The sequence below is a fragment of the Rhinoraja longicauda genome, chromosome 7 (assembly GCF_053455715.1).
Source record: "Rhinoraja longicauda isolate Sanriku21f chromosome 7, sRhiLon1.1, whole genome shotgun sequence".
In the NCBI taxonomy this organism is placed as follows: domain Eukaryota; kingdom Metazoa; phylum Chordata; class Chondrichthyes; order Rajiformes; family Arhynchobatidae; genus Rhinoraja; species Rhinoraja longicauda.
Window position 1 is genome coordinate 37,698,068 of NC_135959.1, and position 72,089 is coordinate 37,770,156.

Consider the following 72,089-nt stretch of genomic DNA (forward strand, 5'->3'; position numbering starts at 1 on the left):
TTCTTTACACCAAAAATGAGCGCCAGTCCCTCTTTCTCAATCTGAGAATATTTCTTCTCAGCAGGGGATAATGTGCGTGATGAGAAGGCGATGGGGCGCTCCTCCCCTGTAGGCATTTTGTGTTGTATGACAGCTCCAATGCCATACGCTGAGGAGTCACAGGCCAGAGTGAGAGGAAGCTTTTGGTCATAGTGCACCAGGATCTTGTCACTTGTGAGCAGCGATTTGCACTTGTCAAAAGCTTTCTGCTCTCGACTTTTCCACTCCCACGACACCTGGTCTTTCAGCAACCTGTACAGGGAAGCAAGCACGGTGCTTTGGTTGGGCATGAACCGTCCATAATAATTCACTAGTCCCAAGAAAGCTCTCAGCTCTTTCACACAGGTGGGGGCTGGTGCATTCTTTATTGCTCTGACTTTCTCCGGTGACGGCTGGATGCCCTGGCTGATTAACACATGACCCAAGTATTCGATTTGTTTCTTTCCAAACTCACACTTTGACTCCCTGACTCTCAGTCCGCTCTCCTGCAGTCTCTGTAGCACTTTATGCAGGTTTTGCAGATGCTCTTGTTCAGTTTTTCCTGTGATGAGGAGATCATCCAGATACACCACTACATCCAGATCTTTCATGAGGTTCTCCATGATTCTTTGGAAGATGGAGGGTGCTGTGCTCACACCAAAAGCCAGTCTGTTATAGACAAATAAGCCTCGGTGTGTGTTAATGGTCAACAGTTTTTTTGATTCATCCTCCAGAAGTACCTGCTGGTACGCTGAGGCGAGGTCGATCTTTGAAAACACTGTTCCTCCTCTGAGGGTTGCCATCAGCTCCTCTATCCGTGGCAAGGGATAAGTCTCTGTGGTGGCAGCTTGGTTTACAGTGAGTTTGTAATCTCCACACAGACGAATGGTATGGTCCTTTTTTTCAACAGGAACAACGGGTGCTGCCCATTCACTATGTTTGACTGGAGTAATTATGTTGGCCTTTTCCAGTCGGTCCAATTCAGCCTCCACCCGTGCTTTCATGGCAAATGGCAGTGGGCGGCTTTTGCAAAACTTTGGGCGGGCCCCTGGTTCCACCAGAATTGTTGCTTTGACATCACGCAGAGTGCCAAGTTCATCTTTAAACACTTCAGAGTGTAACTCCAGTACATCCTGTATTGATGTCAGGTGAGGCATTTCCTTAATATGCTTTATGTCTTCCTGATGAGACTTGTCACTGGCATGTTTAATTTCTTTCCAGTTTAAGGTGAGCTTTTTTAACCAGTTCCTTCCACACAAAGCTGGTCCTGCTCCCTTTACCACAATCATTGGTAGCTGCTCACTCTGACTCTCATAGCTGACAGTGGCTTCAAACTGTCCCAACACAGGAATAACCTCCCCTGTGTATGTCTTCAGTGTGACTTCAGCAAGCCCAAGTGGTTGCTTTAAAAAGGTGGTCTGGAACAGCTCCTCTGAGATAATGCTCACGGCAGCTCCGGTGTCAATTTCTAGTTTGACTTCTTTGCCATTAACCACAAAACATGCCCTGTATGCTTGTTTACAGTTGTTGCCATTTACTAATGAAAACATGGGCAACACTATTTCTTCTGCCTCCACATACTTTGTGTTTTTATCAGTCTGTCGATTATATCTGCTCTGTGTCGGTGCCGCCGCCACTTTTCCTCTGCATGCCCTTTTAATATGCCCGGTTTTACCACAGTTGTAACACTTTGCGTCTTTAAAGCGACACACCTGTGGGCTGTGATTTTTGCCGTTACATCTGTGGCAGTTCCTCCCCGTTTGCTTAGCCGTGTGCGCATCCACTTTATGCACTTGGTTCGGACGCGCCTCGTGTCCCCACAGCTGCTGCGTGTCTCTCTCCACAGTCTCCATGCTGAGGGCGACTTCAAATGCCCGTGCAAAAGTCAGGTTGGACTCCGACAACAGCCGGCGCTGGCTTGCCTCGTTACAAATCCCACTGACAAAACGGTCACGAAGCGTCTCGTTCAACGTCGCTCCAAACTCACAGTTAACTGCACACTGTTTCAGCTCCGCAACGTAACTGGTCACAGACTCCGCCCGCTGGTTGCATCGGTTAAAGCGGAATCTCTCCGCAATAAGCAACGGCTTGGGTTCTTTAAAATATAACATAACAACACTTTATTGTCACTCGGCACAAACACCGAACGAAATTTCAGCAGCCACAAGACACAGCAAAAAAGAAAAGAACACAGGACACCCGACCCCAACACAAACATCCATCACAGTGACTCCAAACACCCCCTCACTGTGATGGAGGCAACAAAACTTCCCCTCTCCTCCCCCCGCACCCACGGACAGGCAGCTCGACCCCTACCGAGGCAAACGACACACACAGCCCCCGCAAGGGGATGGAAGGCCCCGCGGCCGAGCCGCACCGGGCACTGAAATGTCCCACGGCTGCACCGGGCGATGTTAAGTCCAGCGGCCGAGCCGCACCGGGCACCGAAACGTCCCGCGGCCGCACCGGGCGATGTTAAGTCCAGCGGCCAAGCCGCGCCGGGCACTGAAACGTCCCGTGGCCGAGCCGCGCTGGCGATGTTAAGTCCAGCGGCCAAGCCGCGCCGGGCACTGAAACGTCCCGCGGCCGAGCCGCACCGGGCACTGAAACGTCCCGCGGCCGAGCCGCGCTGGCGATGTTAAGTCCAGCGGCCAAGCCGCGCCGGGCACTGAAACGTCCCGCGGCCGCACCGGGCGATGTTAAGTCCAGCGGCCGAGCCGCACCGGGCACTGAAACGTCCCGCGGCCGAGCCGCGCCAGCGATGTTAAGTCCCGCAGCCGAGCCGCGCCGGGCGATGGAAGGCCCCGCGGGCGAGCTGCGCCCCAGGGAAGAGACCTACTAAAAGAAAGGTTTCCCCCCGCCCCACCCCACCCCACCCCACCCCCCCACACCCCACACCCCACCCCCCCACACCCCCACCACACATACACAGCCAAAAACAGAAACAAAAACCATCCCAACACCGACACAAACAAAAAAAAAGAAAAAAAGACAACAGACTGCCAGAGAGCCGCAGCCGTTAGGCGCAGCCAACTCCTCCCTATGTTCACAATGTCGCCGTAGGACTTATCTTTTGGCTTCAGCGGCTGCACCAGGTTCCTTAACAGACCATATGTAGATGCTCCCATCACACTTAACAGAGTAGCCACTTGCTTCTCCTCTGCAATGTCGTTAGCCTCAAAAAACTGCTCTAAACGTTCCACATACGCCGACCCAGACTCCGTCTTCGGGGCGAACTCCCCTATGGAACCTATGATAGGCATTTTCTGCTTGTTTTATCCTCGTCGCCAACTTTAACTGTGGTGTATTATGATAAGAATCGACGAGTGAGACAGGTTAGCATACAACATATGGCCGCTTTACTTCAACACCACCAGAGCGGTAATACAGGTATCCCACAATGCTTTATACCCGGAACTACGGCAAGGCTCAGCTGCCAAAACACAAAAACTCAAATGGTAAATACACCACATGTCGACCATGGTCATTTTGAATGGCAGTGCAGCCTTCAGATGCCTTGTGGCCTGCTCCTGTTTTCTTGTTTACCTCAGTCATTATTCTGCATGGTGGGCCAGATCTTCAAGCTCAAAGTCTGTCCATTCCTTCTCACTCTGATGCCTGTCCATGCTCAATCAAATGAAGCCTAGTGCATTCATAAAATTTACTGTAGGATGATGTAGGCAATGTCACCAAGGCCATCAAGATACTGATGCTTGTACCATTCTGGGAGAACCCAGAGTCACTCTCCAGAGTGGGATGAATAATCCTTCATTATCTATTCCATCTGCACAACTATGTTTTCAAGGAGAGTCTCTCCTTATCTGATGTTGCCCCGAGGGAGGAGACGGTATGTCCTGTGGCAGAGGATCCAAGCACACAGCAGTAAATAAATGTACATAGAACATAGAGCAATACAGCACAGGAACAGAAACTTCAGCCCACAATGTCCATGCTATAAATGATGCCAAGTTAAACTAATCCCCTTTGCCTGCACATGATTCATATCCCCCCATTTTCTGTATTACAAAGATTTTGTTTTAACATAAACATAAGCCATTTGAAGGGAACTCGCTAAATTTGTGTTAAACAATCCGTGCCACGAATTGGTTTGCCATAACCTTTACAGCTGTAATGACAAAGCTTAAAACAAGTTCATCATCATCCAGCTCATGCAGCACTTAGGACTTTTATATTGTGCTCTAATGCAATGCAACTAGGTTAATGAAAGGCTTTCATTTGTAATGACCGCAGATGGCTGCAAAGGACAACCACAAGCAGCTCTGGCTTGCACTGACACTTTAGACTTTAGAGATACAGGATGGAAACAGGCCCTTTGGCCCACCGAGTCCATGACGACCAGCGATTACCCTGTACATTAGCACTATCCTACACATACTAGAGAAAATTTACAATTTTACAGAAGCCAATTAACCAACAGACCTGTACGTCTTTGGAGTGTGGGAAAAAAACTGGAGTTCCCAAACGTGCAATACCCTTACAGACAACACCCTTGGTCAGGATCGAACCCGCATCTCTGGTGCTGTAACGCACTGTGCCGCAATGTGCCATTTTGCTGCCTTGACGACTCGGGTCAAATTAAATTTGGGGCAGCTAACTCTGCAGCCAAGAAAAATTAGCCAATGCTATGTGAAGAGATGTTGTCATAATGACGAGCAGAGCTTTTTAGAGCTTCTCGAAACAATTGCTGTTATGACAAAGCTTAAAACAAGTTCATCATTATCCAGCTCATGCAGGTGCCAGCAATGCTTCCAGTCCCATTCATATGATCCACTCTTCTTTGGTAGCAGCTTGCTCCTAGTCGTGTACCAGCTTGCAGGTCTTTGCCCTTGCAGAAAAGAGGAAACCCCACGGAGGGCTGCAAAAGGCACCCAGATGGCAATTTACAACAGTTGTCTCCTTCCAAATGGCATCATTGAAATCTGATTGGAAAGGCTTGGAACTCCGTAAAGATTGTAGATGACTTTGCCCATGGACTTCTACATGCCCATTAACCCCACGTCCTCAGATGAAACAGTAATTACAGCTTGAGCGAATCTAATGTCCGTATGTATGAGAACTCTCTCTTGCAGCCCAGTAAGATTTTGGAATTGGCTACCCTCCAGTTCATTACTACAAACATCTGTTGCAGTCAACCTTTTTGTTTTCCAGAATAAAACGTTGTACAGTGTTGCCTGGGTTACAAAGGTGTTCGCTGTCTGCTTTGAATTGTGCAAGTCACTGAGATGGTGCATGATAGGGAGAAATGTAAGAAGGCAGCTGGAGAAATGTCTGTCAAAGAGGGATGCATATTGGTTTGAAATGAATTCTAGGGGTTCTGAGTGGTATAGCTGGGTTTTAAAACACCGCATGCCTTTGGGCGAGTCATAGAATATCCTTTGCCATTTTATATTATAGACCTTTTGCCCATGGTATGCCAGGGCCAACAAAAACCATAGGAATAGACCTTCACAATCACATCCTACCTCCTAATTTGAGGAAGGACATTCTTGCTATTGAGGGAGTGCAGTGTACGTTCATGAAGTTAAATCCCAGGGTGACGGGACTGTCATATGATGAAAGAATGGAACGACTGGGCTTGTATTCACCGGAATTTAGAAGGATGAGATGGGATCTTATAAAAATATATTAAATTATTAAGGGATTGGACACGGTAGATGCAGGAAACATGTTCCCGATGTTGGGGGAGTCCAGTACCAGAGGTCACAGTTTAAGAATAAGGGGTAGGCCATTTAGAACTGAGATGAGGAAAAATAAATTCACACAGAGTTGTGAATTTGTGGAATTCTCTGCCTCAGAAGGCAGTGAAGGCCAATTCACTGGATGCATTCAAAAGAGAGATAGATAGAGCTCTAAGGGCTAACGGAATCAAGGGGTGTGGGGAGAAGGCAGGAACGGGGTACTGATTGTGGATGATCAGCCATGATCACATAGAATGGCTCGAAGGGCCAAATGGCCTACTCCTGCACCTATTGTCTATGTATACCTCCAGTCTTTGTTACAGGGACCCCTCACAGCACATAGAAAACAATGTTTAGCCTCATCTATTAATGTGTTGCAGTCATAATGTCATAAGGAATAGGAGTAGAATTAGGCCATTTGGTCCAAGTGTACTCTGCTATTTAATCCTTTCCCTCCTAACCCCATTCTGCTGCCTTCTCCCCATAACCTGTCCTAATCAAGACTAATGCGGTATACACTGAGCAGTCACATCAGCACCTTGTGAACAGTTTATTTGGGACGCCCCTGATGTCTGCTGGCAAGGCTGAGTAACCAGTGCACAGCATTGAGGCACTAATCATCAGAACCTGTGCAATGACAGCTTAAAGAAGGCACTGAGCACTCAAAATGCACAGTTATTTTCAGTCAGGATTGAATAAATGCCCTTTATCTGCAGTAACATGAAAAGTTGTAGGTTAACTGACCGGTAGTGCTCATCTTTGAAAATGATTCAATTACTAGGAATCCTATTAATCCAATGCTTCAATAAAATGCACTAATTTAATGAATGTAGCACTTTCAACATCACGTTTTGTGTCATGTCTCCCGCCCAGTATACCTAAAAATTAAATTTAAAATCCTGTTAAAGTGTAGACATAAATCCTTCTTAAAATATTTTTGTGACATATCTATATATAAATAAATGTAGCGTGAAAAAATATAAGCTGGAAATGCTCAGCAGGTCAGACAGCATCAGTGGAAAAAGAAACAAAGTTTCAGACCTGAGCAGCTGAATATTTCCAGCATTATGTTTTTATTTTGGGTTTCAAATTTTTGTACTTTTTTGATTTACATTTGATGTAATCATGTAAGTGATGTAAGCATACATCGTAGTTTTAAATAATCTTCTCTGAAGTTCAGGAGAAACCCAGTTTTTGAGCACATTGCTGCATTAAAGAATTTTCCCAGAAGCTGCATATTTTGTAAATTCTTAATCCTTTTACTGCAGGTTGGATTTCTGTCTAAAATAAATGTATTCATTCCACTGCTGAACAGACAGAATCCTAAGTTTGACCTGGCTTGCAAAAATAAGATTGGAAAATGCCAAGGAATTTCATCAATCACCAGGCACAAGACATCTGCAGAAGGTTGATCCCTAAAATAAAGGCAGCACCATTTTGGACAATGTGGCAAATTTGTGATACAAATGCAGCTACATTTTCGAAATATGTTCCTTTGATTTGATACTGTGTTATATATAATCAGGTGATGGCACATACATCTAAAACAAGTAACTAAAATAATGCTTGCAAAGTGGCCCTATTACAAAGCAGAGATTTGTACGACAGGAAAGTACAGGAAGGGAGTCTGCACAAGACTGAAGATAATTTAGCAGAATAAATCTAGGCTTGTGAGGCATTTAAGTTGCCAGTGAAAGTGTTGAATAGAGGTCACATGGGCATAGAAACAATCCAGCATATTCATGCTAGTATTTATTCTCCACTTGAGCCTCCACCCATCTTTCCTCAGCTAAAACAATTGACACAATTTCCTTCGCCCTCGTGTGTTTGCTCAGTACCCTATAAATCCCAGGGATGGAGGGACTGTCATATGAGGAAAGATTGGAAAGACTGGGGTTGTATTCACTGGAGTTTAGAAGGATGAAAGGGGATCTTATAAAGACATATAAGATTATGAAAAGACTGGACAAGCTAGATGCAGGAAAAATGTTCTCAATGTTGGGGAAGTCCAGAACCAGGCGCCACAGTCTAAGAATAAAGGGGAGACCATTTAAAACTGAGGTGAGAAAAAACTTTTTCACTGAGAGAGTTGTGAATTTGTGGAATTTTCTGCCACAGAATGCAGTGGGGGCCAATTCACTGGATGAATTTAAAAGAGAGTTAGATAGAGCTCTCGGGGCTAGTGGGATCAAGGGATATGGGGAGAAGGCAGGCACAGGTTACTGATTGTGGATGATCAGCCATGATCACAATGAATGGCGGTGCTGGCTCAAAGGGCCAAATCACCTCCTCCTTCACCTATTTTCTATGTCTATGTCTATGATATCTGTACTATTTGCCTCAGCCATTCCCTTTGATAGAAATTGCCACTTTTTGGGAAAATAAATTTCTTCTGAATTCTCTTATGAATAACTTTCTCATTGTTCACAGCTCATAACTTTCTCTACTCAACAACCAAATGTCTGTAGGCTCCTTTTGCTCTGGTATTTTATTTCATTCTTTCATTCTTCACATGTTTAAACTATAATGTTTTATTCTTAATGTTTTACTGTTTTATGTTTTATTCTTAATTGTTTATTGTATATCGTGTTTTTACTTGCGAGCAAAGCACCAAGGCAAATTCCTTGTACGTATACATACTTGGCTAATAAAATCTATTCAATTTTCAATTCAATTTCAATTCTCTGTCAGGTCACTTCCCAGTCTTCTCTCAGGAGTGAAAAACTCAACCTGTTCATCCTTTTTCAATATGCTTACCTTCCTAATTCTGAAGTGATCCCTGCAATTGCATTCTGTCCTGTGTCTCAACGTTGCTTTTATATGTTAACCAGAGTTGCATGCAGTACTTCCACAGTAATTTGACAAATGTATCAAACACATTTAGCACAAATTAAAGGCTGGGCACAGATTTAGCACAAATTAAAGTTCCAGGCTGGAAGGCTCCATGCTGCTGGCTCCATCAGCACCCAGCTTCCCCCACAATACCACGCCCGATCCTCTCACCAACACTCTGACCCCTGCTCACCCCAGCCCTCACCCCCTCGTCTTCTCTAGGGATGCTGCCTGACCCGCTGAATTACTTCAGCACTTTGTGTCCCTTTTAGCATAAATTAAACCTGTTGTGATTCTATCTCTTCTATCCATACACACGTTTAGTTACCTATCCAGTCTTTCCGCCAAAATGTACTGCCTCACATTTGCCAATGATGTAATTAATTTGCTAAGGGTGGAAGGGTGTTCAGTCTGTACATTTGTTCATGGCTCTCTGTGAATTGATACAATCCATCTTAGTGTTAATTATCCATCCCCACCCTCAAATTAGCATCAATGTTTAGAAATTATGTTTGTGATTTCAAGGTTTAAATCATTATGGAAATTATGATCAGTGGCCTGAATGCTGACTCTTGTAAAACAGCACAGCTCCTCCTTCAAATATAATTGGCTACCTTTTTCTCCCACTGTTTATCATCCTGAAGTCCCAGCCAGCATTTCACTCTACTATGTAGTCCTAGCTGCCCATTTTCTGACTGTGTACATGTCGATTATAAGCCCATTGTAAATTTAGATACGATACATTTGCTAAATCGTCACTAATACACCTTCAGGATCCTTTGATTCTGATATTGAATTATGTGTAGCAATAGCTCCATGATGTCCTCTTTGGATTATTTTCAAATAGATGAAAATATGACTCATAGAAGAAGTTGTGGTGGAAGGGTGTTATTCTGTCTGGAGGTATGTGATCAGTGGATATCCTCAAGAATCTCTGCTGGGACTAATATGTATGTATACTGTATGTGTATACATATTATATATCAAATATATATATATATATATATATATATGTATAATATGTATATATATATATATATATATATATATATTCCGGTAATGGGGCGATCATATGTGCACAAAATACTTCAAATGCAGTATATATATGTATGAAAATCTAATATACCCAGAATGGTAAAGTATGTGGTATGTTTGTCTTCATTGATTGGGATATTGAATATGAGTCAGGAAGTCATGTTGCAGCCATGTACTACTTTGGTCAGCCTACATTTGAAGTATTTTGTGCACTTAACGCCACCCCATTATAGGACGAATGTGGAAGATTTGTAGAGGGTGCAGGAGAATGCTGCCTGGATTATTGGGTATTAGGTATAAGGAGAGAATAGACAAATTTGAATTATTTAAGGATGTAGTTGCAGAGTCATAATTTTACAGAGTTGTGAGTGCCAGGAATCTGCTGCAGGGATTGAAAGTGGAGGCAGATATGATAATGATATTTAAGAGGGTTTTGGATAGGCACATGGATATGCAGGGAATGGAGGCATATGTATCACATGCAGCCAGAGGAGATTCGTTTAACTGGGCATTATGTTCAGCATTATAAGCCAAAGGGCCTGTTCCTGTGCTGCATTGTAAATTGTTTTATAAAGTAACCCATCTTGACATGGTATTCCAATGTAACCCATCTTGACATGGTATTCCAATGTAACCCATCTTGACATGGTATTCCAATGTAACCCATCTTGACATGGTATTCCAATGTAACCCATCTTGACATGGTATTCCAATGTAACCCATCTTGACATGGTATTCCAATGTAACCCATCTTGACATGGTATTCCAATGTAACCCATCTTGACATGGTATTCCAATGTAACCCATCTTGACATGGTATTCCAATGTAACCCATCTTGACATGGTATTCCAATGTAACCCATCTTGACATGGTATTCCAATGTAACCCATCTTGACAAGACAGATTAGTATTGTCTTGTCATTTATTCACAAAATGCTGGAGTAATTCAGCAGGTCAGGCAGCATCTCAGGAGAGAAGGAATGGGTGACGTTTCGGGTCGAGACCCTTCTTCAGAGTGAAGAAGGGTCTCGACCTGAAACGTCACGTATTCCTTCTCTCCTGAGATGCTGCCTGACCTGTTGAGTTACTCCAGCATTTTGTGAATAAATACCTTCGATTTGTACCAGCATCTGCAGTTATTTTCTTACACTAAGTATTGTCTTGTCTCTCCCTTAATGTCATTATTCCAATACTGCTCATCCTTTTACAAATATTATGTTGATTTACTCATCCAGGTAATTGAGTTTCATAATTCTGCTTTGCCTTTATGATTGTTCTATCATGTGTGAACATACATATACCAGGAAAGTTAGCCAGCTATCTTTGACAAAAAGCCCAATAGATTAAAATCATACACCAGCAAGTTACTGCAGGTAAAATCCATCTTGTATTATGATGACCTTAATATTGGTACTGCCAATGGTGTTTTGTTTTACAGGTCTGTTGAGCTGCTGCAAGTAAAACTTTAATTGTTCCCTAGTCAGTGCATACGATAGTCAAACTCTCTCGACTCATAGCTAATTATACAGAACAACCAACATTACTGGATATGGATTGGTGAAGGAAACCGTAGGTGGATGTGGATGTGTATTCTCGTCCATGCTGATACTGAAAAATCATGCTTCGAAATGTTAGCACAGAAATAATGAAAAAAAATGTGGGTTACAATAGCGTCAATACATACAGAGCACAAATCTACCGTACCTGATGCTAAATCAATATATTGTAAAATGTTATCATTGTGTTGTTTCCAAAGGAATCTGAACAAAGATAAATTGAACAAATGAGAGAAGAATGGATGCCTAGCAATAATTCACAGTGAATGGGCAAATCAAATTTTGATAATTCTCAAAGTCGACAAGATGGTAAGATAATAAAATGACCCCATGACGCCAAGCAGTCAGTGAAAAACAGTGCCACAGTTGATCACTCAAGATTTTTGTGCAGAATTGTCAGGAGTTAAGTGCATGCATATACTGGTCACATGCATATATTTAATTATATGTCGACAAGCAAATATTACATCACCATAAATACACAAACATCTTTGCTCTTTTATAAAATTGCCAGTGGATTTAATTTGTCACTGAAAATTCTCCCATTGAAAATGACACAAACCTACAAGGGCTAGAGTTTGCCCATTTATCCAAGATGACCTCCTTTATTATTGCCACCAGAGTGACCTTGTTATTGTCACTACTACTCAGGAAGACAAGCTACATATTATGGAAGAGATTCTCAAACGGTTAAATTGAATTGAAAATGGATGTCAATGATTCACAACTGGTCACGGACAAACTCAAAGTCATGTTTAAAAACAAAGGGACTAGAAAATGCCTGACGTATTTTTTAGTATGGTTCCGTAATTCTCAGGATATTTGGCAGATTTAACAACAGTTCTGCACCACTGCACCAGCTGATTAAGAAGATTGCAAACTGTAATGGAAATCAGTAAAGTGCATACTCCGTGTTTGAGTAACAAGTTACTAGTAGATTGCAGCAAGAACATTAAAGCTTTTGTCTGATGATTCAAACTCCAGAGCTGTAGATATTGTCAGTCATATCATGCATGATGGCTCGGATAACTCCAAAGTGTTTCTATCTCATACAAAACGTGATAGAAAAAGAATCATCAAGTATTTTTAGGAATGAAAAAGTTTCATTACTTTCTAAGAAGATGATCTTTCTCTTCAACCATAGACCAGAAACCCCAATTAGGTATACAGTATTAGGTATAATGTCCACAATTGACAAAGGGAGCTTTTAGAATGCAGATTTTGGTGGCTTTGCTACCATAATATGCTCACACCATGGGTATCAGTCTTCCAAATAAATTCCAATAATAGATGCCTTATTCAGATTTTGACAATGGTATCAATAACACCATTTTTATATCATAACCAGTGGAAAATGGCTCCAGAGCCACAGCCACAGAATTCACAGAAACAGCACTAATAGATAATCTTCTGAAGCAAGTCTATATCTATATATGCAAAAGTGAACTGATTTTGAAAAAGATCCAAGTATGAATATGCATCGAATTTACAATGGTTTCAAATTACCCACGGATCATAATTGTCCAAAAATATATCATTAGAATAATCTCCTGAGAAGACTAATAGAATCATACAGCACAGGAACAGTATGGCTTAACTTGTCCATAACTCACCTGGCTGCCTTTGGCAAATATTCCTGCAAACCTTTTCTATCCATGTACCTGTTCAAAGCCTTTTAAAGGTTGTTAAAGTACCTGCTTCGACTACATCCTCTGGCAGCTTGTTCCATACACTGGGTGAAAAGGCTGCCTTTGAGGTTCCAATTAATTTTTTCCCTCTCACCTTGAACCTATTTCTCCTGGTTATTCAGGGTATCACAAAATGCTGGAGTAACTCAGCTGGTCAGGCAGCATCTCTGGAGAGAAGGAATGGGTGATGTTTCAGGTCGAGACCCTTCTTCAGACTGATGTCAGGGGGGGCGGGACAAAGAAAGGATATAGGTGCAGACAGGAAGACGGTGGGAGAACTGGGAAGGGGGAGGGGAAGAGAGGGACAGAGGAACTATCTAAAGTTAGAGAAGTCACTGTTCATACCGCTCGGCTGTAAGCTGCCCAAGCAAAATATGAGGTGCTGTTCCTCCAATTTGCGGTGGGCCTCACTGTGACACGGGAGGAGGCCCATGACAGAAAGATCAGACTGGGAGTGGGAGGGGGAGTTGAAGTGCTCAGCCACCGGGAGATCAGGTTGGTTCAGGCGGACTGAGCGAAGGTGTTGAGCGAAACGATCGTCGAGCCTGCGTTTGGTCTCGCCGATGTAGAGAAGTTGACACCTGGAACAGCGGATACAATAGATGAGGTTGGAGGAGGTGCAGGTGAACCTCTGTCTCACCTGGAAAGACTGTTTGGGTCCTTGGATGGAGTTGAAGGGGGAGATAAAGGAACAGGTGTTGAATCTTCTGCAGTTGCAGGGGAAAATGCCTGGAGAGTGGGCGGTTTGGGTAGGAAGGGACGAGTGGACCAGGGAGTTACAGAGGGAAAGGTCTCTGCAGAAAGCAGAAAGGGGAGGAGATGGGAACATGTGGCCAGTAGTGGGGTCCCGTTGGAGCTGACGGAAATGTTGGAGGATAATTTGTTGGATACACTGGCTGATGGGGTGGAAGATGAGGACAAGGGGGATTCGGTCCTTGTTACAAATGGGGGAGGGGAAGCAAGAGCGGAGCTGCGGGATGTAGAGGAGGCCCTAGTGAGAGCCTCATCTATAATGGAAGAGGGGAAGCCCCGTTTCCTAAAGAATGAGGACATCTCTGATGCCCTAGTGTGAAACACCTCATCCTGGGCGCAGATGTGGCATAGCCAGAGGAATTGGGAGTAGGGGATAGACTTTTTGCAGGAGACAGGGTGGGAAGAAGTATAGTCCAGATAGCTGTGGGAGTCAGTAGGTTTGTAGTAGATGTCAGTTACTAGTCTCTCCTGTGATGGAGACGGTGAGATCCAGAAATGGTAGGGAGATGTCGGAGATGGTCCAAGTATATTTAAGAGCAGGATGGAAATTAGTGGTGAAATGTATGAAGTCAGTGAGTTCTGCATGGGTACAAGAGGTAGCACCAATGCAGTCGTCGATGTAGCGGAGGTAGAGTTCCGGGATGGGGCCAGTGTACGTCTGGAACAGGGATTGTTCGACGTACCCAACAAAGAGGCAGGCATAGCTATGGCCCATGCAAGTGCCCATAGCTATGCCTCAGGTTTGGAGGAAGTGGGAGGAGTCAAAGGAGAAGTTGTTGAGGGTAAGAACCAGCTCTGCTAAGAGGAGGAGAGTGTTAGTTGAATAGGCAGAAACAATGGGTCTGCCAGGATAGTTCAGTTTATGGATTTTATGGAGAAGGTAAAATCGGGCTGTGCGGGGCTGGGGAATGATAAGGTTGGAGGCATTAGAGGGCAGAGCGCCGGAATTGGTGAGATCAGTGATGGTGTTGGTGATTAAGGTGTGGTGCTCGTCGGTGGGGTCATGGTCCAAGGATAAGTAGGAGGAGGTGTCTGAGAGTTTCTCCTGGTTATTGATTCCCCTACTGTGGGTAAACATCTCTGTGCATTTACCCTATCTATTCACCTCTTATACACCTTTATGAAATTACCCCTCATCCTCCTGCAGGCCAAGGAATAAAGTTCTAGCATGCCCGAATTCTCCCAATAGCTCAGATCCTCAAGTCCTGGCAAATCTTCTCTGCACACTTCCAACTTAGCAACGTCCTTCCTGAACTGAACTGAACACAATACATAACATAACATCCCAATTTCATACTCAATACCCTGACCGATGAAGGCCAATGTATCAAAAGCCTATTTGACTGTCCTGTGATGCTACATTCAAAATACTGTGTACCAGCAGTCCTAGATTCCTCTGCTCTACAACACTCCTGAGAGCTCTGCCATTCACTGTGAAGGTGCTACCCTTGTTTGACTCTGCAAATTGCAACGCCTTGCACTTGAAGAAGGGTCTCAACCCGAAACGTCACCCATTCTTCTCTCCTGAGATGCTGCCTGACCTGCTGAGTTACTCCAGCATTTTGTGAAATAAATACCTTCGATTTGTACCAGCATCTGCAGTTATTTTCCTACACTCCTTAAACTTCATTAACCATTCTTCAGCCTCTGATGCCTGAGGCACACCACTAGACATAGACTCTCAATCTGATAAACAACCTTCCAACTTCACTGTCTGCTTCTTTCCATCTCTATCCATTCATAGAGTCAAACAGAGTCAAACAGCGTGAAAAAGGCCATTCGGCCCAACTTGCCCACTCTAACCAACCTGTCCCATCTACACTAGTCCCACCTGCCTGCATTTGGCTCATATCCCTCCAAACCTGTCATATCCCTCCAACCCCGTACCTGTCTAATTGTTTCTTAAACGTTGCAATAGTCACCTCCTCAACTATCTCCTCCGCAGCTTCTTCCATACACCTACCACCCTTGGTGAGAAAAAGTTTACAACCATACCCATCCCTCCTTCTTACTGGAACATGCCGGTTCTGAATACCAATCAACTGATCTTTAAACAACTCCCACATGTAAGAAGTGCACTTACCCAATAATAATTGCTCCCAGTGTACCCTTCCGAGCTCCTGCCTAATGACATTGCAGTTTGCCTTACTCCAATGTAGCACCTTCCCACAATGTCTGGCCTTCTCCCTGCTTAAAAGAATCTTAAAACTTATTGAGTTGTGATCACTGTCCCCAAAGTCCTCTTCTACTGAAACACTTTTCAAAATATACTTTATTCGAGAAATAAATACGGTAGGTAAGGTAGACAGACAGAAACTTTATCCTAGGGTGGAAATGTCAAAGTCGAGAGGGAATAGCTTTAATGTGAAAGGGGCAAGGTTTAAATTGAGATGTGTGGGAATTTTTTTTATACAGAGTGTGGTGCGTTCCTGGAACACTCTACCAGGCGTTGTGCTGGAGGCAGATTTAATAGTGTCAATTCAGAAGCAAATGGAAATGCAGGGAAAGGAGAGATAAAGAAAGCATGCAAGCAAAGGAGATTGGTTTAACGGCATCCTATGCAGCATGGCCATTGTTGGCTGCGGGGTCTGTTCCTGTACTGTGCAGTTGTGTGTTTATCAACAATACCGCTGCTAAAGTGGAGGCACGTGATATGACCATTTCAGAAACTTCATTTGGTTTGTCAGAAACAAAGATTTTTTTAATCCGTTTCAATTCTTCTCCAAGTTTGACATATGGAGTAATGCACAATTGTTAATTGTTTAACTCCTTGCCTCCCACATCTAATCTAATCATTATTTATACGTTAACGGCAGATGATTTTAGACAAAACACATTAAGGTAACGGCTTGTGGTGTTCTTTCTATAGATTCTTGCAAGTTGACCCCTCTCTGTACCTCTTTATGTATAATCCAAACAAAAGAAAATCAAACTGGTGACAATTTGATTAAGTTCAGATTCCTTTTTGATTGACCCATCTCCATCATCTTTATCCCATAAAGGAATGTTTAATGTCTAACCATCAGCACAGCAAAAATGTTTTGATGCAGAAAAGTTTGAATTTATCAGCAGTGTAAAACATGTGAGTGAATATTTCCCTTGGTACTTACATTCACAGATGCCTGATGAGAGCAGCCTTGGCTGTTATCAGAGCCACCTTATTATGTATGCAATGACTTTGAACTCAATGACATTGTCACATAGCAGGGCTCCAGAAGAAAAACTTGTGTTTGCATAAACAAATACTTCACAGTTCCTTTCCAGCTTGCTGCCTGTTTGAATATTTCAGCACTGACATTGGATGCCCCACTGCATCTTAGCATCGGGATTTCTGTCAATTCCTTGGCTTATCAAGAGTTATGCAAACTTACTCCATAAACCTAAACCTATCTGGCTGAGATCTTCATGTTATCCCAAGACTCGTCATCACTGTGTGCATTATACTCGTGTAATAAAACACAACAGGCTTTTGGTGCATGGCAGGACCTCAACAGCAGCATTGATTTGAATGGCTACTTGAACTGTGGGTCCTCAATTTAAAATTTAAAATTTAAAATTCCATATGAAGTCTCACCACGTCTGGTAGTAATGAATATAGTGAAATCCTATGCTCAGGAGAGGGTTAGGGAGAGGAGTAGTGTAGTTGAACAATAAATTAACATAGAATGTAGAACAGCACAGCATGTAGCAGGCCCCTTGACTTGCAAAGTCTGTGCCAAACATGATGCCGTTAAACTAACCTCCTCTGCCCACATGTGATCCATATCCCTCCATTTCTCTGCATGTACATTTCCTAAATGTCCCTATTGTATCTGCCTCCACTACAACCACTAGCAGTGTGTTACAGGCACGGACCACCCACTGTGTATAGAAATTGTCACACACATCCCCTTGAAATATTCTTCCTCACCTTAAAGTTATAGACAATAGGTGCAGGAGTAGGCCGTTCGGCCTACTGCCCTCGTGCCCTCGTGCCTTTATGCCCTCGTGTCTTTGACATTTCCTCCCTGGAAAAAGGTTCTGACTGGTCTGTCTGCCCTATCGTTGCCTCTCATCATTTCATATACCTATCAGGCATCCTCTCAACCTCCAGTGCTCCAGATAAAACAATCTAACTTTGTCCAACCTCTGCTTTTAGCTAATACTCTCTAATCCAGGCAGAATCCTGGTAAACTCTGCAAAGCTTCCACATTCTTCCTGTAATGGGGTGACCAGAACTGCATGTATACTGCAAATGTGGCCTAACCAAAGGTTAATAAAGCTGCAACATGATGTCCTGACTCTTATACTCAATACCCCAACCAATGTAGGCGCACATGCTATGCACCTTTTATACCACAACATCTACTTGTTGAGGTTTAGGTTAACTCAAAATCGTCAAATTCTAACTAATTTAGGCTGTATTGTCCCGACCGTCCCAACGTGACAATTTTGACTGCCTGTCCGCGGGAGAAGACGGCAGGGAAGAAAAAGACATTCTGGCCTTCCATCACAGTGAGGAGATGACTGGAGGAGACTCACTGTGATGCATGTTTTTTTGTTTTATGTTGGTTTTGTGATTGTGGGTTTTATTGCTTTCTTTTTATTGCTTCTTATTGTTGACTGTGGATAACGTAATTTCATCCAAAAAACATGTTTTTGGATGACAATAAAGGCTATTCAATTCAATTCAATTCTATTCTATTCTATTCTATTCTATTCTATTCTATTCTATTCAATTAGGGATGAGTAACGAGGCTCCATTAAATCACAATCCAAAAGCAAGGGAATACATAGCTGAAAGTGACAACCATGTGAAGATTAATATTAGGTTTGCGAGGAAGAAGTTCAAGTCATGAGACAGTTTAAAATTTAGGCTACATGAACATTGGCAAATAACACGAAACTTAACAACAATGAATGAGGTCAAACTGTTAAGTAATAAAACTACAGAAGCAAGGTGAGAACTCTTCAGAGCAGCACCATAAAGCAAGCTTATTCACATAATTAAATCCTTGTTAACTGAAGGAGTGAGAGATATTAATGAAAGAATTACCCTAGAAAGGAACTTGGAGAAAAAGATTATGAGAAATATCAAGGATAAAAATGAGGGAATTGACAAATATTTTAAGAGAAAGCGGATAGCTAAGAGTAATGCAAGCCTATTAAATACAGGCAGAACTGATGGTGCACGTTAAAAAATCATGAAATGTTAGGCATGAAAAATTGCTTTGTATCAATCTTTACGGTAGAGGATAAGAATAAACTTGAAAATGACAATAAGCATGAAATAATCACGTTAAATCTAACTAGCAAGGTTTAATATGAGAAAATGCGCAATTATAATAGGAAAAATGAGGCAAATGATAAACACATCCCCATGAGCCACTCGTTTCAATTTCAAGGTTTAGAAGCAGCTGTAATTATAAATTATAATTTAATTATAAAAGTTCAAGCATTACAAAACTTAAAAATATCTCTTTGGATTGGTAAAATGTGCTGTCAATCTATTTTGTAACCAGGTTTACATAATGCAATAGTCTACTCAAAAAATAATACATTTAGTTAAATGCACACAACTTTAAACATTGAAAATATAAGTAGAAATGGGAAAACACCCTGAATTTACAATTTAAAATAATAATTGGACACCCTATGGGATCGCTACTGGTGCAGCAACTTTGACTGGTCTCAGTGCAGTGTTGCAGCTCAGTCCAATCCACAACATAACTACCATTCATCTCAATGACAAATCCACTGGCAGAATAGCAGCTGACCTCCAGCATGTTTCTGACTTCTGTGTTGCTGGTATGGAAAGAAAAAGGCTTCCTAAACACAAGATCAAGATTCAAGATCAATTTATTGTCACATGTACCAATTGAGGTACAGTGAAATTTGATTTACCATACAGCCATACTAAGTAAAAAGCAACAAGGTACACAGTCACATAAAGTAAAATTTAACATAAACACCAACCACAGCCGATTCCACATACCTCACTGTGATGGAAGGTAATAAAGTTCAAACTTCTTCCTCTTTGTTCACCTGTGGTCGGGGCCGTTCAACCCTCTGCAGTTGCCGCTGCCGACGGTCCGATGTCCGAGCTCTCACGCCGAGACGGTTGACAAACTCTCAGCAGCATGCTCCCGAATCGGCCTCTTCTTACCAGAGACCACGGCTTCACGATGTTAAAGTCAACAGTCCCCACTGTTGGAGCTCTTCACAGACGATCCTCGGCAAAGGATCGCACGCCACGATGGTAAGTCCGCGCCGTGCCCGCGGCTTGAGGCCGGTCTCCAGGAAAGGCCGCAAACTCCTCGATGTTAGGCCACAGGGGGGATGGAGATACAATACTGTGAAAAATCACATCTCCGTCGAGGTAAGAGATTTAAAAAAGTTTGCCCCAATTCCCCCCCCCCCCCCCCCCCACATAAAACAAAACCAAGAAACACTAAAACATACTTTAACACATACTTAAAATAATAAAAAACAGTAGAAAGGACAGCAGACTGTTGGCAAGGCAGCAGTGCTGGTGGCGCCACCCATTGGATGAGTGAGCACCACAGAGTGGATCTGCAGTGATACCCTATTGAGCCACTGAACAAACTGATGTTCCATCTAGTTCTTCACATCTTCCATGATTGGAAGTACTTAGTGCAAATTATGGACTGATAAAATATCCAAAGTCATGAAAAATACATAATGTGGCCATAGTACTGCAGGTGTCTGTTATTTTAACATATTATTAAATTGGATTGATTGCGACACAGAATAGCTGATCTATAAATGTCTCCAGTGCTCGTTCACACCATTTCTTTTTTTTCCCTTCTCATTTTTTCCTTCTCCAAGAATGATTCCCAGCATGAGTCCATTATGGTTGTAATCATAGAGAATGCCTGAACCATGTGCTGTGCTAATATGGGTGCAGGTTCCTTTATTCATTTGTTTCTTCCAGACTCCTGCTTATAAAGTCGAGCAATCCAAAGGCAGAGAAACATACAAATTGCGCACTCACGGTAATCATATACAGAATGAGGGAACCGCTGGAAAGGCCAACATTTATTACCCACCACGGTTCTTCTTGAGAAGGTGTGGGTGAGCCACCTTCTTGATCTGCTACAAACCTTCTGTTGAAAATTATTACATATTACCCTTGGGTGGAATGTTACAGTATTTAGACAGAACAGCAGTGAAGGTACAGCTATATATTCGCTAATAGTTTACCATCAAGTACCACATGGAAGGAAACATCAATCTTGACTCTCTGTATATCAAATCCAAAACTAAGGAGACCTCAATTATTTGGCACACGTATGCTGATAAATGTGTCACTGTAGGCACCTAAAAGATAAGGATGATAAATCAGATCACGGTAAATCTCTTTTCAGGTTTTCAGATTGTTAAAAATGGTTGGAACTATCCATCAGGTTTGGGAAAACTTCTCCAGGATGATCCACATTATCATCATGTGTCAATGTTGATGTACAGTACAAGAAAGAAATCAATGGGACGATTAACATCATTCCAAAGAATTAATATTCAGCCAAAAAGTATATTATCAAAATAATTCTCAGCAAGCATTTTCTTGTCTGCTGGTCCACATATTTACAATCAGAATTGAGTGATTGTCAGAGAAGCTCCATGTATCAACCTTAATGACCCCCCCCCCCCCCCCCCCTATAACCATATTACAGTTTTTCTCCACGTAGCAGGGAACAAATACATTAAACCCACGTTTAAATTCTTTCCTATTCTATGCACAAAGTAAAACCCCATTTGAACAAGCTATCAGGCGGTGACCAAACATGTGAAAGTATGCCTCAAATGTTACTAATTATTGTACATGATTAAACTAGTAACCAAGACAGGTCAGAACCTCCTCTTCCTGTCATTCCCAAAATCCCCCTAAAATGGACTTAAACCAATTTCCGAATTAAGTTTACCAGGTTCAATAAGTTCCAAATGATTTCACTGCCAAGTTTTGGCAAGTTTTTCACTATTTTACTATTACATTAGAACTCAGACTATTCTTGCAAGCACCTCCACATAGAGTACTGCAGTTCAAAGAGTAAGATGTCTATTGAAAATGTGAATGACCAACAAATGGCAGCCTTTGCAGTAATCCCCAAAAACAAAGTATTGGAAAATATTTTATTATAACATCAAGAATTATTCCACAGATTCACTCTTCGGTTCATGGTTCTATAAACTGTACAACAACGAAAAACAAAGTGGTCCCACATCAGTGGCAAAAACAAGAACAAATGACTCGTTCTGACCTTCCACCCCACCAGCCAGCGGATTCAACATATTATCCACCAACATTTCCGTCACCTACAACGGGACCCCACCACTGGCCATATCTTCCCATCCCCTCCCCTCTCTGCGTTCCGCAGAGACCGTTCCCTCCATAACTCCCTGGTCCACTCGTCCCTTCCTACCCAAACCACCCCAACCCCGGGCACTTTCCCCTGCAAACGCACGAGATGCAACACCTGTCCCTTTACCTTCCCCCTCAACTCCATCCAAGGACCCAAACAGTCTTTCCAGGTGAGACAAAGGTTCACCTGCACCTCCTCCAACCTCATCTATTGCATCCACTGCTCTAGATGTCAACTGATTTACATCGGCGAAACCAAGCGCAGGCTCGGCGATCGCTTCGCTGAACACCTGCGCTCGGTCCGCATTAACCAAACTGATCTCCCGGTGGCCGAGCACTTCAACTCCCCCTCCCATTCCCAGTCTGACCTTTCTGTCATGGGCCTCCTCCAGTGCCATAGTGAGGCCCACCGGAAATTGGAGGAACAGCACCTCATATTTCGCCTGGGCAGTTTGCAGCCCAGCGGTATGAACATCGACTTCTCCAACTTTAGATAGTTCCTCTGTCCCTCCCTTCCCCTCCTCCTTCCCAGATCTCCCTCTATCTTCCTGTCTCCACCTATATCCTTCCTTTGTCCCGCCCCCCGACATCAGTCTGAAGAAGGGTCTCGACCCGAAACGTCACCCATTCCTTCTCTCCCGAGATGCTGCCTGACCTGCTGAGTTACTCCAGCATTTTGTGAATAGAACAAATGACCTAGTGTTTAAACTATCCACACATCCCCATTCTGGCATTGCACTGTCTCAACCATTTCAGTACAGAGGGTCATTCAACTGTAACTGCTTTACTTACAGGGCGGCACAGTGGCACAGCAGTGGAGTTGCTGCCTCACACCACCAGAGACCCTGGTTCAATCCTAATTGTGGGTGCTGTCTATAATGTACGTTCTCATTGTGACTGCATGTGTTTTCTCAGGGTGATTTGGTTTCCTTCCACATTTCAAAGACATGAAGGTTTGTATGTTAATGGGCTTCTGTAAATTGCCCCTAGTGTGGAGGATGCAAAACTGGGATAACATAATACTAGTGTTGAGGTGATTGTTGGTCGGTGCGGACTCGGTGGGCCGAAGGGCCTGTTTCCACGCTGTATCTCTAAATTAAACTAAAGTAAAATGTAAAGTGTTTGCTTATCTGGGCAGTTTTCTTTCCCAGTAACCAAATATTAACAAATATATCAGTACAGAATCAAGAGTGCAAGTCCTATCCATGGAAAATTAGGACACAACCAAGCTATGGGTATATTAACATGTCTGTGAAAGGCGATTTGTACAGAAAGCAATAAAAAAACCTTGGAAAAGTCCATCTGTGCAACCTTCAAATTATCTTTTCGAATTCAAATGGAAAAACCAGTATGAGTCCATGGTTAAGGAACAACAATTTGTTTCTGGCTGAGCTCTGAGGTGAATGAATAGATGTGCCCACATACAGGCACTCACACATGCAGACAAGCACACACATAGACACATACACACAGAGACATACACATTGACACCTCTTGCTCACTAAACAAGTTATCCGTGCATAGCTCAATCAAGTCTAATAATATTTTGGGAGGGAGAAGAAACATTACAAAAATATCCTCAAAACACCTCTGAGAAAATGTGGGCTTGATATTGATAATTCAAAACCTGCAGCAAATATTATAATAAATATTTTATATATATATATATATATATAATGTATAATATTGTTGACCACAGACCACCCATTTTCACTAGTTCTATCTTATTCCACTTTCTTATCCACTCCTTGCACATGATGAGCAATTTACAGAGGCCAATCAACCTGCAAACCTGCATGTCCTTGGGATGCGGGAGGAAAACAGTTCACCTGAAGAAAATCCATACAGTTACAGGGAGAACATGCAAATTCTGCACAGTCAGTACCTAAGGTCAGGGTCAAAACCAGGTCTCTGGCAGTGTGAGACAGCAGCTCTACCAGCTACAGCACTGTGCCACAATCTATGAAGGACCCTTCTGCCTTGGAGAAATTTGACTCTCTTAGGCAACGACGAAAAAAAATGAGAAAGAAAAGTGAAAAGGAATGTTAGTATTTATGTCCAAGTCTTCCCTTGTCTAAGGAGTACAACATATTTTTATGAGTTTATGCCTCAAAGATTAGACTCTTAAACCACTATAGAGCATATAGACTACCATGACTCGTGATGAATACATGATAGAACAACATTTTCATTCCCTGAGGGTTGAAACAAAACCTATTCGGATCAGTGTGCAACTTGGAAGGTAACCTATGGATTCTACTGGCGCTCACCTTATCTTCTTGGCTGAGAATAAGAGGTAACAAGAGTATCCATTCTACCCTTTGGTAAGGAGACTATATGTGTGCATAATATTTTAGGAGCAGTATCAACAAAGCTCAATATAAGTAAAGTAAAATGTCGTTACATTTGTACTCAAATCCTTTTGCAAAAAGGCATATGTACTGTTTGCTTTCCTAGTTATTTGCTGTGTGTGCATTTTAACGTTTAGTGATTCATGAATTAGGGCACCCAGGTCTCTGAACACTAACATCGTTCAATAATGTTGGCTTTGTGCAATTAGACAAGAATCTCATGAAATCTAGTGTAGCCTTTACTTAAGTGCTGACAGGCAGTTTAGTTTTCAATCTTCCTCTTAACAATCCTCCAGGTAGCTATTCCTAGCACTGGCATCATTTAAAAAAAAAAAAAACCACCGGCAACTGTCATTGCAACTTGCAACAGTATTTTTTCCGTTGTAAGGCTTCAAACAAAAATAATCTAATTTGACTCTCTACCTTTCTATTTTGAGACACTTCTTAAATTTACCACATTTTTATCCATTTTAATATCCACCTGTCATGTTCAATGCTTGATGAAGATCTTGTGGAAACGTTTGGAATGCTTCACACTGATAAAGGGAACTACTATTTATGAAAATACCTTATTATTCTAGTAATACACGCACCAAAATTTGCAGTGAAATGGCAATGATGTACGAAAGTGAAACTGGTAGAAATTATCAACAGTAAAATAATTGACCTTCAGAGCCACAATTCAAAAATCCCTGCATAATAGTGAGTCTACGCAGCAAGTAAGCATCTCAGTTAGATTTATTATTGTGTTCAGTAGCTGCACGAATTAGATCATGTCCAATTAATTATTTACACAAAGCCATTTCTGTGGAAACAATTTCTAATATGAGTCCATGTTAAGATAAGGAAAATTGTCCTGTACCTGTAATTGTTCAAAATGTGTTTTTCCTAGAAGCTCAATGCCCAGTCACTTGGCTTTTGCAAGATCCAGACTAATGGGTTTTTAGGCAGGAAGGGTATTAAGGGAAATAGAGATTAGATGGGAAGGGTAATTTCTGGTGCAAGATCAGTCATAATTGAACCATGGAGCAGGCCTTAGGGGTGATGTGGCCTATTTGTTTCTTTCTCGTTTGTTCTTATGAAACCTATATATGTGCGCAAGAGAAGTAGTTCACAGGACAGCAAGGAAACAGACCGGTAAATGGTTAAAAAGAAAGTGCTGGAGTAAATCAACAGGTCAGGCATCACCTCTGGAGAAAAAGGATGGGTGACATTTAGGGTCAGGACCCTTCTTCAGACTGAAGAACGGTCTTTTGGCTCTTTTGGATATGAAGAAGGGTCTCGACCTGAAACATCACCCATCCTTTTTCTCTAGAGATACTTCCTGATCCGCTGAGTTACACTTTGTGCACTTTGTGTCTATCTTTGGTATAAACCAGCATCTGCTGTTTTTTGTTTCTAAATATTGTTTGTTGGGTGTTAACTTTTTAAAGAATTAAATAAAAGCATGACTACGTTATCAAAAACTATAGGTTTTACAACATAAGAAGGAACAGCTACAAATATTCATTCTCATAACTAATGTCCTGAAAATGAAATGCAGCACAAGGAATTCTTTCAATTAATTTACAGCCTGCATACAAATGGAATGTTCTATTATTTTTTATTGTGATTAGTTTATTTTGAATATGTTTATATTGTATGATGGGATCACATAACTTTGGGACATAAATCTATTGCTTGAATTGGTCCGTTAGTTTCATCTCACTGTTTCCGACCAGCGTTTGGCGTCTGTCTGATCTATAGAAGCTGTTCATTTTCATTTCATTCCTCTGGGGATGGTGGTTAACTTAACTTAAGGAAGGTCCCTACATTAGACAACTGAGAGTTTGCCGTGTGCTCTGTTTCACAGAGACATGGCTCACCCTTGCTTCACCTGGCTGTTCTGTACAACCTGAAGGCTTCTCACTTTACTGGATGGTCCACATGACATCCTGGGGCACAGTAAAGGGCAGAAGGGTCTAATTCTTATTCAACACCTTATGATGATACATATACTAAAATTGGAACGATACAGAGAAGATTAGCATGGCCCCTGCACAAGGATGACACGCAAATTCGTGAAGCGTTCCATATATATATTTTTTTAATTAAAAAAAAAGAACACCTTATGATGCTCGGACATGGCGGTCATGGCTATCTCCTGCTCCCTGGATGTCAAGAGCAAATTCTGGACCAAGGATAACTATTTGAAAATCCGTCGATTGTGTCAAAGTTTGCATACTATGATGGGCTCTAAAGTAAAGCCAGGCCGCATCGTTGGTAGCAACCCATGTCTCCATAATGATCTCATTAATTTGTTCATTTTGAACAAAAGGTCGATGGAATAATGTCGACAGACTCAGAAATTCTGCTGGTGTCCAACAACCCTTACCAAGTTCCACAGATGTACTGTAGAAAGCATCTTGTGGGAACGCATCATGACTTGGTCTACCAAAGACTGCAAAAAATGCAGAGTTGTGGATGTAGCCCAAGTCAAGTCAAGTCAAGTCAAATTTATTTGTCACATACACATACATGATGTGCAGTGAAATGAAAGTGCGGGTTGTGCACAAAAAAGAATTACAGTTACAGCATATAAATAAGGTTAATAAGTTACTATTAGTGTCGACAAAAATTTAGTCTCTGGGGTTATAAAAGTTGACAGTCCTGATGGCCTGTGGGAAGAAGCTCCATCTCATCCTCTCCATTTTCGCAGCGTGACAGCGGAGGTGTTTGCCTGATCGTAGCATCTGGAACAGTCCGTTACTGGGGTGGCAGGGGTCCCTCATGATCTTGCTTGCTCTGGATCTGCACCTCCTGATGTATAGGTCCTGCAGGGGGATGAGTGTAGTTCCCATGGTGCATTCTGCCGAACGCACTACTCTCTGCAGGGCCATCCTGTCCTGGGCAGAGCTGTTCCCAAACCAGACTGTAATGTTGCCGGACAAGATGCTCTCTACAGCCCCAGAGTAGAAGCAATGAAGGATCCTCAGAGACACTCTGAATTTCCTCAGTTGTCTAAGGTGGTAAAGGCGCTGCTTAGCCTTACCCACCAGTGCGGCAATGTGCGTTGCCCACGTCAGATCCTCTGTAATGCGGACTCCCAAGTATTTAAAACTGCTCACCCTATCCACAGTAGACCCATTTATCTCCAGTGGCGTGTACGTCCTTGGATGTTTAGCCCTTCTGAAGTCCACAATCAGCTCCTTTGTTTTAGTGACATTCAAGAGGAGGCTATTGTCCTGACACTAGAGTGCCAGATCAGCCACCTCCTCCCGGTAGGCCTTCTCGTCGTTGTTGGAGATCCGGCCCACCACCACAGTGTCATCAGCAAACTTGATGATGGAGTTTGAGCTGAACCTGGCCCCACAGTCATGTGTGTACAGGGAGTACAGTAGGGGCTAAGGACGCAGCCCTGGGGGGATCCTATGTTCAGGGTGAGGGAGCTAGATGTGTGTTCCCCCATCCTGACCACTTAGGGCCTGGCAGTGAGAAAGTCCAGGACCCAGGCACACAGAGGGGTGCTAAGCCCCAGTTCCAGCAGCTTCTCAACCAGTCTGCTGGGGACTATTGTGTTGAATGCTGAACTAAAGTCAATGAACAGCATTCTCACATAGCCCCCCTGGCTCTCCAGATGAGAGAGAGCGGTGTGTAGAACCTGGGAGACCGCATCATCCGTGGACCTGTTCGGACGGTATGCGAACTGTCCATCACACAAACAATACAATACAATACATCTTTATTGTCATTGTACAAGGGTACAACGAGATTGGGAATGCGCCTCCCATACGATGCAATAATTTAATTAGCTAGTCAGTATTAATTTAAACAACCCAATGAAACAAATTGTAACAGTTTTAAAACAGAATAAAGTGCAAGTAGATCTGTGCCGGATCACTGTGCGATGTGACCATCCGGCTCAGCAGGACTGGTTCATAGCAGCTATGGCCCTGGGGATGAAGCTGTTCCTCAGTCTGGAGGTGCGGGCGTAGAAGGCCTTGTATCGTCTGCCCGATCGTAGAAGTTCGAACAGACTGTTGCAGGAGTGTGAAGAGTCTTTATGGATGCTGGTGGCTTTTCTGAGGCATCGTGTGTTGTAGATGCCCTCCAAGGCTGGTAGCTGTGCTCCGATGGTCCTCTGAGCTCTATGGACTACCCTCTGAAGAGCTTTCCTCTCTACCTCCGTGCAGTTGAGATACCATACAGGGATGCCATGTGTTAGAATGCTCTCTATGGTGCAGCGGTAGAATGTCGTCAGCAACTGTTGGGGTAGACCAGACTTTTTCAGTGTTCTAAGGTAGAACAGTCGTTGCTGTGCCTTCTTGACCAGCGCAGCAGTGTTATTGGACCATGTTAGGTCCTCCAAAATGTGAGTGCCCAGAAACTTGAAGCTGGACACTCTCTCCACACTGTCCCCGTTGATAAAGATCGGGGCGTATTCCTCGTTGTGTGACCTAAGGAAGTTGATGATCAGCTCCTTGGTCTTGGTGGTATTTAGGGACAAGTGGTTATCAGAGCACCAGTCAACCAGATCCTGCAACCAGGTTTTCAAACCAACTTTATCCCCATTGACTCGATCTACATTTTATGGTGCACTGTAATAAGGTGCAAAATATGGATAAAGAACTGGTGTCTATTTATCTTCAGAAGGACTACTGATTAGGTCGCGTGAGCATAGCATGCATTCAACCATTAAGTTCTAAGTAAGCAAAATATCTATTGTTTCTAATAAACAGCATTTGACAATAGACAATAGACAATAGGTGCAGGAGTAGGCCATTCAGCCCTTCGAGCCAGCACCGCCATTCAATGCGATCATGGCTGATCACTCTCAATCAGTACCCCGTTCCTGCCTTCTCCCCATACCCCCTCACTCCGCCATCCTTAAGAGCTCTATCCAGCTCTCTCTTGAAAGCATCCAACGAACTGGCCTCCACTGCCTTCTGAGGCAGAGAATTCCACACCTTCACCACTCTCTGACTGAAAAAGTTCTTCCTCATCTCCGTTCTAAATGGCCTACCCCTTATTCTTAAACTGTGGCCCCTTGTTCTGGACTAATTTTGGTTAATTTTCAATGTGTGCATGGCTGGAGTCACATCCATAATGGCATTTCAATTGGAATTAATAGGAACACGCAGTAACTCCAGCCAATTCTCCGTTACTGCTGATAATAAAGACGAACGTTAGTTAGAAATCCTCTTATTATAATTTTTTTATCTTTTTAGTTTAGTTTAGTTTAGATTAGAGAAACAGTAGGGAAACAGGTCCTTCAGCCCAGAGTCTGCAATGACCAGCGATCCACACACATTAACACTATCCTACACACACTAGGGATATTTGTTACATTTACCAAGCCAATTTACCTACCTACCTGTATATGGAATGTGGGAGGAAACCAAAGATCTCGGAGAAAACCCATGCAATCACGGGGAGAATGTACAAACTCCGTACAGACAGCACCCATATTCTGGATCGAACCTGGGTCTCCAGTGCAGCAAGCGCTGCAAGGCAGCAACTCTAACGTCGCGCCACGGTGCTGCCCAAATTTTCATTGCAGTTTTGATGGAAACCAGGTGATTGATGTCCCCATTGGTATCGAAGCTAGACCTGCAGCAAGAACACGTTTAACTCAAAATAAACTAACAATAAAGAGGTCAGGCAGATAAACTCCCAAAGCTATTTGTGGCTCTCACACATAGAAATCTAGCAAGCTTCATAACCATGCATGTAATGAAGAATTAACAGGATTTTTAAGTAAACGTTTTAAACAAACAACAAGCTGAAAGGAATAGAGCAGGGGTTATCCATATGGAGACACAGGCACGAATGAAGGATCTAATCAATACACTAACCAAGGAACTGGTTAAATAAAATAATGGCCTGTGAAATTGTTACGGTCATGCTGTTAACAAGATTTGAATATCAACATTACAGACAACAAGCATGGTCCAACATTTGATTTTGACTCCAGAACATTGGGAAATGCTAACATAAGGATCATCACAACAGTAAAACACATGTACTGTCTTTTCAAAATCTCATAAGCTATATTTTAAAACACTTTTTTTTGCAATAATGAGTGAACATCAAGTAAAGTGGCATTGCCACGAGATGATAATGGACAATTTCACAAAATCAATCTCTGTGTGGGATTATAAATTCCAGAATTAAAAACACGGCATGGTGTTGTTAGCTTCAATCAATAGTTTTGGATACTATCGAAAATTATAAAAGGCTGTTTTTTTAACAATTATAAAAGGCTGTTTTTTCACCAATTTTCAATTGAAATGAGGATGGATTTGATCATGCATACTCATGAAGCAGACTTCCCTAAGTGATCATCAATGATTACGTGCTTTATGAGCAACCAAGAGATGATAATGCCAATGCTATTATTATTTTTGTTTGTTCGGGTCAGGTATTAAATAACCAGTGGGATACAGCATGTGTGGATCAATACACTTCACACATTTGAGTGTGTACTTCTCAAAAATGTTGATACCAGCCACTGTGTATCTACTACCAACATGTCTCAGATTAAACATTCATCTGAATTTTTCAAATGTCAAAAATTATACCCATTACGATATTTGAATATTGTGTTACTGTTTTTAAAACTTGACAGTAACCAGATGAATAGAACCAACCCCTCCAACGTTATTAGTCCTGAATTTGATCTGAACCTATGGGATAGAACTTGTCAAAACTGACAAACAGTACAACCTAACATTCTTTTGATGGTTCATTGCACTGCAAATATGATGTAAGCCTTATTAGTCAGCTTGGCTCTTTATCATATTGCTCCCCTTAACTTTAAATACAACTCCACCTTTTCAACCACATTCAAAAATGATTTATTACAACAACAAAAAAGCTCTTTGTCAAATTGTTCACACATACACTAGGTAAAAGTCAAGAAGTTTGAGACACTCATGGTATTTTTGAAGTTCTAGAAGTCTTGAACTTGTTGCCCAACTTCTGCCAGTGACTTCTCAGTCATACACTGATGACTTGGAATCCAGCAATGGAACATAAATTTGCTGAATGGCGAGGAATGGCTGCAATGCAGAATGGTGTATTAGTGCTAATATTTAGAAGTATTTTAAGTGATTGTTTAAAAAAAATAAAAATCAGTTGTTTACTTGAAATCTGATAGGTTTTGAATACCTGTATATCCAAATGTCAGGAACATTTAGACCATTCAATATAGCCAGCTGTGGTGCAGCAGGTAGCTCTACTGCCTCACTACTCTCATAATCCAGGTTTAATCTTACTCTTTGGTTCTGTCTGTGTGGAACTTATACTTTCCTCCTGTAACATCGAGGGCTTATCCTAGGTGTTCCCTTTTCTCCCACAGAGTTACAACGGGTCACATATTAATCGTCATCCATGAATTTTCCCACTGCATGTGGGTGATATGAGAATGGGGATGGAGCTGATGTGAATGTGAGAGAGAGAGAAGACTGCAGGAAAATAAAATGGGGATAATTATGAGAGGCAGTGAAGACTCTTTGCCAATGGCCTACTTCTATATAATAATAATAATATTCATTTATTGTCATTGCAACGAGTACAACGAAATTAAAAAATAGCCAATCCTGACGGTGCGTACAAACATATATGCAATAAATGCAAAAACAAATAAATACATAAATACAATTAAATACAATTATATTAAGTACAAGATTTTTTAACGGTGTTGCCTAGTGCAAAGGTAGTGTTCAGTTCTCGTATGGCCCTGGGGTAAAAACTGTTTTTAAGTCTGTTTGTTCGGGATTTGATCGACCTGTAACGTCGACCAGAGGGCAGATGAACAAACAGACGGTGGCCGGGGTGGGATGGATCTTTTATTATTTTGCCTGCTCTACTGAGGCAGCGTAGGCTGAACAGGTGCTCCAGGGAGGGCAGTGAGCAGCCGATGATCTTCTGGGCCGTCGTGATGACCCTCTGAAGGGCCTTCCTGTCCTTTTCTGAGCAGCTGGCATACCATGTGGTTATACAGTATGCCAGCACACTCTCGATGGAGCAGCGATAGAAGGACAACATGAGCTTCTCCTGCAGGTTGGTTTTCCTGAGGATCCTCAGGAAGTGGAGTCTCTGCTGTGCCTTCTTTACTGTGGTGATGGTGTTGGTAGACCAGGTAAGATCCTCTGCGATGTGCGTACCCAGGAACCTGAAAGCTGGTACCCTTTCCACACAGACCCCATTGATGTAGAGTGGGTCGTAATCTCCACTGGTTTTTCTAAAGTCAATTATAAGTTCCTTTGTTTTGGAGGAGTTCAGGACCAGATTGTTCACTGAACACCATGCTGCCAGCCTTTGGATTTCATCCCTATAGGCTGTCTCATCTCCTTCTGAGATGAGTCCAACCACAGTCGTGTCATCCGCGAACTTGATGATGGTGTTGGTGGGATGGGTGGGGGCGCAGTCGTGAGTGTAGAGGGAGTAAAGGATGGGGCTCAACACACAGCCGGTGCTCAGTGTAATGGTGGAGGAGAGGTGAGGGCCTATTTTGACGGTCTGGGGGCGGTTGGTCAGGAAGTCCTTGATCCATTGGCAGATGGTTTGGGAAAATCCAAGGTCTGAAAGTTTGGTGACCAGTCTGCTCGGGATGACCGTGTTAAAGGCAGAGCTGAAGTCGAGGAAGAGCATCCTCACATAGCTCCCCTGGTGTTCAAGGTGGGTCAGTGCAGTGTGAAGAGCAGTGTCGATGGCATCCCCTGTAGACCTATTTGCTCTGTAGGCAAACTGGTGTGGGTCGAAGGTGGGTGGGAGGCTGGCTTTGATGTGCTGCAGGACCAGTCTCTCGAAGCACTTTGTGATGACCGGTGTGAGTGCTACCGGACGGTAGTCGTTAAGACCGCTGATGACAGACTTTTTCGGCAGTGGGATGATTATGGCGGACTTCAGGCAGGGAGGGATGGTGGATTTTAAAAGGGACAGGTTGAAGATTTTTGTGAAGACCTCAGATAATTGGTCTGCACTTTCCCTCAGCACTCTGCCCGTCACACCATCGGGGCCTGCAGCTTTCCTGGGATTCACTGCTCTGAGCACGCGCTTAACATCATACTCCTGCACAGTGAAGGTGTTGCTGTCAGGTGCTGGAGAGGGTGTTATGTCTGCCACTGTAGCTTTCACCTCGAAACGAGCAAAGAAACAGTTAAGTTCCTCTGCCAGCGAGGCGTCGCCGTCGGCAGTCGTGCGGTTGCTGGTCTTGTAGTTGGTGATGTGCTGGATGCCTTGCCATACCCGCCGTGGGTCATTGTTGGAAAAGTGGTCCTCAATCTTCCTCTTGTAGGACGCTTTGGCATCCTTGATGCCTCTCTTCAGGTTGGTTCTAGCAGCACTGTATAGAGCTCTATCACTAGACCTGAAGGCGGTGTTACGGTCCTTGAGGAGAGACCTGACATCCTTTGTCATCCAGGGTTTTTGATTGGGATACAACCGGATGCGTTTGTCGACGGTGACATTGTCAACACAGTTTTTGATGTAGCAAAGTACAGTTGATGTGTACTCCTCCAAGTCCTGATCCTCAAAAATATCCCAGTTGGTCCTTTCGAAGCAATCCTGCAGCTGCGAGGAAGCTCCTTCAGGCCATGTCTTCACAGTCTTTATGGTGACTGGAGCTTTCCTCCTGAGTGGGGTGTATGCTGGAGTTAGGAATATGGACAGGTGATCTGACTGCCCCAGGTGTGGTAGTGGTGCTGACCTGAAACCCTTCTTAATATTTGAGTAAACCTTGTCTAGTGTGTTTTTCCCCCTGGTAGCACATCTTATGTGTTGTTCAAGTTTCGGGAGAACTGACTTTAGGTCTGCATGATTGAAGTCCCCGGCTATGATGTGGGCTGCTTCTGGATATGTGCTCTGTTGTGAGTTTATTGCACTGAGCAGGTAGCCTAAAGCTGTGCTAACGTTAGCATTCGGTGGGATGTAGACTGCTGTTACTATAACCCCTGTAAATTCGCGAGGGAGGTAAAAAGGCCTGCATTTAACTGTTAGGGACTCCAGGTCAGGAGAACAGTGGCTATCTATGATTTGGATGTTAGTGCACCAGCTGTTGTGCACGTAAATGCATAACCCCCCCCCCTTGCTCTTACCGGAGTCGATGTTTCTGTCCCAACGAAACGCTGTACGCCCGGCTAGCTCAATGGCTCCGTCTGGGATAAGTGGATGAAGCCATGTCTCTGTTACTAAGAGAATGCAACAGTCCTCCACGAGTTTGTTTGCTGATATCTGTAGTTTTAGTTCGTCCATTTTGTTGATGATGGATCTGGCGTTGGTGAGAAACATGCTGGGTAGCGGTGGTTTGTGTGGCTGTCTCTTTAGCTTGGCAAGTATACCGGACCGGCATCCTCGCTTTTGCTTCCTGTTTCTCCTCCGCCTGCGACGCCTGTTCGCGCCGACAACTATCCACGGAGCGCCCGGTGTCCTGGCTATCTCTTCCGGTATATTTCGCGGGTGTGGAAATTCGCGCATAAGGTCCCGATTGCACTGGAATCCTATGATCAGAAGATCCTTTCGGTTGTAGGTAGGATTTGCCTGATTTTCCTGATTTTCATGACTAAAATTGACTAACAGACATAACACAGATAACACACATAAAACGCACCGAAAGGGAGAGCTGTGAGCCGCTGCGTCCGTGCGCGCCGCCATCTTGGTCGCTAAAGAATAAGAGGAGAAGCATTCAGGAAAGATTTTGCACCGTTATTAAATTGCTTTGCTGTTTTATTAGCAAGGCTAGTTCTGCTCTACCTTAACCTTGCCCTTTTCAACTTTCCCCCCCTTCTCCACCATCATCTAAATCGGCACAACATCGTGCAAGCTGAAGCAATTTTTTTACCCAACCATTTTTAATATAAACCATTGGTACTGCAACTGAAGAGATTAATTCCTGACCTTCAATGTATAGTTTGGATTATCTTCAGAACAGATGAATGCGTAGCAAGTCACGAGGAAATAATAGAAGAACTATATTGTTATTATCAGTGAATTATCAGCTAACTAACCCTGTCTATTTCATCTGGGTGCTTTCTCCCTATGCAGGCAGCGGAAGTCGGAAATGTATACCAAGTACAACAAAGTTTGGATCGCGGATTATATGTAGTTTCTTCTTCCTCATCTCTCTTCATAAACAATATAGCTTGGCACTGCACATTAAAAAAATGGCTTTGCTCCATTAATAAGAGAAAAAGTGTAAAAGGAAATATTAAGCACCGTTTCTCATCTCGCACTGCAAAAATCAGAATAAAAACCAAATAGAAACCATAATAAGAGTCAGCACAGTAGCACTGTACACAAGGCTTGAGTCTGAACCTGGTGCAATCCATGTAGAATTTGCGCAACGTCTCTGATATCAGTTTCCTCCTATTTCTCAAAGAGATGCTGGCAGGTTAATTGAGTGCTGTACATAACTCGTAGCGGAGATGGGTGCTGGCCAATTGGGGTGATGTAATGGATCCAGGAGAGAGAATTGATTGCAGAGAAATAAGTGAAAGCTAGCATGAACTTGATGCGTTTAAAAGCCTTTTCCATATTATTAAAATATGAGACCTAATTAATATTTGTGTAGTACAAATACCTTACCTACAAAGCTGCTGCAGCTAAGGGAAATGGGTGATTGTCCATTCATCATAAGTCAAGCCTCACTGGATTGTCATTGAGTTCTCCTGGAATGTTTAATAGTATAGATATGGTTCATCTATCACAGAGTGATGGAGAGAAGGGGATGGTTCCCAATTGTTAGATATTATATTAAGTTAGCTGTAATCCCTCAAGATAACTAAAAATGTATTTCACTACAGAGTAATAAATTCTGTAAATAGTGGCTAGAGAAGAAAGAAATATCCTTGTCAGGGCCCCCACAATCTCTTCTCTTGTCTCCCTCAATAATGTGGGATAGCTCCCTTCTGGCACCGGGGCCCTATCTACTTTAATGTTCTTCAAGAGCCTCAGCACCACCTCCTTCTCAATCTCATCTGGTTAGCATATTTGTATTCTCCACACTGACCTCGTTATCCACCCTTCTTCTTGGTGAATACAGATGCAAATTATTCATTTACTACCTCACCTACATCCTCCAACTCCAAGCATAAATTCCCTCTTTTACCTTTGACCTAACTTCTCCCTGGTTAACCTCTTATTTTTAATGTATGTATAAATAGCCTTGGGATTTCCCTTAACCCAACTTGTCAATAACATTTTGTAACCACTTCTGACCCTTCTAATTGCCTACTTGAATTCTTTCCTGCTCACTTTATATTCCTCATAAACCCCCTCCAAAGCCACCTGCTTAAACATGACATATGCTTCCTTTTTCTTCCTGACCAAGTTTATAAACTCCTTGGTCATCCACTGTTCCCTTACCTTGCCCTCCTTATCCTTCCTCCTTACTGGTACATACCAATCCTGCACTTTGATCAGCTGGCCTTTAATTGACTCTCACATATCTTCTGTGGATTTATCTAGTAACAACTAATCCTAATCTATTCTATTTAACTCCTGCCTAAAGCTATTGCAAACTGACTTGCCCCAATTAAGTACCTTCCCCCAACATCCAGACCTTCCTATTCAAAACAATCTTAAAACTTGTGGATAGACACAAAAAGCTGGAGTAACACAGCAGGACTGGCAGCAACTCTGGAGAGAAGAAAACTTATGTTGTGATCATGATCCCAAAATTCTTCTTCTACCCCAACTTCAGTCACCTGGCCAGGCTTGTTTCCCAATACAAGGTCCAGTAGGGGTCCTCCTGCTATCCACAAACTGTTTAAGAAAACCTTCTTGGATATATCTAACATACTCTATCCCGACTAAACTTCTTGCCCTGAATAAGTCCCAGTCTATATTGAGGTTAGTCACCCACAACAACAATTGTGTGGCTCTTGCATCCTTCTGTCTACATATCTGATCCTCTATCACTCGCTGGTTATTGGATGGCTTATAATATAATTCCATTAGAGTAAAGTACTCCTTTCTTATTTTTTAGCTCAACCCATAATGCATCAGTAGACGTGTCCTCTCTGAGTGACATTCTCCCTGATTAATAAAGCATCTCCTCCACCTCTTTTACCCCTCTCTCTATCTCATCTGAAACATCGAAACCCAAGCACGTTGAGCTGCCAATCATGTCCCACTCACAACCAAGTTTCTGTAATGGCCACAACATCATAATTCTAAGCACTGATCTAGGCTCTAAGTTTAGACAAGAATACATTTATCTTGTTGGAGATTCCTAGCCAATTACCATTTGCAAAGAAATGCATACATAGTCAATTGTGTTGTTTCATTGAAGTCAAAGAAATAGATTTTGGAGGCAGAGTTCAACCTGCTTCGTGACTAAATAGTACATTTAGTCACTATTGATTGGGGATGAATGACTAGAAATTATATTCGAAACAAAACATAAAGTATAGCAGCATACCAAGAATGGGTCATTCAATTAGCACTCTGCATTTCTGTACTTCAAGCCTATTCACCAATATCTCATGATACTTTTGCACAATAAAAATCTATCAATGTCAGTCTGAAAATGTTCAACCAGCATCCACATTGGGGATTGATTTCCAGATTTCTGCAGATTTAGGTGCAAAAGTATTTTCTGATATCCTTCTTTGTTTGCCAAGTTATAATTTTCAAAATATACCCTCGCATTCTGTTTTTCGGCAATAAATGTAATTGCTTTTCTTCACAATCCATCTGAATCCCTTTTCTATTATTATATCACTTCTTTTATATCAAACCTCTCAACTTTTTTTACAGACAGGGTTGAAGCAATCAATTTTCATTATTTCAATTTCTGATGCCATTCTGATTTATCTGTATTGCATTTACATCAAATCAATATATACTTCCTCGCATTTGATTTTAAAATTGAATTAAGTACTCCAAACACAACTGAAGCATAATTTCCACTCTTGGAACTCCATTTATATTTAGGCAAAAGCCAACAAGCCAATTTGATTGCTATTCATTAAGGAGGTGCATTTCCTTTCAGCAGATCAAACTTAAACAATTTGCACCATTACTATTCCCATTCTCCCAGATGTGGTTGAAATGCACCTGAAGATTATCTTTGTCATTGCAAATTTGATTATTTGGATTTGTTCAAAAAAATGAAGCAAGGGCAAATTCCATAAGGTGGATTTGGATTTGAATTCCATTCACTGGTTAAAAACTAGGAAGTGATAATTGGCTGTCAGCTTATTACTAAAACTTGATTAACAATTCCACTAAAATGTCTAAAGCAGTAACACCAAACAAATCCATTAACTACTCATTTGTTAATTCAACAAGTAAATTCTGGGTAATTTAATTATTGAAATAACTTATTTTACATTTTCAATGTTAAATTCTGACAAGAAGCAGAGAATATGTGATGATTCAAAATAAAATATAAATGAAATGATAGAGTAGAACATTCAACCTAAAGGGAACATGTTGGTTCCTGTTGGCAGAACAATCCTGTCAATCCCATTCTCCCTCTCCTTACGTCCCAGTAGGCTTATAATCTATTCTCTCTCATATTACATCTGCCTGAACTAAAGGATAATTTATCTGTCACTTGATCCACCAGCATATCTTTAGGATTTTGGCAACAGGGACTAAAGTTAAATTTCTTTCCTATTTTCTTAGCTGTCTACATTAACTTCTGTAGGTGGTGAAAGTGCATGTTTTAATATAATGCTGCAAGCGACTTCGCTGAACCAAGGTGTACAAATAGACATGGCCAACATTTGATGTATCAATATGCAGGAAGGAACTGCAGATGCTGCTTTAAACCGAAGATAAACACAAAATGCTGGAGTAACTCAGCGGGACAGGCAGCATCACTGGAGAGAAGGAATGGGCGATGTGAAGAAGGATCTCAACCCGAAAAGTCACCCATTCCTTCTCTCCAGAGATGCTGCCTGTCCCGCTGAGTTACTCCAGCATTTTGTGTCTATCTTTGATGTATCAACATGCTTTGGAAGTATAGAATGTGAAAAGATGCATTGCAAATGCCTCCAATTGGTCCCAACATTGTTCACATGAATTTGGGGTACAAATCTAAAAATATGGTATTTCAAAATGAAATTACGCTATATTATTGAAGACTATTGAAGCCAAGATGATGAAAGTGAATTTTATCACAGTTAGTCTTGATGTCATTAAACCAAGGTAAAGAATTCTTTGATGGAGACAAACTGACTACTCACACTGGATTTGTGGAGCATTGGAGATCAGATGAACTGGGATGGGTTTGTCATAAACTGCTTGCATGTAAGATACTTTTTGTCTGTTCAAGTATAGAAAGGATATCACTGAGACCAAGGAAAAACAAAATTACAGTAAACCTTTGCTCCAAATTGTTTATTTCAGTCAGGTAGTAGGAAGTTACTACTGTAGCAATATTCTAAATCATATCTGTTTATATTTGACAAGAAATAAGATAAATTAATAAAGCAATATCATTTCAAATTTCATTTACCATAAGGAGGGTAGAGATTTATATTTGGGATTCTTTTTTTCCTCAGAGAAAATAGGAAAACACTCAAACAACCTGTTTAACTGGGCCATTTGATTTCCAGGAAAGAGGAACTGAAGTCATCCTGTCTTGCTTGGTCACATCGTTCTTTTTAAACTATCTATATTCCAAAATATTGAAACTATTCTGCTTAAGAGAATTTGATCATATGATTTTCAGAATTTGTTTTGCTTTGCATGGAAGGTGAGACTATAAAAGTATATGAAGATGTTGTCAACCCTAAAAGTGGCAGTCTGCGGTTGCGGCAAAAGAGACCAGTTAAAGTGGCTGAGCATAGGCAAGCTTGTTTCTAGTTATTGTAAACTGCATGTTACTTATTGTGGAAAACTTGTGGTGAGATGGACACAACAAATGGGGCTGCTTGAGATAGCTTGAGTTTAAAGTAAAGGAATTAAATTTGTGCACGCCTGTTAGGGATCCAATCTTGTTGTGTGTTGTTATATTCTTAGATTCCCTGTGACTACTTGGTAATGCTTGAGTAAAGGAAACTTCATCCAGAACTATATATCTTCAGTTGTCTATTCCACATAACTGAAACCTGAAAACCAATCGTGCTTGAATCTGTAATGTTACAAGAATTGCATTGCACCACATTTTAGTTTCAAACTAGATCATGTGGACCTGTTGTGCCCAAACCCTGCATTGGTGCAGCACCCTCTCCCCCCCCCCCCCTCCTGCCCCTCCCTCTCCCCCTCTCCCCTCCCCCTCCTTCTCACCCCCTCCCTCCATCCTTCCCTCCATCCTCCCCTTCCCCTCCTCCCCTTTCCCTCCCGCCACTCCATCCCCCTTATCCTCCATCCCCCTTATCCTCCCTCCCCCCTCCCTCCACCCCCTCCCTCCACCCCCTCCCTCCCTTCCTCCTCCCTCTCTCCCTAGAAGATAGATTTAAACTTTAAAATGTGAATAACTTAAAAAATATAACACCAATTTCAATTAAACTTCTTCCATTAGCACCAAAGGGATGATGGTGAGTAAGGTGGGCCTAAAATTGTCGCTCCATCGTGTACCGTTTTGGCTGTAGTTCAGGAACAAACAAACAAACAGGACTTTTAGTATTTAGATGTAAGAAACTGAGAAAGGTCTTATTATTGGTAAGATCATTGCCCTTGGCGAGTAAATTTACAATACATGTCATTTATCTGCAGGAGAATGTGGTTCATCATTTCTGTTCCCATTCACTCTGTTATTATTCTACTTGGGATCTTGCCAGATACACTCTGGGCTGTTGTGCACACCTGGAATATTAATTTGTCCCTGCCTTCTGTTAGCTCCAAGGACTTGTTTTTAAAAAAAAAATACTTGCTAATACATCAGGAAAATCTCTGAATAATAGTCCTTGTACTGTTCTTACCATATTTCTTTGGTTCATGAAGCATTTACGGGTAAGAAACAGGTTCAATGGAATCTCTGCCGATTGTCACAAACCATTTCATTCTGTGAGTTTTGTTGAGATTTTCTGTCTCCCCAAAATCTGAACATCAGCTCAAATTTATCAACGATGCTTGACAGAATATGATATTTTGGTTTAACCAAGTCATGAACATGTCAATTCTCTGAAAAAGGTGAAAATTATTTATCCCATCTCAATAAAATGGTAGGGCCACCAGTAGGACTGGCACCTCCCTTTCTCCAGCTACATTTGCAATACTTAAATATAGCCAGATGAGCAAAAGGCCCAGCTAGAGATTTTTACTGAATGATAAAAAATAGAATTTATTATTCTGTAGTGAAATATTTTTATTTATCTTGAAGGATTACAACTAACTTAATATAAAGTCTAACAATTGGGAACCATTCTGTTCTCCCCATCACTCTGTGATAGATAAACCATATCTATGCTATTAAACATTCCAAGAGCAACTCACTGAAAATTGTCAGTGAGGCATGAGTGGTCAAGTCACCCATTTCCCTTAACTGCAGCAGCTTTGCAGCTGAGGAATCCTTCTTTTAGAGTAAGACTACTATTCCCATAAACAATTGTAATTAAACCTTTCACTTGGTCTTGAATTGTTTCACCCTTCACACTCTCCCTCTGTCTTCTTGACAGAGCAAACAGAATTTCATTTATCTTCGTCTGCATGTCTGATATGTGCATAAACTGATACCATTATCAATAGGTTAAAAACAGTTCTAAATTACATTTGAGATGGTCAAACACAAATTTCAATAGTTAAACTGCGATTACACATCACTTCATATAAGGTTTCTGTTGGGAAAATAAATTCAAGTACACATTCACAACAAACATTATATGTTAGGTGGAAAAAAAAGAACTAATATTTCCCAGTACTTGTACATGTTCAGCTATTGAGCTGAAATGCAGTCAAATAACAAACAAGGCTCTGAGGATTCTTTGCAAGGGATTTTAACTGACTCAAAAGTGTTTTCACTGTTAGCATGACTAAGATTCAAGATAAGAACTCCATATGGTGATCATCTATTTTATGACAAAATTGTGAATAATATAGCCCAAAAGACATTCAAAGCTGCAGGATGTCAGAGAAGGAAACAACAGCCAAATCAGCAAATTGCCTCTCTCATCTTTCCCTCTGGAACGCTGTTCTCACAGCTAGTACATTTACATCAACTTGGTTCTCTCAGGATAAGCTAGGATACACTATTTCAAATTAATTTTGAAGAAGGGCCTCCTGAAGTAGAGTCCTGACCAGAAACATCCCCTGCATGGATGCTGCCTCACACACTGCTGCATTCAGTCTCTGGGTGGTTTCCGTGTGTGATATTTGTCATCATGCACTGTATAATCAAAGACGCAAAGTGCTGGATTAACTAGAGAGGAGGCCTCTCTTCCAGCATTCTCCACTGCCCTCCTCACTTGCCATAATCAGTCTGAAGAAGGTGTCCTGACTCAAAGCATCACCTATTCACATTCTCCAGAGTTGCTGCCTGACCTGCTGTGTTATTCCAGCAGTTTGTCCTTTTTTGTAAACGAGCATATGCAGGTCATTGTATCACCTCCATGCACTGTATAATGGTTGGATCTAAAAATATTGAAGTAGACGACCACCGATTCTTTGGTGGCTCCATGTTTTGCACGAGATAGGAACCTTCCCAATATTGCTTGACATTTTACTTATGATAACTAACAGGCCTCACAAGTCCTAAATATCTCATTCTATTCATACCCCTCAACCTTTGTCTATGGACTGTCCTACCAAAGTCTTTATCAGAGACCTCTGGATCTGAACTCACGGATCACTTCACTTTCAGGGATCTGGCATCGAAATAACCCTTAGCTCCACTCCTTGTGATGGACCACTCAGAGTTTATGACTCACTATGGATCACTGTAGACCACAATCCCTAACGATAAGCAGTGTACCATAATTACAATTGGCTGCCGAGACAGTCAAATTAATAGACTGTGTGCTGTCTTCCCTTGGTTCCTGCATCCTGGGGTTTGCTGGAGGTAATTTAGAAGTGAGGAACATGATTGAAATTCCAGATTAGCTGTAAACAATCTCATTAGATCTTTATACTGCTTCTGATCATGGTGGAACAGGAGTTGGCAGCATTCTCTCCTCTAAGCCGTTAAGTCTCCAACATTCTAATTCTGATGTGTGAATGGGATGCAACATGTTTAAAAGGGTAGCATGGAATGTGCTTCCGTGATACAGTAGCCATGATAGAATAGTTGGGAGTTTGTGCACGCTGTGAAGAGTGGTATAAACTTCAGAGCAAAAGTACGTGTACGAGGGAGTATTGCATATTTGCATATATGTAAATGTTAAATGGGAGTTATATTGAACATAAATGTGGTAAATGAATGATGTGCACGTATTGTACAAATCTGTATGCGAGACTTGTAATACAGTCTCACACACGTATCTGTATGATGCAGTGATTTGAACCAATTAGGTAATTACATTTATTTTGGCATAGGATTCGTTGCTGCTGTTTCACTCTTGCTGTTTAACTTAACTACAGAAATTGATTCTTTATATTTTCTATGATCATGGTAATCCAATTTCTCTCTTTGTTAGTATTACAAATTAACCAAAGCTGATTCAAATCATCCTTATTTCTGGCTCAAATCTCATCTAGTGGTGCATCTCTCCATTATGTTTGGTTTTATAATGTCTCATTTCCCAATAATCCCAATACATTTATAATGTATCATACCTCAAATCTCCCTCCCCTTCTTTCTCAGATTCCCTTTGTGATTTCATTCAAAATTTATTCTAAGAGAGGTTTTTTTTTCTGATTTAAGTCCAAGCTCAACAGATGTCCCTAATTTTACACAAGATCAAAACACCATGCATTAACTATTGAGCCACACTGTATAATTTCCCCATAGTTAATGATCTAAGTGTCTTTGATAGTGACCATGATGCATATCATCATTTCTTCAGAGATGTTGAAAGTTTCTTGAATAGTCTGAAGTGCTAATTAATGATGAAGACTAAATATCATATTCTTCCAAGATCTTTCTGATTTGAAAACATTAATGATTTCAGAAAAACTGTCTGATCTTCCTGGTCTGGACACATAGCTTTAATCATGGTAAGAAGTGTTGTTTCATTCTTTCCCAACAGAATTCCTGATATCTATCTCTGTCCTAACTTTTTAAAGACAAAATTAGAGCCTGAGAAAAAATAATTTTTTTATCCTTCAGAAGAAAACATGCTTGGTTGCTATATAACATAAGAAAAATCATATAGATGAGTAGATCAATGAGTATCATAGTGAAGTGCACCCTGGATCTTCACAGATGTACTCAAAGGTCTGAGGACCTCAATAAGCCAGTAATTTATAATGAGGGATTTCCACATTTACAATCAATCTTTTTTTTGCAAATGAATGATTCCTTTCTTAAAGTCATGGAATAAAAAATGTACAGCATGGAAACTGACTCTTCTGCCCAACTGATCCATGCCGACCAAGTTCCCTAACCAAGCTTGCCCCTTTGTCTTCAATATTCCTCTAAAGCTTTCCTATCCACGTACCTATTCAAATATCTTTTAAATATCAAAATGGTATCTGCCGCTACCACATCCTTTAGCAGCTTATTCCATTTATGCCCCATCCTCTGGGTGAAAAGGTTTTCCCTCAGGACCCATTTAAATCTTTCCCCTCTCACTTTAAACTTAAGGCCTCTACTTTTATACTCTACTACACTGAAGAAAAGACTGTGGCTATTTACCTTTTCTATTCCCTTCATGATCTTATGAACCTCCACTAGGTTTTCCCTCGGCCTCGTATGCTCCAAGGAAATAGCCTATACTGCTTCTCTTCATAACTCCAATTTCTCCAGACCTGGCAACAACCTCAAATCCTATGCATCCTTTGCAGTTTAATAATATCCTTGCTACAGCAAGGTAAACAGAACTGTACACAGGACTCCCAAATGTGGCCTTATCAAAGTGTCCTACAGCTGTAATAAGATGTCTTAACTCCTGCAATCAATACAATGACCAATGAAGGCAAGCGTGCCAAATGCCTGCTTCTCCACCTAATTTCATGGAATTATGTACCTGCATGTTTGGTCTCTCATTCTGCAACAATCCAAATGGCCTTTAAATTTACAGCTCCACCATCAATTTTCTGGCACCCTCGGAACTGCAGACGCTGGTTTACACCGCAGATAGACACAAAAAGTTGGAGTATCTCAGCAGGACAGGCAGCATTTCTGGAGCGAGGGAATGGGTGACATTTTGGGTCGAGACCCTTCTTCAGAGCCTTTCTGGATAATCCGTTTTGTTGGATCAAGAGAGGTCACAGCCTTGCGGGGGCCAAGATACTGGCCTGCATAGTTGGCCATGGAAATCGGCTATGGGAACTGATCTGCCAGCTCTACCAGGCCAGAGTTCCAGAGTCACGGCTGCAGGTGACACATTTGACCCTCCAATCGGTGTGGAAATCCCAATGAAGTCGAGATCAGCCTCCTCACCCAGCCTAGATGCCACATTTACGTGAGGGTGCTTTGTCTGGATTTAAGGGGCGGCCTAGACCACCAGCTGTCAGAAAAGTGGTGGCAGACCTGTGTTATGTTGGTCCCGCCTTGGTTTGTCTTAACAAAAATGCAACAACGTGCATTTATCTGAATTAAACTCCTTTTTTCCTTAGTTTCCTCTGTTCTCCTCAGAGACAAAAAGCATATCCTTCAAGCAATAATAAAGCAAGTCACAATCTGACCTTCTCTGAGCTAAATTTATTTTTGGATCTGTCAGATACAGTATGTTATATTAAGTGAAAAAATTGACAGTATGTTTAAACTGAAAGCATTCATATCCCCCATTGGCTTCTGCACTTTGCCTGCCTACAAATAGAGCAAAGGTAAAGAACACTGTTTTCAGCCTTTGTTGCAGTAATCATTTTCTAGCACATCACAAAATAGTCTGACCTCCAGTCTGATTCCCACTCAACATATTGAAATAATGTCAAGCTATCATAAAACTTACACATGACTGCAGTTCTGTCATATTTAATGAGCTTTAGCAAGGCTATAAATAGTAGCATTTATAACTTTTAGGCATAGAATATTACAAATCTGATAGTTTCTTGTTTATGACCTGTTTCAAAAATGCTTTAAAGACAGGCATAATCAGAAAAAATATATAATTATTACCGTTAATATTTTACCGCATAAATTTTTCAACTTGATTGTCTAAGCAATGGCCCAGAACATCTTTAATCTCATGAGAAACAATGTTGTTTAATATTGACAGCAATTTATTCTAATATTTGCTGAAAATTTTAGTTACACACACTGGAATGTACAACCTGAATAAAACTAAGTAATCATTTAGGCCCAAAGATGCAATGCATGGAACATGCATTATATCATTCTTAATATCAGTATAAGTATCATGAAAATTACAGTTTGAAGCCACCAAACGATCAGATTAAGCATAGAATTTAAACAAAAGTTAAAATATCACTATTTCATGTAATGGTCTTCCTTGCCATTAAAATAATTGAAAAACATAGCTAGATGTTTCCAATAAGTTTCCAAATTAATCAGACTATTACTAAATAGTGTTTGCTTAAAACTATGTTTTGAAAATAGCATGTCCTGACTTAACTTTGATCTGGTCAACATTGCTTCATTATAATTTTATTGATACCATAGAGAACATATATCCTCTCAATGTCACGTGGTTTGCTAGCATGTAATTTGCCAATGAGTTGATGCAAACTATTGAATTTATATTGGTTTGATGCAGCTGCAAGTAGAATGCTCAATAGTTGTATTGCAGTATCTCTAACATTGCTCTTCAGGCTTAGTTTTACCATGTTATTTTGATACTGCTTAACTTTTTGTCATAATCTAGTGATTCAGTTCTTGGAGTACAAATGTTTGCAGCAGTTAAATTACAGGTTAAAAATCGAGAGCCCCAAAGTAAGATGAAACCTATGTTCAAACTCTACCAGAGCAGAAGTGAAATTTAAATCCCAATTATTTATCTGGAATTCTAATTTTTTTAAAAACATATTACCACCTATGATCAGGTAACCCATCAAGGGAGGACTTTACCTATCCATGCAAGGTCTGGCTTAGATGGAACTCCAAACATTCATACCAATGTGATGGGTCTGAGATACCCAGCAAGACACTTAGTTTATGAAACAACTCACTAAGGTCTTGAATAAACAATGAATAAAGAGGAATGAACATTATGCAATAAGTGAAAGAGGTAAGAAAACTAGGAAAATGATCATTTTATTAAAGTAAATATATACCGTGAAGAATTGGTTTCTGGACAATGAGCTGCTGATATCACAAAATTGCCCAGCCTGGATCATATGACCATAAAACTATTCTTGCTCTTGTTGATTCAATTTAAGAAATTGTGCAAAATAGGACACATTAAAGTTACCATCAAGGCAAGTTTCCTAGAACAACATAACGAAAATATGGAAATCCTCATGGCTCTCTGCTTCAAAGACAAAAAACACCACAAAATTTGACTGAGAATAAGAATTATTCAATCAAAAACTTCAAGCTTTCATAAGGACCTATAGAATGAACCGGCTAAGAGTTCACATTCGGAAAAGGTAACTGTTAGTTGTGAACATTGTAATGCTTTAAGAGTCATTGCCATATGCATTGTAAAAAAATGAGAGGTGAAATGGTTAGCTTATACACTAAAGCAGCTGAAAAATTATTTGCCTGTTAGAGGAAAGTAATCAATAAGTTGGCCTTTCATTAAAACAAGTCTTCAACATCAATAGAACAGAACTTTATTGGTTTTGTCTGCTAAAAAGATAGTTTCTTAGATGAAAGACTGCTCAGATTGAAACCAATAAATGATAGCTTAACTTTGCTGTTTGTTGGGAATGCGGTAGGAGATTTCATGTTTAAGCCCCTGGTGGTGCACCACTCAGAAATCAAGGGCCGGAATGGGGTTATTCTAAAGAACAAGTCTGATAGTGCTGGATCAAGTTTTCAAAAATTATTTTACAGAAATGTCATCCTTAATTGGACAGAAAGCTGCACCTAAATCTGCCTCCCACCCAATTCAACTTCATTGTTATAAATCATGGATTAAGGTCAATTGCACCTTTTACTAACTCATTAAGGAAATAGGTGATGAAGATAGAGTCCTAATTACTGAATTCTGGTGAGATTATAACATCCTCAAAGGCATTTGGTCAACTGGTTGTTTAATTCCCAGCCCATTTTCAATGCAGGTAGGCAGGGGGGACTCCAGTCCTACATTGCCCAATTCACCTTGGGACTATGTTCTCCACTGTGATGGTTCAGAGTGAAGATTTCTATTGTTTCTTCAATGAAGTGAAAACATTTTGACAGATGGTGCTTCAGTAGTTTATTTTTCTACTTCAACTGATTGTATTCCTTGTAGCATTAAATCCTCATTCTACAGCTTTTCGAGATGGGCCGAAACCAATTTCATTATATTTGATCCTCCACTTACCGTACCTGGCTAAAAAGATGACCTAATTGAACTTTGGAGACAACATTGTCAACTTGTTTAAATGTGTTGAAGCAGGTCATGTTTTTCACACATCTCATGCATACATTCTGGTACGAACAAAAGTTCTCACGCAGTAGTTTAATAAATAACAAGAAACTGCAATTCCTTAAGAAATTAAGAAATTACAGAAATCATAATATAACAGCCAATGTTGATGATGTACGACTTCTGGTGACTGAGCAAATCACATTCTCTAACCATCTCCAACCATCTAACTTTTAAGTTAACATTCTGCAGGCTATTATGAGCTATAATCATAGGTTTCTGAGATCTTACACAATGCCTTCTATCCATCTCTTCCCCTGAACTGAGCAAATACGTCTTTAGTTCAGATTTGCTGCCTCTTTATCTGTCTGGTATCTGTGTCAACTCTCAAAAATTGTAAACACTTTGCTGGATGACATTCCACAAGTTAAAACACAATTTCAATCTTTACTGCGGAATTACACTTATAATAGGGTTTTCAAGTTAAATTGGAAAAATTATATATTATATATATTGTATATAATAATGATACATTTTCTCTCTCATACATTTGTGATTTTATGGAATCATTTGTCTACATTTAAAATACTGAATTCTTCTCTGCAATTGAAATTATTGAAATTGTATTTAATTTCCTGTCATATTTTATGTACTTAAGGATAAAAGAACTTTATACACCTTGAGTTCAGGGAAATTCTATTATCAGCTTCTCCCATCTCAAGTCTGCTTAAAAACCTGTTACATCTACAGCTGCAATATCCATGTGGCTTATTCAATGCCATAATGGATTGCCAGATGAAAAGAAGGAGGAGGATCATGGAAGTTCACAGTTTCATCTTTCAAGAAGATAATAATGCCCTCTATTTCTATTCACACCACCACTTTATACCACTTATACAAACTAGCCCCACATCCATCACAATGTGATATCTAAAATCATGTAGCGTGAGACCACTTGAACAGATGAAGAGCCCTCATCACTGTATCTCTAAACTAAATAACCTGGCTCACCTTTATGGTCAGACACACAAATGACTCACAAGCAATGGCATAAGAAATCTACTGAACATGCTCACTAACAACAACTATATCTCCTTTGAGGCATAAAAGACCATAGATGCTGCAATCTGGTGCAAAAAAATAAATTAATTAAAACTGCTGGAGAAACTCAACAGCTTCTGTAGAGACAAAAGAAGAGTCAACATTTCAGGTTGAGAACTGCAACAATCAGTATCGATGCCTGGTCTCAACCCAAAACATTGACTATCCCTTGTCCCTACAGATGTTCCTCAATCTGTCGAGTTTGTCCATAAATTCATTTTTATTTTATATCCTCTTTATTTTGCTCAACTGAACCCTCAATACAATGTGTGTTGCTGTACCATCGTGAAAGTATTAGACAATTAGCATTTTCAGCTTTGCAGAAGACAGGCGAGTGCCCTTTGTCCTCCTTCTCAGACCCCAATCATTCGGAGCAGATGAAGCAGAATGAAACACTTGAGAAAGTGAAGGAGATGAATGATGATGGAAAATTCCATCTGGCCTGTCAGAGATTGGCACTGTGAGGGATGTGCAGATTTGATGGGAAGAACCAATGCCACCAGTAATACAGCACTGCCTGTGTTGTCACTCTGGAGGCAATGACATGAGCTCCCCTATATCTGACCATTAATACCATGTAGTTGAGCCTGGTCCTTGTCCCCATGGCCACAAGACCAGGTGTTCACTCATGTGGTATTTGATGTGCAATGGCTTATTTATGTCAACATAAATTACACACGGGCAACCTCCACTCCCTAATATGACGTGCAGAAATTGCAATGTCAGGACCTTCATGGATAGGCCCCTCAATGACTGCAATGTCAAGATCTTCATCTGAATGCTGCTCTCAAAAAGTCTAAAGTTTTGATATTGATGTTGCTGCACTGAGTAAGAGACAATGGAGAGATTGTTTAAAGAACCAGGTAATGGATACACCTGTAGGGGCAAACTGGAAGAGGAACATTGTCATCTGAGAATTAGCTTCACCATTAGCCTCTGCATAATTAATAAACTTGTCATGATCTTTTGGTCCACTCTTACACAGAACCAACATGCTATTTCATCAGTGTATGTGCCTCAATCTCAGGAAGCATCAGATATGACCAAAGAGGACTTTGATTGCAACTATGAGAAACTCATTGTCAGCAGTCCAAATGGATATAAACTAATCCTCCTGGGCAATTTCAGTGCCGGGGTAGGAAGGGCATGACTTCCTGGCAAGGTTTGGATAGGTAATGCTAATTCCAATTGGAATGTAAGGAGTGCTGTAACAAATAACCTGTTTCTTCAGCGGGTCAATCACCAAAAGTGATGACACCACCCTAGTCCAGGTATTGGCATCTGTTATCAAGTAAAGGATGGCAAAGATACAGGACTAACCATTGCCTGAATAGTCTTCTAACTCCATAAATCTGGCCACAAAATATCAGGATCAACAAACACATTGACACAAGATTAATTTCAAAGTTCTCAAGAATCAAAGGCACCTCTTCTCAAAATGTGCTTGGAGGAACGAGTTAAAGCATATAATTGGAGGACTATTTTTCTGTTTGGAAACCTGTGATCAGTGTCTTGCTACCAGGGTCAGAGCTGTGTCGATTGTTGTTTATTATCGATATTAACAATTTTGATATACAACTTTGTAAATGTTTGATTAACAACTTTGTCCCACCCCCTCCCCTGACATCTTTGTCCCGCCCCCTCCCGACATCAGTCTGAAGAAGGGTCTCGACCCAAAACATCACCCATTCCTTCTCTCCCGAGATGCTGCCTGCCCCGCTGAGTTACTCCAGCATTTTGTGTCTACCTTAACAATTTTGATGACAATGTAGTTAACGTTGTTGATAATATTTGCAGATGACATCAAAATTGGTGGTATAGTGGACAGTGAGAAAGGATATGTAAGTTTAGAACAAGATCTAGATCAGGTGGAAAAGTAGGCCAAGGAATGGCAAATATAATTTAACTCTGTCATGTGTGAAGTATTCCACTTTTTATGTCAAACCAAGGCAGGTCATACACAGATGCTGGGAGAGCACTGGAAAGTGTTGTGGATAAGAGAAATCTAGGAGTCCAGGTGCATAGTTTCCTGAAAGAGGCCATTCAGATGGACAGAGTAGTAAAGAAGTCATTTGGCATTCTTGCATTCATTGGGAAATGTATTGAATATGAAGGAGCATCATAATACAGCTGTACAAGTCGCTGGTGAGAATACACATAGAGTAATGTTTTCATTTTTGGTTGCCCAGTTAAAAGAATAATGTTATTAAGGTGGAAAGCGTGCAGAAGAGATTCCCTGGGATGTTACCAGGATTCATACGCTTCAGTTATAGAAAGAGACAAGATATGCTAAGACTTTTCTCTTTAGAGAGTAGGTGACTGAGGGGCAATCTTAATGAAGTATATAAAACCATGAGGGGCATGGATAAAGTGACCATTCACAGGTTTTTTTCCAGAGGTCGACAATTCTAAAACTAGAGGTCATAGGCTTAGGAAAGAGATTGAAGAGGAACCTCAGGATCAACTTTTTGACTGAGTGCGGTCCATATCTGGAATGAGCTGCCTGAAGAAGCTATAAAAGTGGATACAAAGCTTTAAGATATTTTTGTTGACAGTAGATACCAGAATTTATAAGTAGACAATGGAAAACACACTCTAAATTTATTTTCTGGGAATAGTAGGGTTGCCCTTTTAATATACATTTCTAAGATTCTTAGTAAGGAGCTGGACTGCTCCCTGTTTCCCAGCATGAGTATATCTCGCATTATTCATAGGTATGGGTTATGGGGTCAAACAAATGGATTTAAACTGGAAGTCAGCCCTAGGATTTAATGTAATTATCATTCTCTTCTTGGTATGCTTTGAAATATTCTCTGCATGATATTAAAGATTTTGCATCAGAATCTTAATCACATAAAAAGAACATTCAAATCTTTAATCTTGAATGTTACAGCTGAATCTTTAGTGCAACGTTATTTGAATATAATTTGCATTAATATTAAATACCCTATAGATTGAGGTGCACCAGAATGAATACTTGTTCTACGCATTTTTAAACAGTTTTGTTTACAGAACGTATCAGTACACATCATTTGCATTAAGATGTGTAGGAAGGAACTGCAGATGCTGGTTCAAAACGAAGATAGACACAAAATGCTGGAGTAACTCAGCGGGACAGGCAGCCTCTCTGGAGAGAAGGAACGGGTGACATTTTGGGTCAAGACCCTTCTTCAGACTAATCAGGGGAAAGGGAAATGAGAGATATAGACAGTGATGTCGAGAAACGAAATGAGTCTGAAGAAGGGTCACGACCCAAAACGTCACCCATTCCTTCTCTCCAGAGATGTTGCCTGCCCCGCTGAGTTACTCCAACTTTTTGTGTCTATCTGTGATGTGGAGAGATACAGAACAAATGGATGAAAGATATGCAAAAAAGTAACGATGATAAAGGAAACAGGCCATTGTTAACTGTTTGCTAGGTAACGACGGGAGGGGGAGGATGGAGAGACAGGGAGTACAGGGACTTAAAGTTAGAGAAATCAGTATTCATACCACTGGGTTGTAAGCTGCCCAAGCAAAATATGAGATGCTGTTCGACCCGAAAGGTCACCCATTCCTTCTCTCCATAAATGCAGCCTGTCCCGCTGAGTTACTTCAGCATGTTGAGTCTATTTGCATTGAATTGAATTGAATACATTTTATTAGCCAAGTATGTATACATACAAGGAATTTCCCTTGGTGCTTTGCTCGTAAGTAACAACACGACATACAGTAAACAACCAAGAAAAAAACATAAAACATTAAAACACTAAGAATAAAACATTATAATTTAAACATGTGAAGAATGAAATAAAATATCAGAGCAAAAGGAGGCTACAGACGTTTGGTTGTTGAGTGGAGCTACTGCTCGTGGAAAATGCTGTTATTATGTCTGGCTGTGGCAGCTTTGACAGTCTGGAGTCGCCTTCCAGAGGGAAGTGCTTCAAAGAGTTTGTGGCCAGGGTGAGAGGGGTCAGAGATCGGAAAAAGGAAAACTAAACATTAAGATCATCTGCAATGTTTTGTGGATTTAAAGTTAGTTCATAACATTAAGCAGGTGAACATTTTAAGCATATCAATAATCCCTTGTTATTATGAAAAAGTGAATGGAATCTATTAAAAAAATTATAATTGCAAAGCGATGTTGTAGAAAACATTTATTGCTATCTTATGCCAACCCCATAATGTAAAAGTGTAAATGGAATGTGCGTCACAAAGATGTTACTTGCTGCTAAGGCTTAAGAAGAATCAATCATGGTGAATTTATACCATATTCTGACATTGCAGAGATACTTGCAAAGGAATGTGAATTGAGACTTTAAATGAGAGACCAGAAAGATCAGAAACCATCCGAAGTGATCACTAATGAGGCCAGAAAAAAAAAATCATAGATTCTAATTGGAATGCATTAGACCTGTCCTTCGGTTGCTACGCAATCCACTTTTGGATTTCACTTAAAATATGTCGTGTTGGTGACCTTTCCCAAGTGAAATCGCATCAAACACAAATTGGACAGTTATTTGCATGCACAATTCTTGTTAGCCCACCAATATTTTACCAGCATCTGTATCCTGCTCCAAATGACACCTTTATTTCTGTAACATTCACTTCTGTCCACACCGGCATAAATTGAAGGGGAATGCTCCACATAAATTGCAACAGAAATCTCCATCTCCAAAACTCCCAGCTAAGGTCTCAGCAAAATCAGGTGTACCTTGAAATAGATTTTATTTTATGCTGTCTAAAAATGCACTCTGTTAATACAGGAAGACCTGCCTGGTCAGCTTTAGATGTGATCACAGACTATTCAAACATACATCCAAGTTCAATTTGTGTGTTTCAACTAACAGGGAATGCTTTATCCAAGGTTTAGGTGCTGACCTACTCATTCAATGGGCTTCTCAGCTGTAACATCTATGAAATGATTGGCAGCATTATGTGATTGGAAGCATTATTATGGGCATTGCTGTACAATCAGATGAGTCATGGACATCCGGAAAGGGAATTATCTAAACACCTAGATGTACAGTGTCTTCAGACACAAGATATTTCACTGAGATCTCTGTGATGGATCAAAGTATTTCCAGTTCCAGTTGTTCAAAGTCATCATGAAAAAAACAACATTTTAGTGATCGGATCTTCAGCAAAACTCTTTGCCTCAATTATTCTGTCCACAGAGGTGAAGATCGCATTGATTTCAACATCCTCACCACAACACTTATCTAAGCAGGCTTACTTCTGCCATCATCATTACATCAAAGATAATCTGGGAAGAAAGGATATCACCCAGTTTGATTTCAGTGTACAATACTCCCAATCCGGCCTAACCAAAGTCCTATAAGCTGCATCATGATATTTTGACTCATATTTAAGACCCCAATCTATGAAAGTAAAAAATCCATCTGCTTTCTTTACCACTGTATTTAGTTTGCCTTTTTCAAGAAGTTATGGACTTGGATCCCAAGGTCCCTCTGCACTTCAATGCTGTTAAGGGTCACGCCATTAATTGTATATTTTCCACTTACATTTGACATCCCAAAGTGCAACACCTCATACTTGCTCAGATTAAACTCCACCTGCCCTTCCACCACCTATTTCTATGGCTGATATACTCCCCACTTTATACCTTGACACACTTCTTTACAGTCCACAAGCACACCAATCTTGTTATCTGCAAACTACTAACCAACCCATCTACGTTTATGCCTGTCATTTATATATATCACAAGCAGCACTTGTGATATATATAAATACTCCAGTACTCCAGCCTGAGTATTGTCCTTCCACCACAACCCTCTGTCTTGCATCAGTAAACCAATTCTGAATCCATATGACCAATTCACAGTTAATCCCTTGCATTTTAAACTTCTGGATGAGTACAGCATCATAGTTTACCTAAACATCTGGATTAGCCTACGATGGTGGATTTTCCAAATTCCTTACCAAAATCCATGTTGTAGTTATAGATGTAGCCCAGTGCATCTCTCAGACCAGGCTTCCCACCATTGACTCCATCCACACTTCACGCTGCCTCGCAAAAGCAGCCAACATAATTAAAGATTTATCCCACCTTCTTCCTGCCTCCGTCATCGATCAGCTCTAACCTCATTAATCATTTTTGTCAACTCCTCAAAAAACTCAATCAAGTAAGGCATGAGCTGCCATGTACAAAGCAATGCTGACTGTCCCAAATTAACCCATTCACTTCCGAAAGGGGGTAAATCTTAACCTGATGAATCCTCTCCAATAGCTTCCCCACCACTGATGTAAGGCTCACCAGCCGATAATTCCCGACATTGTCTATATTTTCCATGTTAAATAAATGAACAACATTAGCTACTCTCCAGTCCCTCTCATGATTTTGAGAGTTCCACAAGCTTGGTGATATAGAGACATACAAAATCATGTGAGGCATAGAAAAGGCAAATGGTTGCAGTGCTTTTCCCCAAGGCAGAGGAGTTCCAGAACTAGGTTTAATGTGAGAGGGAAAATATTTAAAAGAGACCTGAGGGGCAATGTTTTCTGCTGCTTTTGGTCAGAAATATACTAGCATTTTGCTATAACTGAACATATCAATTTTCAGAAAGCTTTACTTTAAATCAAACTTCACTTTATTAGAAGCAGACATTTTTTTATCAAAAAGGTATTGCATTCTGCCGCTGCATATGTGACAATATTTGCTCCCACTGGGTGGTTCATCAACTGCATTTGAGCTATTAAAAGATCATCACTGTGGCAGCCCAAAGAATGAATGTTATTTTTCTTCCTAAATCATGTGTATCCAAGACATGTGTTCCCATAATGTTGCATATTGTTTGGCAATTTTACAGAAAGTACACATTTTAATGTTATATATCAAAAGTACATTTGCCACTGTGTTGAAGTCTGAATATATAAGTACAAATCATATCTTATAATAAAATATATTTCTGGCAGTTCCATTATTATCAAGGATGACTTATGTTTGCTTTACTTTGGCACGACTGAAATATATTATTCGTCACTGGACATATATTTACATTCTCGAGAAAAAATAACAAGCAAGAGAAGATTATAGGATCCTTGGATCCTGTTGCACAAAGTTACGGCAACATGGCCCAAAATACTCATATGGGCACAACCAGCTGCTGGCAATCTCTATCATTATGGCCGGCTGCTAAACCCATGGGAAAAGCAGTTGAAACAAACATGTTTCAGGTAAACTATAATGCTGTACTGACATTCTTACCTCTTCTTTCAAGCTACAAGTAATGTTTTTACTTAATTGGATCCTCAGTTATGCATTTTACCAGATTCCTGATGTGTAAGGGAAGGAAGATATTGGGTATAAGCAATGACAACTAACAATGTCTGGTTACAAGTTCTAACATTTTTGTTTACATTTGAGTGCAAGTGCTCAGTCCATCATGTGTACTGACCTTCCTCCATCAAAGGGATCTATCGGAGCTGCTGCCTCAAACGGCAGCTGGCATCATCAAGGGTCCTCACCAGCCTGCCTATGCTCTCATTTCAGTCCTGCCGATGGAAAGAAGGTATAAGAGTCAGAAAACTGTGACCTCCAAGTTCTTCTCAACAAAACATCAAGCTCTTGAACACTACAAACACCAACAAAACTATGTACCCTTATCATGCATCTGTACACTGTGAAAGGCTCGATTGTAAACATGTATTGTCTTTCCGCTGACTGGTTAGCACCCAACAAAAGCTTTTCACTGTACCTCGGTACATGTGACAATAAACTAAACTCAACTGAAAATTAACTGAACTGAACGGAAATGAACTGAACTGTGGTGTCTTGTTTGCACTAGGGGCTTTTTTTGCACTAATATTGTTGAATTTATTGAACATTTATTTATTGTGTAATCTATGAATACTGTGTTTACTGATCTGTTATGCTGTTGCAAATAAAAATTTCATTGTTCTGTTTTGGTGCATATGACAATTAAACACACTAGACACTTGACGCTTGAGGTGCCACCCACAAGCCAATCTTAAAGAACCAGGCCTTCTTGATGTCTGTGGACCCTACTTCTGTTCAGCTTAAGGTTCTCTCAGAAAGCAGCTCCAAGTCTATTGTTGTGAACCTTACTTGGAAAGGACTTGGCAGACGAGTTGAACCGGTACTTTGGATCTGTTTTCACTAAGGAAGATGCAAGCAATCTCCCAGATGTTCTAGTGGCCAGAGATCCTAGGGTGACGGAGGAACTGAAGGAAATCCACATTAGGCAGGAAATGGTATTGGGTAGACTGATGGGACTGAAGGCTGATAAATCCCCAGGGCCTGATGGTCTGCATCCCAGAGTACTTAAGGAGGTGGCGCTAGAAATTGTGGACGCATTGGTGATCATTTTCCAATGTTCTATAGATTCAGGATCAGTTCCTGTGGATTGGAGGGTAGCTAATGTTGTCCCACTTTTTAAGAAAGGAGGGAGAGAGAAAACGGGAAATTATAGACCAGTTAGTCTGACATCAGTGGTGGGGAAGATGCTGGAGTCAATTATATAAGACAAAATCGTGGATCATTTGGATAGTAGTAACAGGATTGTTCCGAGTCAGCATGGATTTATGAAGGGGAAATCATGCTTGACTAATCTTTTGGAATTCTTTGAGGATGTAACTAGGAAAATTGACAGGGGAGAGCCGGTGGATGTGGTGTACCTTGACTTTCAGAAAGCCAAAATTAGAGCACATGGTATTGGAGGAAGGGTACTGACATGGATAGAAAATTGGTTGACAGACAGAAAGCAAAGAGTGGGGATAAATGGGTCCCTTTCAGAATGGCAGGCAGTAACTAGTGGGGTACCGCAAGGCACGATGCTGGGACCGCAGCTATTTACAATATACATTATTGACTTGGATGAAGGGATTAAAAGTACCATTAGCAAATTTGCAGATGATACAAAGCTGGGTGGTAGTGTGAACTGTGAGGAAGATGCTATGAGGTTGCAGGGTGACTTGGACAGGTTGTGTGAGTGGGCGGATGCATGGCAGATGCAGTTTAATGTGGATAAGTGTGAGGTTATCCACTTTGGTGGTAAGGAATAGGAGGGCAGAGTATTATCTGAATGGTGTCAAGTTAGGAAAAGGGGACGTACAATGAGATCTGGGTGTCCTAGTGCATCAGTCACTGAAAGGAAGCATGCAGGTACAGCAGGCAGTGAAGAAAGCCAATGGAATGTTGGCCTTCATAACAAGAGGAATCGAGTATAGGAGCAAAGAGGTCCTTCTGCAGTTGTACAGGGCCCTAGTGAGACCGAACCTGGAGTACTGTGTGCAGTTCTGGTCTCCAAATTTGAGGAAGGATATTCTTGCTATTGAGGGCGTGCAGCGTAGTTTTACTAGGTTAATTCCCGGAATGGCGGGACTGTCATATGTTGAAAAACTGGAGCGACTAGGCTTGTATACACTGGAATTTAGAAGGATGAGAGGAGATCTTATCGAACGTATAAGATTATTAAGGGGTTAGACAATAGACAATAGACAATAGGTGCAGGAGTAGGCCATTCAGCCCTTCGAGCCAGCACCGCCATTCAATGCGATCATGGCTGATCACTCTCAATCAGTACCCCGTTCCTGCCTTCTCCCCATATCCCCTCACTCCGCTATCCCTAAGAGCTCTATCCAGCTCTCTCTTGAAAGCATCCAACGAACTGGCCTCCACTGCCTTCTGAGGCAGAGAATTCCACACCTTCACCACTCTCTGACTGAAAAAGTTCTTCCTCATCTCCGTTCTAAATGGCCTACCCCTTATTCTTAAACTGTGGCCCCTTGTTCTGGACTCCCCCTACATTGGGAACATGTTTCCTGCCTCCAATGTGTCCAATCCCCTAATTATCTTATATGTTTCAATAAGATCCCCCCTCATCCTTCTAAATTCCAGTGTATACAAGCCCAATCGCTCCAGCCTTTCAACATACGACAGTCCCGCCATTCCGGGAATTAACCTAGTGAACCTACGCTGCACGCCCTCCATAGCAAGAATATCCTTCCTCAAATTTGGAGACCAAAACTGCACACAGTACTCCAGGTGCGGTCTCACCAGGGCCCGGTACAACTGTAGAAGGACCTCTTTGCTCCTATACTCAACTCCTCTTGTTACGAAGGCCAACACGTTAGAGGCAGGAAACATGTTCCCAATGTTGGGGGAGTCCAGAACAAGGGGTCACAGTTTAAGAATAAGGGGTAGGCCATTTAGAATTGAGATGAGGAAAAACTTTTTCAGTCAGAGAGTTGTGAATCTGTGGAATTCTCTGCCTCAGAAGGCAGTGGAGGCCAATTCTCTGAATGCATTCAAGAGAGAGCTAGATAGAGCTCTTAAGGATAGTGGAGTCAGGGGGTAAGGGGAGAAGTCAGGAACGGGGTACTGATTTTAGAATGATCAGCCATGATCACATTGAATGGCGGTGCTGGCTTGAAGGGCCGAATGGCCTACTCCTGCACCTATTGTCTATTGACTCCATTACGTTATTTAAATGCAATTCCTTCATGCCATCTCATTGCCTCATAATCTTTCTGTCTTTGCCAGATCATAGAATATATGAGCAAGGAGATTATAGTAGAACTATATAAAACATGAGTTAGGGCACAATGCAGTTCTGGTCATCACACCCTGGAAAGGATGCTATTGTACTGGAGAGAGTACAGAAGAGATTCACCAGGATGTTGCAGAACTGAAGTGGGAGGCGTCAAAGGAGAAGTTGTTGAGGGTGAGGACTAGCTTCATTAGGCAGAGTGGAGGGAAATTGGATGGTTCTGCAGTGGAGAGCTTTAAGGCCTTCCTGGTGGGGGATGCAGGTGTAGAGTGACTGAACGTCCATAGTAAAGATGAGGGAGTAGGGGCTCGGAAAGCAGAAGTAATTAAAGAGACGAAGGGCATGTGAGGTATCTTGGACAGGTCGGGAGAGATAGGATGGAGTTGAGGAATGTGGAAATCATTTCCGTGGGACAGAAGCAGGCAGAAACAATGGGTCTGTCAGGGCATTTGTGTTTGTGGATTTTGGGGAGACGGTAAAAATGGGCTGTGCGGGGCTGGGAAAAGATAAGGTTGGAGGCTGTGGCAGACAGCCAGAAGTGATGAAACCAGTAATGGTGTTTGAGATTAAGGCCTGGTGCACATCTGTGGGATCATGGTCCAAGTTGGAGGAGGTGTCTGAGAGTTGTCATCTGGCCTCAGCCCGGCAGAGATGCTGCCTGTCCCGCTGAGTTACTCCAGCTTTTTGTGTCTATCTTTACCAGGATGTTGCTTGGGATGAAACATTTCAGCTCTGAGGAGGGATTTAATCAGCTGGGTTTTTTTCTTGGACTAGAGAAGACTGGAGGAAACCCAAATGAGGTAAATACAATTATGATATACATATGTAGGTATACATCCTCCAGAGGATGCACTGCTTTAAGGGATTGTTGGGGCAGGTATTTTGGAAGCTTTGAGGATGAGTGCTCAAAATATCATCACACAAAAGGCCACTTGTATAGTTAGGTACTTGATGCCCACCATGGTATGAAGGACCAAATTTAATTCCATCACTTTACAGATCTATAACTCCAAACCTGGGAGCCTCGGGCTGTGAAACTACCACACTGGAGGTCCACCCTCTAAACACAATAAATTTCAAAAAGTATTTAAAAGTAGATAAACATGCTTGCGAAGCAACAAAATGTTAAGCTAAGCATAGGACAGGCAGAAAAGATCCCTCTCTTTTTTCCTTAGATGCAAGGCCTTAAATCATAAGAACACAGATAGAACACAGAAGATAGAACTTAGAACAGCACAGCACAGCCCACAATGTTTGTGCGAACATGATGTGAAGTTAAACTGATCTCATCTGTCTGTACATGATCCATATCCCTCTATTCCCTGCACTGTGCCTATCTAAAATAAGTACTTAAGTACCTACCTCAAAATGATCAGGGCTAAGTGCCTTGTGAAGAAAGTGCATTTCAATTAAAAAGGATTGCTTGTCCATATCACGCGCACAAATTATTCTCCCTCCCCAACCCCATTGTTTTATTCTTAGAAGTTGCATCGAACCTGAAAAACAATGTGAATTAATGTAAAAGACAAAGCTGGGGAACAGTCACCACGTTATATTTGGTATTCAAATCGTAACTCAAAAGATAAATCATTTTCTTCCTCTTTGAGCGCTGTTTGATTGTTACATCCTTCTCTTTGCCTCCACATGAAATTCTCAGGGGTGATAATTATATCAAACGCTTCTCATCATATTTAGAATAAATGTACTTTGGGTTGAAAATGGAAGTTTATTGTTCTACAGTATTGAAGTGTTGTTCATGGATGTACATGTTCAAATATTTGATATAGATAATTTTTGAGAAAACTGAGAAATATAAGATTCACTTCATGAACAACATCATGACAAGCACAGTTCCTTTTATCTCGGTAGAAGTGTTGCAAGTATTGATATCAGATGTATGTGACATCATTGGTAACTTATTCACAATGATCAGAAGGATCTATTATTAATCAGTTGTCTGTGGCAGTTTTACAGATACCTGTAAAAGGAGTGAATGTAATTGAGTGACTAATTTCTTCCATGATGTTTTAGTTGGCTAATGAAGGTTATACTTTTCCTGTTTAATTAGAACTAATTAAAAAGGTCACTGTGTTTGTCACTGTCACTGTCACTGCCACAAGCAGATGAGATTTTAATGACCCAGAATATGTTGAAAGAAATAATGGTGTGTGAACAAAACACCAGAAATGGGTATATAGTACAAAGGTGTGATGAGGAGCCTGTGAATTAGAAATTGCTGCAAATTGGTAGCTGATTTAGCCTTGTGAACTGTTAGCTTGCCCTCAATGTCCCTTAATTCTTGGAAGTTTAGTTGAGTTTCGAGATACAACACGGAAACAAGACCTTCGGCTCACTGAGACCGTACCGACCAGCGATCCCCACACACAAACACTATCCTACACACTCTAGGGACAATTTACATTTATACCAAGCAAATTAACCTACAAACCTGTACGCCTTTGGAGTGTGGGAGGAAACCAAAGATCTCGGAGAAAACCCACATAGGTCACGGGGTGAACGTACAAACTCCATACAGACAAACACCCGTTGTCAGGATCAAACCCGGGTCTCTGGCGCTGTAAGGTAGCAACTCTACCGCTGCACCACCATGCCATCAGTTATTGGATTTATCAACCTTCAGTCCCATCAGTCTACCCAATACTGTTTCTCGCCTAATGTAAATTTCTTTCAGTTCCTTTATCCCCCTAGATCCTCTGTCCTCTAGTACACCTGGGAGATTGTTTGTGTCTTCCTTAGTGAAGACAGATCCAAAGTACCTGTTCAACTCTTCTGCTATTTCCTAGTTATCTATAATAATTTCACCCATGTCTTCCTGCAAGGGACCCACATTTGTCTTTGCTAATATTTTTCTCTTAACATATCTAAAGAAGCTATTACTGTCCTTCTTTATATTCTTGGCTAGCTTGCCCTCGTACTTCATCTTTTCAGCCCGTATTGCCCGTTTTGTTACCTTCTGTCGTCCTTTGAAAGTTTCCCAATCCTGTGGCTTCCTGCTACTCTTTGCTGTGTTATACATCTTTTCTTTTAGTTTTATTCCATTCCTAACTTCCCTTGTCAGCCACAGTTGCCTCCTACTCTCCTTAGAATCTTTCTTCTGCTTTGAAATAAAATGATACTGCATCTTCCGGATTATGCCCAGAAATTCCTGCCATTGCTGTTCCACCATCCCTTTCCAGTCTACCTTGGCCAGCTCCTCTCTCATGCCTTCATAGTTCCCTTTGTTCAACTGCAACACTGACATTTCCGATTTAACCTTCTCCCTCTCAAATTGCAGATTAAAACTAATCATATTATGATCACTACCTCCAAGCGGCTCTTTTACCTCGTTTTCTTATCAAATCTGGTTCATTGGACAACACTAAATCCAGAATTGCCCTTTCTCTGGTAGGCTCCAGCACAAGCTGCTCTAAGAATCCATCTCGGAAACACTCTACAAACTCTCTTTCTTGGGGCCAGAACCAACATGATTTTCCCAGTCTACCTGCATATTGAAATCCCCCATCACCACAATGGCATTACCTTTGTTACATGCCAGCTTTAACTCCTGCTGCAACTTATACCCTACATCCGGGCTACTATTTGGGGATCTGGAGACAACGCCAATTAGTGTGTTCTTACCTTTACAATTCCTCAACTCTATCCACAGTGACTCTACCTCATAAGTCCCTATGTCATCCCTCGCAAGAGACTGAATTTCGTCCCTCACCAACAGAGCTACACCACCTCCGCTGCCCACCTGTCGGTCCTTTCTATAGGATGTATAACCCTGAATATTAAGTTCCCAGGCCCGATCCTCCTGCAGCCACGTCTGTGTAATCCCCACAATGTCATATCTACCATTCTCTAACTGAGCCTCAAGCTCATCTACTTTATTTCTTATACTTTGCGCATTCATATACAATTAATTCCTTATGTATCTCATCTTTCACATTGATTCCCATTACACTTGGCCATACTCTCCTATCCCTTTGTGAGCTTTCTTTCCCGTTGATTCCAGAGTTATTAACTATCCCTTTACTCTCTTTCCTTTTAACTCCATCCTTGTTTATCCCATTTGACACCCCCCCATTTAGTTTAAAACCACCCGTGTAGCAGTGCCAAACCTGCCTGCCAGAATGCTGGTCCCCCACCTGTTAAGTATTAGTATGCGAATGGGAAGGAGAGTTAAAATGGTATGCAGCTGGGCTATCCAATCGGCCTTGGCGGACTGAGGACAAATGTTCATCGAAATGGTTGCTGCACATGAGCCCATATTGGGAACATGAACTGGAAGGACAGCTGGGGTCCCTGGATGATGGCGAGAGAGGAGGTATAAGGGAAGGTGTTATATCTCCTGGGTTGCAGGTGAATGTACGTGGAGAGGGGGTGGTGGGTTTTTTTCATGGGAAGGGATGAGTGTACTATCATGTAGCTTTTTATAGCTTTTGTAGCTTTGGTATGCAGCAGTTTTGCAGCTTTGTCAGCCAATGCCTGCATTTTGCAGTCCCACTTAGTTACTGTACTGGCATAGAATGGAAATTCATAACTGGCACAGTGTAGATTAGATCAAAACCATCTGTCGCAAAAGATAATAATAAAAGCATTAAAACAGTTTTATTACTTTGTCATGGTGCAACATCATTCATGGATTAGAGAGTGCAAACCTTGAATGAAGGTGCCACACAGGAAGTTCAGGCGTTAATCATAGTAACAAAGGTGAAATGCTGAGTGTTTTTTTCTCTGGAATCCTAACATATTTATTTCTTCCATTCTTCTCCTTCCACTCTCTCAGCGACCGTGGGACTCTTTTTGGAGTAAATAATTTTTTTTCAAACCCACCAATCCCCAATCTCTCCAGAGTGTGAGTTGAAAGGCCAGTCTAGGTGCTGTATGACAATGACTTTGTTACTCTTGTAATTTATTCTTAGCTCCATATCTGCATTGTAAGACTGTGTTGTCGCCGTCTTCTGCTCGGATCCAGGGTCGGTCCGCAGACTGATCAGCGTCTGCGACCAGTTTGAGTTGGCCACGGGGGCCAGGGTAAACCGCAGGAAGAGCGAGGCCATGCTCTTTGGCAACTGGCCCGACCAATCTTCCATCCCCTTCACCATCAAGCCTGACTTCCTGAAGGTGCTGGGGATCTGGTTCGGGAAGGCTGAGGCATGTGACAAAAATTGGCTGGAGCGGATAGCCAAGGTGGGGAAGAAGCTGGAGCTGTGGAAGCAGCGCTCCCTCTCCATCACGGGGAAAAACCTGGTCATCATGTGTGAGGTGCTCTCGGGGCTGCTGTACTTGGCGCAAGTGTGGCCCGTCCCTCCCTCCCACGCTAAGGGGATCACCCGGGCCGTCTTCCGCTTCATCTGGGGGTCGGCGATGGACCGGGTGCGACGAGCCACAATGCACAAGTCGGCAGACAACGGGGGAAAAGACGTGCCCAACGCCGCCCTCATTCTGATGGCCACTTTCGTGTGTGGCTGCATCAGGCGGAGCATAGAGCCAAGGCACGTGGGCACCAAATGCCACTACCTGCTGAGGTTCTACCTGTCCCCGGTGTTGCGAAGGATGGGCCTGGCGCAGATGCCACGCAATGTGCCAGTCAGCTGGACATTGCCGAACCATCTGTCGTTTGTGGACAGGTTCTTCCGGACCAACACCTTTGACCACAAGTCCATCGGGCAGTGGTCAGCACGGAACGTCCTGCAGGCACTGCAGGGGAATGACTCCATGGATCCTGTGGCGTGGTTCCCAGAACGGACAGCCCAGCTTGTCTGGCAAAATGCCTCATCGCCAGTACTCACCAACAAGCACCAAGACCTGGCTTGGCTGGCGGTGAGGGGAGCCCTCCCAGTCAGATCCTTCCTGCACCGCCGGAACCTCACTACCAGCGCACGCTGCCCTCGGGACGGCTGCTACGGAGAGGAAACGGTGGCCCACCTCTTCAAAGAGTGTGGATTTGCCAGGCGAGTCTGGAGAGGTCTGCAGGGGTCCCTGTCACGATTCATTCCGAGCAGCTCCGTCACAGAGGACTCTGTGCTCTACGGACTGTTCCCAGGGACGCATTCCGAGACTGACATCGAGTGCTGCTGGAAGGTCATCAACTCGGTGAAAGACGCTCTTTGGTCTGCCCGATCCTTGTTGACCTCCCAGCGGAGCGAGCTGTCCGTCAAGGAATGTTGCCGACTGGCCCACTGCAGACTGCAGGAGTACGTGCTGAGGGACGCTCTGAAGCTTGGTGCAGCCAACGCCAAGGCCCTGTGGGGGAGGACCACAGTCTAGGGTCCTTCCGCTGCTGGACATGGGGGGCAGGGTGTGGGGGAGAGAGACGCCCCTCCAAATAAGGGATATGTATGTAAATGTATGTAAATGTCCAAGTAAATGCCTGTATTGAATATGTAACCTCCGGAAATGTCGGATGGGTTTGTTTAAAAATGATGGTTTGTAAATGATATTTATAACTTGAATAAAGTATTTTTTGATATAAAAAAAAAAAAAAAAAAGTAAGACTGTGAAATTAGTCTATTGTATCAAATGCTCTACTCTTTCATGTTCCTTGTAAACTCTTCCAAAAATTCTGTAACATTTATCAGACATAGGCTTTCCTTAACAAATCCATGCAAACTGTCCTTTCAAAATAACACCTATTTTTAAATGCTGTCAAAATTTCTTCCAATAATTTATCTACTACAGATGTTAAATTGATTGTTACATACTGACATATTTTTTTAAAATACTAATCAGTAGCTCTTTTTCCACTTCACCAATCATCGTGATTACTAAATTGCTAATGCTCACATTCTGTTCAAGCCACACTCCACTGAAGCTAGACTCGTTATTAGTTCACTTGTATCTTCATGTTATGGCTCACTGCCCATTATTTAGCAAAGGCCAGATCATGTTTCATAACTACCTTTCCCCTGGGAATGTTTAACATTGTCTATGCACATAGTTGATCATAGGCAACCTGTGTACAATTTTCAATGCATTATCAGCTAAGAAAAGAATTAGCCTGTTGGCACGCCATGCATAAAAATAAAAACAAAAGAAATAGGTGTAGATCCTTTCCACCATTCAATAAGATCATAGCTTATCAAATCTTGTCCTCACCCCTCCTTTTTTTGATCTCCCACAAGAGAAAATATCCTCAGAGTACTTTTCCTATCAAGACTGTTCACAGACCAGCATGCATAAATGAGACAGGTTATCCAAAATCTAGCAGCTGCCCATGGTGCCCATTTGCCTATCTGCCTGCCTAGCCTCAGCAGTCTAAGGAAGCCCAGTACATTAGACTCTCAGCACCCAAAAGTCATCCCTTGAAGTAAGGGGGCTGTGACCAGCAATTCAGCATCAGGTGTTGTACCTGACGTGTGAGGTGTGGTACCTTACCTGCAGCAAGAATTCCATTGTTCTGTTCCTGGACCATATGACAATGAAACATTCTTGACTCTTTTGACTCTTGCCTCAGAACATTCCAACAGTCTTTTGACAACTCACTACTGATAAGAACCCTGGAATTAAAAATGATTCAAAATTGATTTAGATTATATTAAAGTAATAAATATAAAGATTTGTGGATGAGAGTAAGAGGTTTTCCTAAAACACTTTAAAATACAAGTAAATTCAAATTATTAAGATAACATGAAGTAACATGATAAATAATTTAGCTATTTTTACCTTGTTGTTGAACTTCTAGTAATTAAATTCATGTTTCTTATGACATCCATCCATGCATAATGTTGAGCGGCTTGATGTAAAGTGCCTCTGGCATCTCTGTTCAATATAACTATTCTTCACTGCTAGACTCAGAGGTCAGTGGCAGAGTAGAATGTTAGATAGCTGGCATCTTATCACCTCGTCTCTGACCTTCACACTTCATTGCTTGGGTGTGAAATTTTGAGAAACTCTGTAGGCTGAGAAAAAAGAATGGAAGCATGATCCTGACAATGTAGACACAAGGAACTGCAGATGCTTGTATACAATTACGACAGAAAGTGTTTGGACCAACTTGATGGGTGAGGCACCATTTCTGGAGTGCATGCATTAATAACGTTTCAGGTCGGGACCATTCTTCAGACTGATTATGTTTTATTCTTCTGAACTCTGGGCGGCACGGTAGCGCAGCGGTAGAGTTGCTGCTTTACAGCGAATGCAGCGCCGGAGACTCAGGTTCGATCCTGACTACGGGTGCTGCACTGTAAGGAGTTTGTACGTACTCCCCGTGACCTGCGTGGGTTTTCTCCGAGATCTTCGGTTTCCTCCCACACTCCAAAGACGTACAGGTATGTAGGTTAATTGGCTGGGTAAATGTAAAAATTGTCCCTAGTGGGTGTAGGATAGTGTTAATGTACGGGGATCACTGGGCGGCACGGACTTGGAGGGCCGAAAAGGCCTGTTTCCGGCTGTATATATATGATATGATATGATGATGATAACTGTAGGTCCTTTCTCATTAGGGAACCATTTTCTCCCAGCAATCATTCTTATGAATCTAATGCAAGTATTTCTCTTTTTAAGTAAGGAGACCATATATTACATTCATTGCTTCTGGGTATTATTAGTCTAAATTATTTGGTACCCAGTAAAAAAACTACTGTAACATTTTAGAAGTTCCTCTGCTCTCTGCACTGTATTATTGAGAAAATATTTAATCCACAGGTTTGATTTTTTTCTTTTCTTAGATATTGTAATTTATGATGACATTTCGATCTGATCTTTCGATACTATTGCAATTTTGGTAAAAGGAAAGATTTTATGAAGAGGTAAATGGAAATAACTTAAGTAAGGTTTTTGATGATGAACCACCTGTCTATTTAAAACACAATCGATTTCAAAGCTATAAAAGTGATGCCAATTGAACAGAATTGAATTAGAGAAACAGCACCTCATATTTCGCTTGGGTAGCTTACACCCCAGTGGCATGAACATTGACATCTCTAACTTCAATAGCCCTTGCTTTCCATCCATCCTTGCTTCTCTCTCTCTCCATCCCCTCCCTCTTCCTAGTTCTCCTACCAGTCTTACTGTCCCCCAACTACATTTTATCTCTGTACAGCCCACTCCCCTGACATCACACTGAAGAGGGGTCTCGACCCGAAACGTTACCCATTCCTTCTCTCCAGCATTTTGTGTCTATCTTTGATTTAAACCAGCATCTGCAGTTCTTTCCTACCCACAGTAGTAATGTTGGTGAGGATATCAGCTGACTTAATTGAGAATGATCAGCCATGATCACATTGAATGGTGGTGCTGGCTCGAAGGGCCGAATGGCCTACTCCTGCACCTATTGTCTATTGTCTATTAATGCTTGTGCAGACAGGGCAAAATGTTGTTATGTCATAGTTTGGTCTGCAAATAAAGAGACGAGTTTAGACCTGAGCAAAGGACAATTAAAGTCTGTTGTATGGTATCATCTAATTAGTCCTTGCAACAGCCTATTTCAGATATAATTAGAGCATGCAGTTTATAATACAGCATGGGGGGTCCTTCACTTTATATGTAGAACAGATTAAGATGCTTTTCAGACAAACAATACAATTTATATCAAATGTGAGAACAATGATTTTGTTACCCAAAATGATGCTGCATAAAGATCCAATGATGCAATTTTACTGATAGTAGGCTCAGAAATAAGCTCAAATTCACAAGATCAGGAGACCACTAGCCATCCTGCAAAGTGAACACTTTTAGTTTCATCTAAAAAACTGAAAACTGTTGAATGAGGTGAGAGCAGATTGTAGAATCGCTTTAACCCAGCATAACCAAAGGCTGTAGAAAGCTGCAAATTTGTGACTAGAAATGAAAGATCAAGTAAGATCATTAGCAATTGCATATTATGATGAAGAAGCCTCTGGGAAGTGTTGCTATTTTCCTGAAACAAATGGTGTGAGACAAGTTTATGTGCAGCCTAACAGATATTTAATCCAAGGTACTAAATACCCAACGCATTATGATGTTCAAGTACAACATGTGGGATAGCAATATGAATAGATGACCTCTAAAAATGCCAAAGACTTTCAGCTGCTATGTAACATTACCTTTAATATGTTGACTAAGCTGACGGTGGTGGAAACGCTGCAAATCTAACATTAAGTCAGAATCCAATCAACAAGAGTAACACAAAAAGTGAGATAGATGGCAAAAGCTACCATCAGATAATAGAGATGTCCCATTAGAAATACAATAATATAGTCACATAAAATACTTAAGGTGTAGAATTATAAAAAGGACATATTATGCTAGGATATGTTCAGCATGGCAAGACAGAATAAGGACAGCCAGTTATGTTCTCAGATCAAAGGAAATACTGGAAAAGGGAAGTCACAAGAATGAGGCAATATAACATTGAGGAAACAGCAGGAGGAGCAGAATTTTAAACTGTACTTAAGTGTCCAGCAGCATCAAGCAGAAAATAAATGAAATCAAAGTTAAAATAAAATCAATTCACCAATATATAAATGTAATCATTGTATGGTTGCTAACTGCTCAGACATAGGCAGTGATTTGTATCAGTAAAGGCTCAACATATTTGCAGAAAGCATGCTGAATTTAAGTTCTTAACCTCAGTGGTCAGCAAGCGAACCTAACTAAAGTAATGAAGGGTCTTCAACCTGAAATGTTAACTATGATTTTTTCTTTTCACAGATGCTGCTTGACCTGCTGAATGTTTCCATAGTTTCCACTTTTGTTTCAGATTTCCAGTGTGTTTATATATTTTTTTAATTTTCACCTCTTAGGGATAAGTTGGCTCGAAGAAGCAGAAGTAGATAGGAAAAAAATACTTCCGTGCCTCGATGAGCTTTAAAGTAAAATGTTGATTCAACAATTGTCAAACTGATATTGAGGGGCACAGTGCACTAAAGCGCATTTAGCAACATGCCAAGCCACTTTACTGCAGGCACACGAGCACATATAAATTGGGGGCTCAGTAAGAGAAGAGTTGAAGACCACTGAACTATACCTATTGTTGTGACTCACAAAGCATGAAAACTGTTTGGCTCAAGACCCTTCTTCAGACTGGTTAGAGTTAAGGGAAATGAGAGATATAGACAATCTCTTGTTTCCCTTATCCCTAACTCGACCCGAAACGTCACCCATTCCTTCTCTCCTGAGATGCTGCCTGTCCCGCTGAGTTACTCCAACCTTTTGTATTTATCTTCGGTTTAAACCAGCATCTGCAGTTCCTTCCTACACATTTTGTATGCTCCACTACAAAATTTCCTCAAGGTATGTCTACTTTGAATAAGTTCTCCTCCTCTCTCCGATGAGAGATCTGCAACACACTCTCTCGCTACTCCCCCTCTGTGATCTTTCATTCATCGTTCTTTATCTCGCTACATCATCGTCTATATCTCTCGTTTCCCTTATCCCTAACCAGTCTGAATAAGGGTCTCAACCTGAAAAGTCAGCCATTCCTTCTCTCCAGAAATGTTGCCTGTCCTGCTGAGTTACTCCAGCTTTTTGTGTCAATCTACTGTTTGGCTTTGCAGGATTTACTGGTGAGCCACAACCAAGCTGTGGATAAAGAAGTGTACCATTTGCCATAAATAGATAAAATTCGGAATGGGTAAAAGGATATGATAAAATAATTCAACATTGTCCATGCAACCATGTTGATGTTTTAAGTGCAATTGCCTGAAGGCTAAAATCTCTGAATATTCGATGAGATATTAAGGAAGCCTTGTTAGCTTAAAGTAAAGCACTGGAAGAGCAAATTAACCATTATGAAGAAAAAGTGATTTATTT

The 72,089-nt window shown here is 41.4% G+C and overlaps 1 non-coding gene across 1 annotated transcript; it reads left to right on the forward strand.

The window, feature by feature from the left end:
* The first annotated feature begins 26,260 nt into the window (after positions 1-26,260).
* Positions 26,261-26,372, forward strand: LOC144595655 (U6 spliceosomal RNA). The gene has a single exon (XR_013547518.1). It is a non-coding gene; the product is annotated as a U6 spliceosomal RNA (small nuclear RNA).
* Positions 26,373-72,089: the final 45,717 nt, after the last annotated feature.